Below are 72,089 nucleotides of genomic sequence, written 5' to 3'. Positions count from 1 at the left end.
TTTCTAGAATTTTTGGTTGGGCCAATTAGTACAGTTTATTAGTTAATGTCTCCCATGTGACAAGGGTCGACTACACTGAGCTTCACGCATTACAACTTGAATATCGCTCTGTACAGGGCTTCAATACTGATGCCGTTTGTTTCTATAGAATATAGACTCAAAGAGGAATCTATACATATATGGAATGACTCTAATTATCCCTGGTTAATTTACAATGAATTTCCAAAGTCGGAACAGGGGATCCAGAAACTGTTCTGGCCCTGTCTCACGAAAACCTAAATATCTCTTAACATACAACTCATATGACCGTTTCGTTTCTTCCATATGAAACTACATTCATGAAGGTTCATTTACATAATTTATTCACTAATTTATTCCATTCCTTCTATTTTTAGTGATTTTTCACATCCACACCACTGCTGCTAACAGCATCTGCCTTTAAGGTAGACTTTACCTATTTCATAATTTCCATGATTCCATTGGCCCTTTTTGCATACATAGCACAAAGTGTGATCATGATTAACCATTCCAATGGCTAATCGTTCAAAACAATTCCATACCTCATAATGATCAACATACAAACGATTATAGTACTATGCTAAAAACGTATATAAGCCATTTTTGCATGGCTATCCAAGTTTACACAAAACTGAAAGGTACATGACCTACGACAAAAGGGTAGTCCTATACATGCCATTTCAAAGTTCAACCAAAATTTGTACCAAAAAGGGGGCTTTGATAGTGTGGATGACTTCGACTTCAATGATCCCAAATCCGATAGCTAACGAGCAAAATCTATAAAACAAAGAGCCAAAGCAACGGGGTAAGCATTTTAATGCTTAGTAAGTCTCAAGTAATGAAATCAGCTTTGACTAAAGTATTACATTCACATAGCTAAATGAATCTCTTTAGTAATACACATTCTCATAATCATACTTACTTCACACTTCATCAACATATACACACAAGGTATTAACTTATCTAAGAGCCGAAAGTTCGTTAGTCGATGGAACGAATACTATTTCAAACGGATCGACTTTTCCGATGCACATGTAAACATACCTTATCGTATGGGTTTTTCGAGCGTATTAATTGAATTTATTACAGCACCAAACGCTCACCTTCAACCGAGCTTCTTGAATTTAACCGGATATAACCACAAGCACAATTGCCTTGGTCTTAACCCGGATTGGTAACTTGCACAAATGCCTTGGTCTTAGCCGGATATAACAACTCCCACGAATGCCTTGGTCTTAGCCCAGATATAACAACTCGCACGAATGCCTTCGGGTCTTAGCCCGGATATAATCACTAGCATAAATGCCTTCGGGACTTAGCTCGGGTATCATTCAAATGCTCATGTACACATATATCAATAATCACAACACATCCATATTTCATTCTCATTACTAAGGCTCAAACACAAAACATTTATCAAACCTTTTCAATTTCGACTCAATAGCCACACACAAAGAGCATGATTTCAATTGACTTTATAACTTAGTCCCTACGCACATTCGACTGTCCCCCATAATATGATAATTCATTTCAATATAATTCAAGTAGGGTCATTACTCGAAGACTTACCTCGGACGTGGTCGAACGATTTCGACGGCTATTCGACTACTTTTTCCTTCCCTTTATCGGATTTAGCTTCCCTTTGCTCTTGAGCTTAATTTAACAAATAAATTGATTTAATCATTTGAGCATCGAAGAGGAATTCAAGGTACTTAGCCCACATATTTTCATTAGACATTAAAGTCACATATGTACGGAAATCATGAATCAACTCAACACATTAGTTAGTACTCTCCTTAACCGAATTTTCTAAGCCAAGAATAGGCATCAATATGCTTGCCTCTAACCGAATGCATGCACACCAATTCCTCTCATGTGGCCGAATATGCATGTCCATGTTGAGGCCAATTATACACTTAATACCACAAAAAAAACAACATACATTTTACTAACTAACGCATTACATATCGTAACTCAATGCGCATCAATCATTTACTTCATAACCGAAACATCATCATATGTAAATATATACCTTGAGATAGTATATATATCATACTAATGCATCATGTGCAAACATATATGTATACATATGTGCAAGAGCCGAATCTCAAGTTGATTATACTAAACATGAGCATAAATCCAAAACACAAATCTTACTTATCATGCAATGAGCATAAATCATACTTATGGATGTACTATGGCCGAATACATCACAACACTATAATTTTGGTCATGGTTGAACAAAGAACTTAATACCTCACTCAAAAACGCTAAAAATAAAGTCCAAGAGCCATCAATCCACCTTCACATGCATCATTAGCAAGGATTTGAACCATGGGTTAATTAGAACTCAAGCTAACAAAAAAAAACATGCATGAGTCTCATGGCACAACATCAACCTTACCTTAATCTTGACACAAGTATGGCCAAACTTCATCCTAATCCCCCTCCAAACCAAGCATGAAGCAAGAACCCCTTCCTTCTTCCTTAGAATTTCAGCTCAAAGAAAATGAAAAAAAGATGAACAACAATTTTTTTCTTCTCTTTTCCTCTACTCACGGCAATGGGGAGGGGGAGAAGCCTTCACACACAATTTTTTTTTTATTTTTTTATTACCCATGCATCTTATTTTATTTCTCCTTATATAATGCACTTACAAAACATGTTTCATGACATGTCTTGCCCATATTTCCTTGTCATGGCCGGCCACTAGCTATTAGGGGGGGGAATTTGACATGCAAGTCCTCCCTTTCGATTACATGCACTATTAGGTCCTTATAGATTAGCCTATCACATTTTAAAAGTGTCACTCAAGTCCTAATAGTTGAATTCACATGCAATTGACTAAATCAAAGCTTGAAATTTTCACACATTCATAATTACATATTCTAGACAATAAATATTACGTTCAAACATTTCGGTGACTCGGTTTAACGGTCCCGAAACCACTTCCCGACTAGGGTCAATTTTGGGATATCACAACTCTCCCCCACTTAAGAAATTTTCATCCCCAAAAATCTTACCGGTAAATAGGTTTGGGTAACGCTCTTTCATAGAGTTCTCAGGTTCCCAAGTAGCTTCTTCTATCCCGTGTTTGAGCCATAACACTTTCACTAGTGGAACCCTTTTGTTTCGCAACTCTTTCACTTCACGTGCTAGGATACGAATCGGTTCTTCTTCATAACTCATATCGGCTTGAATTTCAACCTCTGATGGACTAATTACGTGCGATGGATCGGATCAGAACGTCAAAGCATCGAAACATGAAAGACGTCGTGAATCTTTTCAAGTTCGGGAGGCAAAATCAAGCGATACGCGAATCTGGACCGACTCGTTCGGATATCTCATATGGCCCGATGAACCTCGGACTCAATTTGCCTTTACTGACCAAATCGAGTATCTTTTTCCAAGGCGAAACTTTAAGAAACACTTTATCTCCCACGATACTCAATGTCTTTTTGTTTCAGATCCGTATGCGACTTCGACGATCGGAGGCTATCTTGACTTTCACGGATTACTTTTACTTCATTCAGCATCTTTAATCAAATCCACTCCAAAATTTTGCTTTCATCGAGCTCGGTCCAAAACAATGGTGTACGGCATTTACGCCGTACAAGGCCTCGTAAGGCGCCATTTTAATACTTGATTGAAAACTATTGTTGTGTTTAATTCAATCAAAGGTAAATACCGTTCCATGAACCATCGAACTCGAGGATGCAACATCTCAACATATCCTCAAGTATCTCGAATTATCCGCTTGGATTGACCATCGATTTGGGGGTGAAAAGCGGTGCTAAATGCAACTTGGTGCCCAAGGCTTCTTGCAATTTCTTCCAAAATCGCGAGGTGAATCTCGGATCTCTATCCGATACAATAGAAATAGGTACCCGTGTAATCTCACAACTGAGAAATATACAATTCAGCAAGTTTATCCAATGAAGAGTCCGTGACGACGGGATAAAGTGAGCCGACTTAGTCGATCTATCAACAACAACCCAAATCGCATCCTTTTACTTGTCGACAATGGTAGTCCGGACACAAAGTCCATTGTGACTCGATCCCATTTCCACTTGGGTATCGTAATCGGCTGAAGTAATCCTGAAGGCACTTGATGTTCCGCTTTCACTTGTTGACATATTAAACATCTCGAAACAAAGTCGGAGATGTCTCGTTTCATACCATGCCACCAAAACCGACGTTTCACATCGTTGTACATCTTCGTACTTCCCGGGTGGATTGCCATTCGGCTACAATGGGCTTCGTTCAGAATTATCGAAATAAGTTCTGAATTTCTTGGAATACACAAATGATTTCTGAACCTCAAACAATCGTCATCATCAACTTGAAACTCTGATTCCACATTCGGAACACATTCAGCCCGTCTTGCAACCAACTTATCATCGACTTTCTGAGCTTCACGAATTTGACGAATCAATGATGGTTTGGCCTTTAATTCGGCTACTAACACATTGTCGGGTAGAATAGACAAGTGTACATTCATCGTAAAAGCAAACAGTGATTTCCGGCTTAAGGCGTCCGCAACCACATTAGCCTTTCCCGGATGATAATCAATGACAAGCTCATAATCTTTTAACAACTCGAGCCAACGTCTTTGTCGCAGATTTAAGTCTCTTTGAGTCATCAAATATTTGAGACTTTTGTGATCCGAATACACATGGCACTTCTCACCAAATAAGTAATGTCGCCATATCTTTAAGGCGAATACGATGGCGGCCAATTCGAGATCATGGGTCGGATAATTTTTCTCATGTGGCTTTAATTGTCTCGACGCATAGGCCACAACTCGACCTTCTTGCATCAATACGCAACCCAACCCAAGTAGGGAGGCGTCACTATAGATGACAAACTCTTTGCCAGATTCGGGCTGCACTAATACTGGAGCTTCCGTCAAATGAGTTTTCAATTGATCGAAACTTTTCTGACACTTTTCCGTCCATTCGAACTTGACATCTTTACAAGCGGTTTCATCATGGGTGTGGCTATCATCGAGAATCCTTTTACATACCGTCAAGAGTAACCGGCAAGTCCCAAAAGCTCGAACCTCGATAATATTTCTGGAGGCTTCCAGTTAAGTATGGCTGAAATTTTACTCGGGTCGACTCGAATACCGTCTGAGATACCACATGACCCAAGAAGCTAACCTCATGTTAACGAACTCACACTTGCTTGAACTTAGCATATAACCGCTTATCCCGTAATATTTGCAACACTAATCTCACGTGCTCCGCATGTTCGGTCTCATCTCTTGAATAGACCAAGATGTCGTCAATGAACACAACTACGAACCGATCCAAATACGGTCTGAAGATCCAATTCATCAAATCCATAAATACCGCAGGGCATTAGTGAGCCCAAACGGCATCACTAAGAACTCATAGTGACCATATCTCGCTCGAAGGCGGTTTGGGTATGTCCGAATCTCGGATTCAGAATCGATAATAGCCCGATCTCAAATCTATTTTTGAGAACACCGAGGTCCCTTCAGTTGATCGAACAAATCATCGATCTGTGATAGCGGATATTTGTTCTTTATTGTCACTTTGTTAAGTCGACGATAGTCGATGCACAACCTCATGGTTCCGTCCTTCTTTTCACAAACAACACCTGGTGCACCCAAGGTGAAAAACTCAAGCGAGCAAAACCTCTATCCACCAACTCTTGCAACCGAGCTTTCAAATCCTTTAATTCCGTTGGTGCCATACGATACGGAGCTATTGAAATTGGTGTGGTCCCAGGTACAAGCTCAATACCAAACTCTATCTCCCGAACAGGTGGCAAACCCGGTAATTCTTTGGGAAAAACATCTGGGTATTCACAAACCACCGGCATAGATTCGGGTCCTATTTCTAACTCCTTATCATCAAGTACATACGCAAGGTATGCTTCACACCCTTTTCTTACACATTTCTGGGCCAACATTGATGATATTACAGCTGGCAACCCCTTCAAGTCCGTAGACTCAACTCGGATCATTTCGTTATTTGTGCACCTCAAATCAATAGTCTTGCTTTTGCAATTCACAACCGCATCATGCACGGTCAACCAATCCAAACCAAGAATAACATCAAATTCATCGAATGGCAAAAGCATCAAGTCCGCCAGAAAACAGGAACCTCGAATTACTAGGGGGCATTTCTTGCACACTTTGTCGACAAGCACATAACGACCCAAGGGATTTGACACCCGAATTACGAACTCAGTAGACTCAATAGGTAAAGTCTTACTGGATGCTAAGGTTTCGCATATATAAGAATGAGTAGAACCAAGGTCAATCAAAGCAATCACATTAGTATCAATGAGAGTGAAAGTACCGGTAATAACATCCGGCGAGGAAGCATCCTCACGTGCGCGTATAGCATAAGCCCTAGCAGGAGCGCGAGCCTCGAATCTGGTCGTAGCATCTCTAGATCCTCTCTAACCACCACTAGCATTGCCCGTATTTCTAGATGGTCTCCCTCGATCAGTGGTAGCACCCGGTTTCCCACTCTGATCTACATTCTGTTCAGACAACCTCGGGCAATCTTTAATGAAGTGGTCAACTAATCTGCACTTGTAACAGGAGCGGTCACGGAATCTACAAATTCTAGAATGCCATTTGCCACAATCTCGACACTCGATTCGTCTCGACGTTCATTCCCAACTTTGGCGACCAAAGTGCCTCGTGTACCCATTGTGGGGTCGATCACGATCTCGTCTAAAAAGGCCCAAGTGCCTCTAGATCGCCCACATCATCACGAAATTTCTTTGATGCTGTAGAAGAGACTTTCCGAGGATCTTTTACGAAACTCTCGATTCCCACATCAACTTTTGTTTTTCTTTTATAAGCTCTTGACTTTACAAGCTCGCTCGACAAGTACTACGAACTCTCGTATTTCAAGAATGCCAACGAACATTTTATATCTTCATTCAGCCCATCCTCAAGCGTTTACACATGGTAGCCTCGGGCGAAATACATTCCCGGCGTATCTACTAAGTCTAACAAATTTTCACTCGTAATCGATGGCGACATAGAACCTTGCTTAAGCTCAAGAAATTCCTTCCGTTTTGATCAACAAATCTCGATCGATATACTTTTCCGAAACTCGGTTTGGAAAAACTCCCAAGTTACTTGCTCTCGGGCACTGTGAAGTCGAGTGCTCCACCAATAGTAGGCGTAATCACGTAGCAAGGAGATAGTACACTTTAGGCATTCATCGGTGTACAAGATAGCTGATCGAGTACCGGATAGTGTTGTCCAACCAAAATTCAACTTGCTCGGCATCGTCGCTATCCGTAGCTTTAAATTCAGTAGCCCCATGTTTTGGATTCATCAGCTGGGGCTTATTCGACCTTATTTGGTCGATTCTCGGAGGCATCGTGAGGTGCGGGGTTGTATTAGCCGGGAGCGGAGGTTGTGGAGCAGTAGTGTTAGTTCGAATGTATTGGTTGAACCAATCATTCATCACGCTATAGAAAGCTTGCCTAGCCTCATCATTTGGATTGCTAGCAACAAGTTGAGAGTCATGCGTATTTGTCCCTTGTGTGGTTAAATGTGTGAAAAAAATGAAAATATGGGTTGATATGAAGCTATATGAAATTCGGCTAGCATGAAATTAGAAAAAAATTGTATAATTTGTGATTTTGTGAAATAGAGACCAAATTGAGAAAATGTAAAATTATAGGGTTAATGTGTAAAATGCCCCAAATTGTGTGCTTCAGATGAAAGTGAATGTGTTGATGAATAAAAGAGTTAATTTTGAATATATATAGATCAAGAACGAAAGAAAACAGATTTAGATCGGGAAAATCAAAAGTTGACGAATAGTCAATCCAGTCCATTATTTTCAACTATGAGGTAAGTTCATATGCAAATAAATGTCTTTCAATTGAATTATATATGTTTTATTATCATTGAAATGCTATGAATGTCGAACGAGAAATGTAACACCCGTGCAGAGTCCGATTATCGGAGTCGAATACAAGGTGCACACAACTTAATTTAATCATTTTCACAATCCATTTAAAAATTTCAGACACAAAGTGATTCTTGCATCACCGTCACTTAAAAATCATATCTTGAGTTTCAAAGCTCGAAAATCAGTTTCGTAATTTTTCCCGACATCAGACTCATATTTACATCTACATATTTTTTCTAGAATTTTGGTTGGGCCAATTAGTACAGTTTATTAGTTAATGTCTCCCATGTGACAAGGGTCGACTACACTGAGCTTCACGCATTACAACTTGAATATCGCTCTGTACAGGGCTTCAATACTGATGCCGTTTGTTTCTATAGAATATAGACTCAAAGAGGAATCTATACATATATGGAATGACTCTAATTATCCCTGGTTAATTTACAATGAATTTCCAAAGTCGGAACAGGGATCCAGAAACTGTTCTGGCCCTGTCTCACGAAAACCTAAATATCTCTTAACATACAACTCATATGACCGTTTCGTTTCTTCCATATGAAACTACATTCATGAAGGTTCATTTACATAATTTATTCACTAATTTATTCCATTCCTGCTATTTTTAGTGATTTTCACATCCACACCACTGCTGCTAACAGCATCGCCTTTAAGGTAGACTTTACCTATTTCATAATTTCCATGATTCCATTGGCCCTTTTTGCATACATAGCACAAAGTGTGATCATGATTAACCATTCCAATGGCTAATCGTTCAAAACAATTCCATACCTCATAATGATCAACATACAAACGATTATAGTACTATGCTAAAAACGTATATAAGCCATTTTTGCATGGCTATCCAAGTTTACAAAAAACTGAAAGGTACATGACCTACGACAAAAGGGTAGTCCTATACATGCCATTTCAAAGTTCAACCAAAATTTGTACCAAAAAGGGGGCTTTGATAGTGTGGATGACTTTGACTTCAATGATCCTGAATCCGATAGCTAACGAGCAAAATCTATAAAACAAAGAGCCAAAGCAACGGGGTAAGCATTTTAATGCTTAGTAAGTCTCAAGTAATGAAATCAGCTTTGACTAAAGTATTACATTCACATAGCTAAATGAATCACTTTAGTAATACACATTCTCATAATCATACTTACTTCACACTTCATCAACATATACACACAAGGTATTAACTTATCTAAGAGCCGAAAGTTCGTTAGTCGATTGAACGAATACTATTTCAAACGGATCGACTTTTCCGATGCACATGTAAACATACCTTATCGTATGGGTTTTTCGAGCGTATTAATTGAATTTATTACAGCACCAAAACGCTCACCTTCAACCGAGCTTCTTTGGAATTTAACCGGATATAACCACAAGCACAATTGCCTTCGGGTCTTAACCCGGTTGGTAACTTGCACAAATGCCTTGGTCTTAGCCAGATATAACAACTTCATACGAATGCCTTTGGTCTTAGCCCGGATATAATCACTAGCATAAATGCCTTCGGACTTAGCCCGGTATCATTCAAATGCTCATGTACACATATATCAATAATCACAACACATCCATATTTCATTCTCGTTACTAAGGCTCAAACACAAAACATTTATCAAACCTTTTCAATTTCGGCTCAATAGCCACACACAAAGAGCATGATTTCAATTGACTTTATAACTTAGTCCCTACGCACATTCGGCTGTCCGCCATAATATGACAAATCATTTCAATATAATTCAAGTAGGGTCATTACTCGAAGACTTACCTCGGACGTGGTCGAACGATTTCGACGGCTATTCGACTACTTTTTCCTTCCCTTTATCGGATTTAGCTCCCCTTTGCTCTTGAGCTTAATTTAACAAATAAATTGATTTAATCATTTGAGCATCGAAGAGGAATTCAAGGTACTTAGCCCACATATTTTCATTAGACATTAAAGTCACATATGTACGGAAATCATGAATCAACTCAACACATTAGTTAGCACTCTCCTTAACCGAATTTTCTAAGCCAAGAATAGGCATCAATATGCTTGCCTCTAACCGAATGCATGCACACCAATTCCTCTCATGTGGCGAATATGCATGTCCATGTTGAGGCCAATTATACACTTAATACCACAAAAAACAACATACATTTTACTAACTAACGCATTACATATCGTAACTCAATGCGCATCAATCATTTACTTCATAACCGAAACATCATCATATGTAAATATATACCTTGAGATAGTATATATATCATACTAATGCATCATGTGCAAACATATATGTATACATATGTGCAAGAGCCGAATCTCAAGTTGATTATACTAAACATGAGCATAAATCCAAAACACAAATCTTACTTATCATGCAATGAGCATAAATCATACTTATGGATGTACTATGGCCAAATACATCACAACACTATAATTTTGGTCATAGTTGAACAAAGAACTTAATACCTCACTCAAAAACGCTAAAAATAAAGTCCAAGAGCCATCAATCCACCTTCACATGCATCATTAGCAAGGATTTGAACCATGGGTTAATTAGAACTCAAGCTAACAAAAAAAAACATGCATGAGTCTCATGGCACAACATCAACCTTACCTTAATCTTGACACAAGTATGGCCAAACTTCCTCCTAATCCCCCTCCAAACCAAGCATGAAGCAAGAACCCCTTCCTTCTTCCTTAGAATTTCAGCTCAAAGAAAATGAAAAAAAGATGAACAACAATTTTTTTCTTCTCTTTTCCTCTACTCACGGCAATGGGGAGGGGGAGAAGCCTTCACACACAATTTTTTTTTATTTTTTTATTACCCATGCATCTTATTTTATTTCTCCTTACATAATGCACTTACAAAACATGTTTCATGACATGTCTTGCCCATATTTCCTTGTCATGGCGGCCACTAGCTATTAGGGGGAAATTTGACATGCAAGTCCTCCTTTCGATTACATGCACTATTAGGTCCTTATAGATTAGCCTATCACATTTCAAAAGTGTCACTCAAGTCCTAATAGCTGAATTCACATGCAATCGACTAAATCGAAGCTTGAAATTTTCACACATTCATAATTACATATTCTAGACAATAAATATTACGTTCAAACATTTCAATGACTCGGTTTAGCGGTCCCGAAACCACTTCCCGTCTAGTGTCAATTTTGGGCTGTCACAAGAAAATACGGGCATGAATCGACAAAGTTACAATATTCGAAAGTCCCGTACGAACCCTAGGAATAGTATAGGGTACAAATGTCATGACATTAGGTTATCAAGATGTGATTACATGAAAGACCATGTCTGGGACATTGGCATTGTATTGAGATTACGTGTAAGACCATGCCTGGGCATTGGAATTGTTAATCGATTTCATGTAAGACCCTGTCTAGGATAGTGACATCGATATGTGATAACATGTAAGACCATATCTGGGATACGACATTGTATGAGCTTATGTGATTTCTGAGTATCCTTATTGATTCCGAACAATTGAATGGGCAAAGTTAAGTCGAGAAAGATTATGTGAATAAGCTAAATGACACAGGTACATACGAGATTTACATGAGTATTGAAAAGGAAAGTATTTGATGAATCCAATCAAGATATTGAATATATGTTCAATGAGAAAGGTTTGTGAAATTGAATGTGAATAGCTATGTTTAGCATATTTGATTTGTTATGCAAATATTTATGTGATGAATTTAATTGTATATCGCTTAATAAGCTTTTAAAGCTTACTCTGTGTGTTCATTCCATGTTTTATAGATTATCGAAGCTAGCTCAAACTCAGGGGTCGTCGAGAAACATCATCACACTATCGACCATCTCGTTGGTACTTTTGAAGCTTTGTATATATAGTATATGGCATGTATAGGCTAGTGTAATTTTGGTATGTTTTTAGTCATGATATTAGCCATGAGATTTGGCTTGTAAACAGTAATGTGTATGGCCATTTGAGTTGACTTGATTTATATGTTGATAAGTGATATGTATGTGATGTATATAATACCTTATATGTTGGTTTATATTGGTATGTTTACCATAGTTGTTGATATAGCCAAATCGTTGTTATTTGGTTAATTAGTAAATGATGTATTAATGTTTGAAAGATTGGCATATTGTAATTTCATTTTGAGATGGAGATATGGTGAAATTTGTGTCATGAAATAGAGGATAATTTGATGAGTTAATGCATTTGGAAATTAGATAAGTTATGATGATTTTGGCATAATGGTTTGGCATGTTTGAATATGAAATTTAGTGGTTGAAATGGTTGTGAATAGATGTTATGATATGTGTATGAATTGGCATGTTTTTGGTTGGCTATATATGTGTTAAAATGCTACCATTTTGATGGCTAAGTGTATATGAGAAAAAGGGTGGCAAATTGGTTTTGCAAATAGCCTATTTTTGTCCACACGGGAAGAGACACGGGCATGTGTCTCATCCGTGTGTGACACACGGTCATGATACATAGCCGTGTGTCCCCTAGGATACCCTTCGAATTAGAGTCAGTATACCCTATAGTTTTGACACGACTTAGACACACGGGCGTGTCTACTGGCCGTGTGTGGCACACGAGCTGGCACATGGGTGTGTGGTCGACCGTGTGACCCAAGTTAGTAACCCCCTTTAGATTTCCAATGGCTTGGCACACGGGCGTGACCTCGGCCGTGTGGTGCAAGTCAGTATGTATGCCTTGTTTTCACATAGCTTGTGACATGGACGTGTTTGGTAGTCGTGTGAGGTACACTGCCTGTTCACATGGGCATGTGACCCTGAAATCAAAGAAAATTTTCTAAGTTTTCTAAAGTTTGCAAATGTTATCGATTTAGTCCTGAACCACTTCTGAGCATGATTTAAGGTCTCGTAGGACCTTACATGGGACAATATGATTGAGATGAATGGATTTTGATTATGTTTGCATAAATGTATATGAATGATGTGTATTATCTGGTAATGCCTCGTAACCCTATTCCGGCGACGGATATGGGTTAGGGGTGTTACAGGGTAACTTGAAAGTAGGATATTAAGGTTGAATAAATATGAAATTGGTGTGGAATGCCATATGAAAGCATTATGGTTTTGAGCATGTGATATGTTGACATTAAAAAGTAATGGATTAATCATGATTGTGAGTATTTGAGTGACTGAATATGCTATGTTGCATGCCATCAAAAATGTATAAGTGAGTGAGCATTTAAGGGTGGCAAATGGCTTGGAAAATAGCCTCAAAGTTGTCCACACGGGTAGACACACGGGCATGTGTCTAGGCCGTGTGTGACACACGGTCTGCCCCATGGGCGTGTGATCCGACCGTGTGTCCCCTGCACCCCAATTAATGCAAAACAGAATGCCCAGTAGTAAACCCACGAGCAGAGACACGACCGTGTGAAGGACACGGCTTTAGGACATAGGCGTGTGCCCGAGCTCTGTGAAGTCTACACCTAATTCGTGGAATTTAATTCGCCACACGGCCTAAGCACACGGGCCTGTGACTTGGCCATGTGACCCTCTTTATTTTGATGACGTCATAAGCAAAGAGTTACACGAGCTAAGGACACGGGCATGTCCCAAGCCACAAGGGCGTGTGTGCCCACACGGCCTACCCACATGGGCGTGTGACCCTATTTCATGAAAATTCTCAAAGTTTTCCCAAAGTTTTCTTAAATTCTCAATTTAGTCCTAAATTACTTCCTATGTATGTTTTCGGCCTCATGGGCCCAAATAAAGGACAATTTGCATATGTATAATGAATTTAATTTGAACGAAATTTTATGGCCCGATTTTGTATGTTTGCTTGTGTTTAAGTTCGGTAATGCCTCATATCTGTCCCAACTTCAGACACGGGTAAGAGGTGTTACATTTAGTGGTATCAGAGCTACGGTTTAGTAAGTTCTTGGACTACTCGCATGTGTTTGAGTCTAGCTATACATGCCATACATGAATTATGATAGTGTGACAACTCTTGACATTTTAAATTGTGTTTTCGTATAGTAATGGATCCCAATCGAGCTGAAGCTGATGACGTAGAAAGTAATGCACCGACTCTCACTTAAGGGGCAGTGCCAGTTGGGAGTAGACCCGTGACCATGAGTCAGGGAGGAGGAGAAGTGGCTAGGGAAGCCTTTCTCTATATGATGAATGTCTGGTATACGGAGTTCGTTCAAACGAACCCGAACACTCAACCCTCTCTACCCCCTCAAAATCCTTAACTCGTACCACTAGTGCCATAAGGTATGGACTTTATGAGATTCCATAGAACCCTTGTTGATAAGATTTGGAAATAAGGGGAGGAAGAGTTCAGAGAAAATGCCGAGGATGATGCTGAGAAAGTAGAATTTTGGCTGGAGAATTCGATAAGGGTATTTGATGAACTATCATGGACACCCAAAAAATGTTTGAAGTGTGCTATTTCCTTGTTGGGAGACACAGCATATCAATGGTGGAAGACATTAGTATCCGTGGTACCTCAAGATAGGGTGACATGGGAATTCTTCCAAGAAGAATTCTAAAAGAAGTACATCAGTGAACGATTCATTGACCAGAAGTGGAATGAATTTTTAGAATTGAAACAAGGCCACATGTTAGTGACCGAATACGAAAAAGAGTTTGTTCGGCTCAACAAATATGCTCAGGAGTGTGTATCCACCGAGGCTAAAATGTGTAGAAGGTTTGAAGACAGACTTAATGAGGATATTAGGGTGTTAGTGGGTATTCTTGAGCTGAAGGAATTTGTTGTGCTCGTTGATTGGGCTTGTAAAGAAGAGGAATTGACCAAGGAAAAGAGAAAAGCCGAGGCTGAGGCTAAAAATATAAGAAAGAGGTTGATGAGCAAGTCATTCCTCTCTCAGACTAAGAAATCTAGAGATATGTATTCTTGTTCTCATGTTTCGGCCAAGCATTTGAACGAAAATCGTAGGAAGCAAAATTTGGGTTTTAAATCTCATGCTACATCTGTGGCTAGTGTGGGTAACGCTAGACCTTTTAAACCCGAGTGCCAATATTGCGGTAGACATTATCTTGGTGTGTGTAGGATGAACGATGGATCTTGTTTCAGATGTGGTTCTCAAGACCACTATATCAAGGACCTCCCTGAGATGATCGAGAAAGAAAAAAATTTAGAGTACAAGGCTGAGTAGTACGACTACAAAGGGGAGACCCTCGAGAAATGTCTGTAATGGGGCTAGTAGCAAAAGTGTAGCGAGGGATATAACAGTGAGATCCGAAGCTAAAGCTCCGGCTAGGGCCTATGCCATACGTGCGCGTGAAGACGTATCTTCTCCCGACGTGCTCACTGGTACTTTTTCTCTTTATGATACTACTATTATTGCCTTGATTGACCCTGGTTCTACTCTTTCATATGTGTGCATGAAATTGGTATCTAGCATGTATATGCCTGTTCAGTCTACGAAATTTATGATTAAATTGTCAAACCCGTTAGGCAAGCATGTTTTAGTTAATAAGGTATGCAAGAAATGTCCCCTGATGATTAGAGGTCATTGTTTTATGGCTGACTTCATGCTGTTGTCATTTGATGAATTTGATGTTATATTGGGTATGGATTGGTTGACAATTCATGATGTTGTAGTAAATTGTAGACAAAAAGTTATTGAATTGAAATGTGAAAATGGTGAAATTCTTCGGGTTGAATCAGATGAGTTAGATAGGTTGTCAATCATGATTTTTTCAATGTCTGCTAAGAAACGTATGAGAAAAGGGTGTGAGCCTTATTTGGCTTGTGTGTTGAATACAAAAGAGTCTGAATTGAGAATTGAATCAGTACCTGTTGTATGTGAATATTTGGATGTGTTTCCAGAAGAATTGCCAAGTTTACCTCTAATTAGAGAAGTGTAGTTTGGTATTGATGTAATGGAAGGGACGGCACCTATTTCGATGGCTCCATATAGGATAGCCCCGACTAAGTTGAAAGAATTGAAGTCACAGTTCAAGAATTGATCGACAAGGGTTTTGTGAGACTGATCTTTTCACTGTGGAGTGCTTTGGTATTATTTGTGAAAAAGAAAGACGGATCTGTGAGACTGTGTATAGACTACCGACAGCTCAATCAAATAACAATCAAGAATAAGTATCCTTTGCCAAGGATTGATGATTTGTTTGATCAATTGAAAGGAGTGTCATGGTTTTCTAAAATAGACTTGAGGTCCGGCTACTATCAGTTGAGAGTTAAAGAACCGGATGTGCCTAAAACTACTTTTAAACGAGGTATGGCCACTATGAATTTCTTGTTATGCCATTTGGGTTAACAAATACTCCTGTTGTGTTTATCGATTTAATGAATCGAATATTTCAGCCATATTTGGACAAGTTTGTTGTTGTGTTTATTGATGATATTCTGATTTATTCGAGAGATGAGGCAGAGCATGCCAAGCAATTTAGAACTGTTTTATAGACTTTAAGAGATAAACAATTATATTTTAAGTTTAGTAAAAGCGAGTTTTGGCTTCGAGAAGTTGGATTCTTGGGCCACATTGTTTTAGGTGATGGTATTCGAGTAGATCCTAGTAAGATTTCTGCTATCGTCAAATGGAAATCGCCAAGGAATGTATCCGATGTTAGAAGCATTTGTGAAAGGATTGAACGGTCTGTGAAAGCATTTGTGCAAGGCTTATCTGGTTACTACCAACGGTTTGTGAAAGGATTTTCTATGATTGCCACTCCCAGGACAAGATTGCTTCAAAATGAAGTTAAGTTTGAATGGTCAGAAGTGTCAGCAAAGCTTTGAGAAATTAAAGATGTTATTAACCGAAACACCGGTTTTGGTATAACCCGAGTCTGGTAAGGAATTTGTGATTTATAGTGATGCTTCCTTAAATGGTTTGGGATGTGTACTTATGCAAGAAGGTAAAGTCATAGCTTACGCTTTGAGCAGTTGAAGCCTCACGAGAAGAACTACCCGACACCTGACTTAGGGTTGGCCGCCATAATGTTTGCTTTGAAGATTTGGTGACATTATTTATTTTCTGAGAAATGCTATGTTTATGCCGATCACAAAAGTCTTAAGTACTTAATGACTCAAAAGGACTTGAACTTACGACAATGGAGATGGTTAGAGCTGTTAAAGGATTATGAGCTTTTGATTGATTACCATTCGGGTAAGGCGAATGTGGTCACTGACGCTTTGACTAGGAAGTCATTGTTTTTCTTGAAAGCTATGAATACGCGGCTGACTTTGTCCAATGATGGTTCAATTCTAGCCGAGCAGAGAGCTAGACCAACTTTTATTCAAGAGATTTGTGATGCTTAGGAAGTTGATAAAGAGTTGCAAGCTAAGAGAGTTCAGTGTGAGTCCAGCAGTGAACTGGATTTTCTGAGTGACTCTGATGGTTGTTTGAGATTTCGTGGTAGGATTTGTGTTCCAAAGGACTCTGAGTTGATTCGGAATATTTTAAATGAGGCACACAACGATTGTTTGACAATTTACCCGGGCAGTACAAAAATGTATAATGAGTTGAAGAAAATGTATTGGTGGAATGGTATGAAATGTTTAATTTGTCAGTAGGTAAAGGCCGTACACCAAGTACCTTCAGGTTTGCTTCAACCCATGATGGTTCCTGAGTGGAAATAAGACCTGATTACTATGGATTTTGTAATAGGGTTGCCTTTAACTCTGAGAAAGAAAGATGCCATATGGGTCATTGTTGATAGATTAACTAAAACAGCTCATTTTATACCGATACGTACTACTTACGCACTTGATAAGTTAGCTGATTTGTACATTGGTGAAATTTTCAGACTTCATGGAGTACCTATATCGATTATTTCGGATAGAGATCTGAGGTTCACTTCACGGTTTTGGAAAAAGTTGCAAGAAGCTTTGGGTATGAAGTTAAACTTTAGTACTACTTTCCATCCAACCAATGGTCAATTAAAGAGAGTGATTCAAATACTTAAAGACATGCTCTAATGTTGTGTATTGGAATTCCAAGGTAGTTGGGAAAAGTACTTACCGTTGGTAGAGTTTGCCTACAAAAAATGTTATTAGTCGAGTTTGAAATGGCGCATTATGAGGCATTATATGGGCGTAAGTGCCGAACACCTCTGTATTAGACTAAAATCAGAGAAAATTAGATTCACGGGATTGACTTAGCCAAAGAAATCGAAGAGAAAGTGAAGATAATTTGTGATTGTTTGAAAGCTACTTCGGATAGACAGAAATCCTACGCGGATTTGAAACAGAAAGAGATTGAGTTTTAGGTTGGTGATAAGGTATTTTTGAAAGTGTCTCCATGGAAAAAGGTTTTGAGATTTGGTAGAAACGGCAAGTTGAGTTCGCACTTTATTAGACCAAATGAAATCACCGAGAGAGTAGGGCTAGTTGCCTATCGGTTAACCTTACCATCCAGATTGGAAAAGATTCATGATGTGTTCCATGTGTCTATGTTGCGCCTTTACCGATCTGATCCTTCACATGTGATGTCCTCGACAGAGGTTGAGATTCGACCGGATATGACTTATGGTGAAGAACCTGTTAAAATTTTAGCTTAGGAAGTCAAATAATTGAGAAAAAAAAGTATTGCCCTTGTGAAAGTGTTATGGCAAAGATATAGGATTGAAGAGGCTACATGGGAGCCTAAGGAGGACATGAGAAACCAATACCCAAACCTTTTCACCGGTAACATTTTCGGGGACAAAAATCCCTAAAGGAGAGAATTGTAACATCCTGAATTAAGGTCTAGTCAGAACAGTGGTTACGAAACCATAAAATTCAAAGTAAAAATAATTATTTCATGATTATTTGATGATCCATGATATGAATACATGTTTGTGTAAAATTTTCATGAAGAAAATTTATGCCTAAAGTGACCAATTTAAAGTTAGGGACTAAATTGAATAAGTTGCAAAATTTGAGGTCTAGAAGCTTTAAGCATGAAATTGTTAAGGATTATTAATTAGAGGTCTTTAAATAGTAATTTGACCAAGTTCTAAAATTTTGGACAAAAATGGGCATGAATAGGAAAATTTTAAAAGAAAAGCCTTAAGGGCATTTTGATCATTTGGTAATTAAAAGAATAAAAAGGGAAAAATTAAGCAAAATTTCCACAGCTTCTCCATGCCATAGCTGAAATTCCTAAGGGTTCCATAGCTAAGGTTTTTCAACTTTTCAAGCTTGATAGTAAGTACAGCCTAGCCCCGTTTTTAATGTTATTTACATGTTTGAGATCCTTGAAGCATGATCTATCCATTTCTACCCTTATTTTGAAGTAGGGTTTATGTTCAAAAATTTACCCATGTATGAAAAGCATGTATTTTGATGTTTAATGGAAGAATATGAAAGTTTGATGTGTGATAAACATCTTTTACAATGTGATTTTGCATGAAAACGCCTAAAAAGGACCTATTTGTAAAAGTTATAAAACGGGTAGTAAATATGTGAAATAAAGAAAAATATGGGTTTTTAGGAGTAGGAATATGAATCGGCTAGGCTTGGGTAACAAAGAAAATGCATGTATTTTGTTTTACGAGCCTAAGGACCAATTTGTAAATAAGTGAAAAGTTAGGGGTAAAAAGGTAATTTTACTAAAGTATGTGTTATGGGTCGATTCAAACAATGTATGAATTAAGCAAGTTAAATTTGGCATTATAGATCAAGAAAAATGTGATTTGAGTCTTGATTGGGGGAAAAACAAGGTTTATGAAGAATAGGTTCGTTTTCATCATTTTGTACCGAGAAAAGTTCATATACAAATAATGTGATTTTATGTTATATTTTCAATGCTTGAGTATTATGTGAATTCAAATTCTTTAATTCTATTTTGAGTTATACTTTGATTGCTCCATGAGTAACTGATTTGGTATTATGGACATTGAGATCGACATTACAAGCAAGCTTGACAGAGATATGATATCGAAAAATCCCATTTGAACCTTAAGAATAGTTTAGGATACAAGTGACATGTGACTAGGAACTATATGATTTATGAGCTCATGAGATATGTGATATATGTTTATGTGGTTCCGGGAGCTAGTCTTGTAAGTCCTACCGGTGGCTGGGTAGTCCAGCATGTGTTGCGGATACTTGACAGCTTGTGTGAGCAGCCATGTAGCTATGTCCTAATCGACAACTTGTGTAAGTAGACCCACGAGTAGCTCGAGAATGAGCTTTTATGTGTTATGTGATATGAGGTAGCTTTAGCTACATGTGTGGCACTTATGTGCGAGCCTTGTGTGTATCTAATAGTATTTCAAGTATTCAACGAGTAAATTATCAAGTAACTTGATAGAAAACTCAAGGGGAAAGTCAGTGAGAAGAATGAGTAAGAGATTATGTTATGAGTTGATATAGGTATGTATACCGAACTCATGAGAAATGCCTTGGTATGTGATGAACTTATGACAAGGGTGTTTATGTGATGAGTAAGTTTAAGTGATTTGATAAAATACAAATTATGTTCATTATGTTAAATGTAAGTTAAATACTTGTTTAGATAGCATGTTATTTGCATATGGACTTACTAAGCTTTAATGCTTGCCCCCTTCCTTTCCATCTTTTATAGTGTCGCCAAGTTAGCTCGGGGATCAAAGGATGTTGGAGACTCGATCACACTATCAATTGAACATTTGGGAATAGTTAGTCTCAACATTTTGAGTACGACATGTATAGGGGTCTTGGTCATTTTGTTATGTGTCATATTGATTAGCCAATGAGCTGGCTCATGATGGTAATATGCTTCATTTTGTATAAGGCCATGAGATGTGGCTTATATTTTCTTTTTGGGTTGTAACCCTAATTATTTATGCATGGATGCAATGTGTCTATGCTTTATGATGTGGTTGGTGGTTGCTTGTTGGTAATGGATGTGATAAATGACACATATGCTTAATAAATGAATTACGACTAGTAGGTAGGACCATAACTATGGTATAATTGGGCAACTTGAAAGTAGGATATTAAGGTTGAATCAATATGAACTTGGTGAGGAATGCCATATGAAAGCATTATGGTTTTGAGCATGTGATATGTTGACATTACAAAGTCATGGATTAATCATGATTGTGAGTATTTGAGTGACTAAATATGCTATGTTGCATGCCATCAAAAATGTATAAGTGAGTGAGCATTTAAGGGTGACAAATGGCTTGGAAAGTAGCCTCAAAGTTGTCCACACGGGTAGAACACGGGCATGTGTCTAGGCCGTGTGTGACACACAGTCTGCCCCATGGGCATGTGATCTGGCTGTGTGTCCCCTACACCCTAATTAATGCAAAATAGAATGCCCAATAGTAAACACATGGGTAGAGACACAGTTGTGTGTCTCAGCCGTGTGAAGGACACAGCCTTAGGACATGGGCGTGTACCCAGGCCATGCGAAGTCTACACCTGATTCGTGGAATTTAATTCGCCACACGGCCTAAGTACATGGGCATGTGAGTTGGCCGTGTGACACTATTTGTGTGACCACACGGCCTACCCACACGGGCGTGTGACCCTGTTTCATGAAAATTTTCTAAGTTTTCCCAAAGTTTTCTAAATTTCTCAATTTAGTCCTGAACTACTCCCGATGTATGTTTTGGGCCTCGTATTCCCATATAAAAGACAATTTACATATGTATAAATGAATTTAATTTGAACAAAATTTTATAGCCCGATTTTGTATGTTTGCTTGTGTTTGTGTCCGGCAATGCCTCATATCCTGTCCCCACGTTAGACATGAGTAAGGGGTGTTTCAAGGAATTTCTTAGTGCGCCTGTGATGTCTTGGTCTGGCAGGTTCTGAACGAAAGGCAAAGAACCCATGATGAACTCTGGTAAGTACAGTGTATGAATATTATGAACGAACAAGGCTTATGGCTAACTCTGAAGAAAGGTAAGTATGATGAATCAAGGAGTACTGGTAAGAATGTATATATATTTATGTAAATATAGCATATTGTTATAAAGAAATATGACGGGCGAAGTAGTTTTCACCCAAATGCACTTCTTGGCATTTAGAATGGGCGTACAGAGAGTAAGGATTTCATATCCAATTACTATGGGTGGTGAAATGAGACTTATGGTTATGTAAAATGACCTTTAGGATGTGAGTTCACACCAGTGGCATAGAACACTCCATAGCCATTATGGTCTAGTGGCAACTAAATTATGAGGAAAGCTTATTAGGAATTAGCCAACATGAACTAGAAAGGTTAAAGGCTAAAAGACTAAGTGAGTAAGTCTTAGAGGTGACAGATTTTGATAAGGCCACTCGATCTTGTAGTGACGTTTACCAAGTTACTATAGGGATTTGGGTTAAGTTAAAAGGACACTCCGATTGGGTTAAGAAAAGGTCTTCTTTCCCTTTTCCTAAAAAACAGAAATGATAGAGGGCTAAAGAGAGATAAAAACATTTCTCTGAACTAAGTTAGGAATCATAGATATCTCTAATAATTTTCTTAACTACAAGGTAAGTTTTGTGGCTTGGTCTATCAAGGAAACATAGATCTGTAAGTATTATCAAAAAAACATGGCTTTGAGAGATGTCTGGGTTCAAAATGATGGTAATGGTTACCCAGATGAGTTCTTAAAAAGTGTTTCTATTCTATAATGTAGAGGAGGTTGTATCATCTTGCTGAATGATGGATTTGAAGGCTAAGTTGCTTTTTGAGGTTATCAGGTAAGTCCCTAGGCTGACTCTTGCATGAAGTATGCATGTTCTATGAACTTCTGTGCTAAGTAACCAAATTGTGAAATAAAAACTAGTAAAATATGATGTAATGAATCTGATAAGGAACATAAGATTTACAAACTTATATGTATCGATAACATGAAGTTTCATTGTCAAAGTATGAAACATGAATCTTGAGGTTAAAGGATACTGGTGTTTAGATAATGAAAATATGTTAATGTGTCTAAAAGGTCTGGCTGTGTCAATTACAAGTAAGTCAAGATATGATGAGTCCATGAAAGATGGGTTTAAGTATGAAGAGTGTGTGTCTATCTCTAGAGTCATCAAAAGGGTACGTTGAGACTGAAAACACAAATATCTACAAGGACAAGTCCATGGCCATGACACTAAAGGACCATATCGTGTAAGGTCGTAACTGGTGGGTTATGATAGGAAGAAAACCATATCATGTAAGACTGTAACTAGTGGATTATGGCATCATATGGGAAGAAGATCATATCATGTAAGATCATAATTGGTGGGTTATGGCATCATATGGAGAAATTTAAGGAAGGTTATTACTTAATATGGTTCTCTATGTGTCCCGGAATGATACAGGGCAAACTTGACTAAGTGTGAGTTTAGGTAAATCCATATCGTTTAGAACACCAATTAAAAGACAACTTTTGTAGTGAGTACTAGATGTAAAGGACAACCTTTGTGGCAAAACTCTAGAAGGAAAGCCTTTGTGGCGAGTATTGAATGTAAAATATGCCTTTGTGGTGAAACTCTAGAAAGACAAGCCTTTATGACAACCTCTATTTAAGAAGGCCTTTGTGGAAAATCTATGAAAGGAAACGCCTTTGTGGCAAATCTCTGAAAGGAAAGTCTTTAGGACGATCTCTGCCAAAATAAAGGTCGTGTGGCTATCTCCGTAAAGGAAACCTTTGTGGCTATATTAGAAAAGAAATGCCTTCATGGCGCAACATAAGGACAAGATGCCTTGGTGGCAACTTTGTAAAGAAAAGCCCTTATGGTGAATACAAATGAAGCCCTTGCTACTATTTAAAGAAAGGAATATCTTCACAATAAAATTTGAATGAATGGCGTGTAAGGAATTAGGAAAGAATGGCATAAATGGCCCACTAAAGGTAAGGTAAGTGTAAGAGATAATGTATGGACAAGTAGAATAAACTAAGTATCCAACAAAATCTAAAAGAAAGGCATTATATGTAAATGAAATGATAAACCCCACATAATAACAAGAAATGAATAATGAAGCTAGGGCACACTAGAATAAATGGCGAATTCGGGATATGTTTTATAAGTATGTATAGATAGCAACTTGAAGTAAGAAAGATCTGAGCGAACTCTGTGTTAAGTAATCAAATTGAGAATTGATTAAAAATGAATATTAGAAATTTGTTATTCTATTAACTATTTGGTTAGGGTTGGTTATAATTGGCATGCCATAAGATACAAAGAGTTTCAAGCTTATAAGACTACTTGTCAGGGTGTGTTGGGCACCCTATTTTTTGGTTATACAGACCAGCACAGGGCGTAACTTATTATTTTTGGATTTCAAATATGAAATCATGAAAAGATTCAGTATGAAAATTTACTATGTTGATCAAAATAAAAAGTCCGAAATCAAATGAGAAATAAGACAATAAATCATAGAAGTAGCATTTACAAGATGAACTATCAAGTATCTAATTGTGTTTGAACTATTAGTTGATAATGTCGATTAATATTAATTGACATATGCATCTTGTGAACTTAATCTATGTTCTATTATGATTTATTTTTGAATTATATAAATACCAATAAGTTATACTTAGCGTACGATATTTTTCGTGCATAAGTTAGGTTCTTTTCGGTTCGACCGTTAATGTAACACCTTTAACCTGACCCGATTCACTAGGTTCAAATCTTGGATGTTACTAAACGATACAAAACATTCAAAAAATAATAATTTATGATTTCTCATTTATTTTAAAATTATTATTTTTTAGTTCTAGAAGAAAAAAAAACATTTGGAAATTTAAAATAAAGTATATGATAAATAACATATTACATCAGATTTGATACAAATCTTTACAAGTTAGACATTATTTCAAGTCAGACTGAAAAGGCATATTCAAGACTATGCCACAAATCCACTATATGCATAATAGCCCACTCAGCCACCCACTTGGCATACTCCTAGCGTTGTCCCTCCAGGTGAAGACTCTTCTCAACATACTTGAAAAGCAATTACAAACCTTATAAGTACAAAAGTACTTAGTGAACTCACTATAACGCTACCTTTATGGATACTTTGTAGTCTTGTATGAATTATTATGAGTTAACCATATTCTACACCATTTACTTCACCTGATACCATCACAATGTTATCATTCCTTTATACATCAGTTATCATGCCCTTATCAAACTTAAGCTTCCACATATTGTTAACTGAGGAGTCCTTCCAATCATTACATAAATCTTTTGTCCCATAATACTTATTTAACAGAACATACCCTTAGAAACTTCTTCCAACAATCCATACTCTTATTTCAAATAATTGCGTACTGACACTATCTTGGGCGAACACATATATATGGTAGATAGTTACATAGAATTTCATACTATTGGTTCACACTCAAAAATACCTTAATCCAGTTTTGTGTGCATATCCATGTTGATATTTCATTGTGTGCATAACATCCAGATGAACTCGATATCATGCTATATCAGAATCTCATAATTCAAAATAACATTTACTCAGATTCAGGATAATTCTGGAAGAATATACAATATCTCTTACTTTCCATATTTACATTTCATTATAACGGATACCTTTATCAACATATAGATATATATTTCTTTTTCACTTAACCTTTACAACTTTTTCAACTCTTATTCCAGAGCATACCAATACCTTATCTTGTTCATACTTATTACAAAACTACTATAATTTACTCATATCTTACGATAAAGACAAACATTTAGATTCATAACTTACTAGATATTCTTGACAGTTCATGCCACATAGACTTAGCAGAACACACCATATAGACAATCAGATAGAGTATGCCACTAAAGCGATCCATTCAAAGTTTGTCACAAAGGCATTCTTTTTAAAGTTCGCAACAAAGGTTATTCTTTCAAAGTTCGCCATAAAGTCTATTCTTTCAGAGTTTGCCAAAAAGGTCTATTCTTTCAGAGTTCACCATAAAGGCTATTCTTTCAAAGTTCATCACAAAGTCTATTCTTTTAGAGTACGCCATAAAGACTATTCATTAAGAGTTTGCCATAGAGGCTATTCTTAGTTGTCATGTTTATAATATGGACTTGCCTAAACTCACACTACATGATGTGTGACAGCCCTAAATTGACCCTAGTTCGAAAGTGGTTTCGGGACCACGAAACTAAGTCATAAAAAAATAATTTACAGTCATGTTTGATGCTCATTATATATGAATATGCATGTCTGAAACATTCATGCTTAAATTATGTGTATATGGTGCGAAATTTATTAAATAGGACTTGTGTGAGAAAATTTAGAAATGTGCTAGGCAAATGTTAAAGTGGCCTATTAATGCATGTTAGAAAATGCTTGTACTTGCATGTCAAATTAGCCAAATTCTAGATGGTGGTCGGCCATGTTATGGACTAAAACATATTATAATTATTTTATGTTAATATTTTATGTTAAAAATAAAAATATGGATAATAAAAATGTTGATTTGTGGGAGGAGAAACCAAAGTTTCTCCATCTTTGCTCCTCATTACCGTAACTAGAAGAAAAAGCTTTGAGAAATTCGGCTATGGTGGTTAGCTAAATTAAGGTAAGTTCAATGATGATTCTTGGATTTTAACATTTTGAGTTAGTCATTAAGTTCTTTGCTCAACCCATGACCAATTTGGAATGGTGTGGTGTCTTGAGCATTCGGCCATGGTAGAAAATGGAAGAGATATATGGTTGTTTTCATGTTTAATGAATAAGTTACAAATGGTTGTTAATTGTGATAGTTTAAGGTAATTTTAAGTAGTTTGAATAAATGAACAACAATAATAATAAATCATCTAGTGAATTGGTGTAATTGTCGAATTTGAACTAGGAAGTTATTGAGTAATGTTTGTACTTTAAGTGATAGAATAGAGTGAATGCTTGGAATGTGATATGTGTGAATTATAAGTTGGATTAAAGGCTGTTATATTGCCTTATCACTTTCGAAAATGTGCTTTGTCAAAGAAATTGAGGGTTGATGTTTAAGTGATGTAAGTATAGGTATATTCGGCTTGTAGTTTTATAGATGTAATATGAGTGTTAGGTCGGAATGATGTTTAAGTACGAATGTATCTGGATGGATGTGCTTATAAGTGTAACTTGAGATAAAATGGTGTTTAGTCATTATAAATAACCATATTTGTAGAATGTGTTAAATTATATATATACGGCCTTAACATAGATATGCATATATCTATAAAGTTGTTAATGCCTAAGTAAGATGTTGGGTTGTGCATGACTAGAGAATATATATATATATATATACATATATATACGTATGGTGTTTGATAGTTAACCATTAAGTCATATGTACCTCAACCTTATAATATACATGTATTATATTAAATCGCCTATTTGATTTGAAATTAAATGAATTCAATTGTTTTAAATTAAGCTCAAGAGCAAAGAGGATCTAGATCTGATAAGGGAAAGGAAAAAGTAATCGAATAGCCATTGAAGTCGTTCGACAACATCCGAGGTAAGTCTTTGAGTAATGGAACTTAGTTTATGATTTGATTAAGTCATGACATATAAGCATAACAAATAAACGGTGATATAATGACTCTACTTGAATTATATATCGAGGTAATTAGTTATACTTATGGCTGGTAGCCGAATGTGTATAGAGATCATGTTACAAAGCCAATCAAAATCATGCTCTTTGTATGTGGCTATTGAGCCGAAAATGGTAAAGGCTGATAAGTGTCTTGTGTTTGAGTTCTAGTAATGAAAATAAAATATAAATGTGTTATGATTTATTGATATATGTGCATGATTATTCGGATGATAACCGGACTAAGATCCGAAGGCATTTGTGCTAGTGACTATATCCGGGCTAAGTCCCGAAGGCATCTGTGCAAGTTACTATATCCGGGCTAAGTCCCGAAGGCATCTGTGCTAGTTACTATATCCGGGCTAAGTCTCAAGGCATTTGTGCGAAGTTACTATATCCGGGCTAAGTCCCAAGGCATTTGTGCGAGTTACTATATCCGCTAAATCCTGAAGGTACTTGGGTTTGGAAATGAGCGATCTTGCTGTAATAACTTCAATTAATACGCTCATAAATCCAAACGATAAGGTATGTTTCAGATATGCATTGGAAAGGTTGATTCCTTTTAAATAGTATTCGCTCAATTGATTAACAAGCTTCGCCTTTAGTCGGGTTTGATCTCGAGTGTATGAATATAATGGTTGAAGCGTGAAGTAAACATGATTTTGGGAATATGCGTATATGCAATTGTTCATTTAGTCATCTAACGCTATACCTTAGTTGTAAATAATTTCATTACTTAAAACTTACTAAGCACCAAAATGCTTATTCATTGCTTTAATTCTCTTTTATAGATTTTGTTCGTCACCATCGGACTCGGGAGTGTCAAAGTCAAGTCGTCCACACTATCTAAGCCCCTTTGGTACTCTTTTAGTTGAATTTTGATAATGGTATGTATAGGGCTAACCCTTGTTGTTAATTAAGTATCTTTTGGTAATGTATATTCGTATAGCCATGCGAAAATGGCTTGTATATTTTGAGTATAACATTATGGTCATTTTATATATATGGTCTTATGATATGGTTATTAAGTGGTATGGAAATGTTGGTAATGATTAGCCATTGGAATGGCCAATCATGATCCTATTGGTGCTACGTACGACATGGCTAATCGTGATTATACTTGAAAATGATGTATGTCAAATTTACTAATTGATTCATGGAAAATTATGAAATAGGTAAAATTTACCTTAGAATAGATGCTGATAGCAGCAGTGTTGTGAATTTGAAAAATCACTAAAAATAGTAGGAATGGAATTAAATAGTGAATAAATTATGTAATCGAATATTGATGAGTCTATTTTCATATGAAAGAAACGAAAGGACCATATGAGCCTTATTTTATGAGATGTTTAAGTTTTCGTGAAACAGGGCCAGAGCGTTTTCTGGATCCCCTGTTCTGATTTTGGAAATTCACCATAAATTAACTAGAGACAATTATAAGTCATGCTTTATATTTACAGATTTATTATTGAGTCTAGTTTCATTAGAAACAAACGCCATAAGTATTGAAGATCTGTACAGGGAGATATCTAAGTCGTAATGCATGAACGTCAGAGTAGTCGAACCCTGAAACAGGGGAGACTTTAACTAATAAACTGTACTAATTGGCCCGACAAAAAATTCTAGAAAAAAAATTTGTAGATGGATATATGAGTCTAGTTTTAGGAAAAATTTACCGAATCAGTTTCCGAGTTTTGGAACTCGAGATATGATTTTTAAAGTGGCTATGATGCGATTAGCCACTTGCCTCGAAATTTCGAAATGAACTGTAAGTAAATGAATTAAGTCCGTTAACACCTCGTGTTCGACTCAAACAACGGTCTCTGCACGGGCATTACAATTTTATTGGTATCGAGCTACGGTTTAGTCGATTCTTGGACTACCGTAATGCGTTCGGTTTAGCTATACATGCCATTATGTGTTTATTTGATAGTGTGGTGATTTACGTGCTTAAAATGTGTTTACTTATAGTAATGGATCCCGATCCCAACCGAAGCGGTAGTGATGATGTTGAGAGTGTAGCGCCTGCTCCCACGCAAGGGACAGTGCCGGTGGACTCTCAACCTATTGCTAGTAATCAGAATGATGAAGCTAGACAGGCTTTTTATAGCGTGATGAATGATTGGTTCAATCAGTATATTCGAACTAATGCGGCTATTCCACGACCCCCATTCCCGACTAATACAACCCCAGACTGCGATACCTCCGTGAATCGATCAGATAAGGTTAAATAAGCCCCAGTTGATGAATCGAAAACACGGGCTATGAATTTAAAGCTACTGAGGCAATGACGATGCCGAGCAAGCTGAATTTTGGTTGGACAACACTATTTGGGTACTTGATGAACTATCTTGCACACCCGATGAATGCCTAAAGTGTACTATCTCCTTGCTACGTGATTACGCCTACTATTGGTGGAATACATTGATTTTGTTGTGCCCGAGAGCAAGTAACTTGGGAGTTTTTCCAAACCGAGTTTGAAAAAAGTATATCGACCGAGATTCATTGATCAAAACGGAAAGAATTTCTTGAACTTAAACAAGGTTCCATGTCGGTTACTGATTATGAATGAAAGTTTGTAAGGCTTAGCCAGTACGCTCGAGAATGCATTTCTTTAGAAGCTGTAATGTGTAAACATTTCGAAGAAGGACTGAATGATGATATAAAACTGTATGTTGGCATTTTAGAAATCAGAGAATTTGTGGTACTTGTCGAGCGAGCTTGCAAAGCCGAAGAGCTCAGTAAGAAGAAAAGAAAAGCTGATATGGGAGAAAAGGAGTTTCGTAAGAGATCTTCGGGAAAGCCCTTTCAACAGTCATCGAAGAAATTTAGAGATGATTTAGGCTGGTCTAAAGGCACTTGGGCTTTTCTAGACGAGATCGTGATCGACCCCGTGAGTAGTACGAGTCACTTGGTTGCCGATCTTGGGAATGATCGTCGAGACGTAAGCAGTGCGATATTGTGGTAAATGGCATTCGGGAGTTGTAGATTCCATGACCGCTCTGTTATAAGTGCGGATCAGTGACCATTTTATCAAGGATTGCACGAGGTATCTCGAACAAAATGTAAATCGAGCGGAAACCGATTACTTCTCTTGCTCGGGTAGACCATCTAGAAATACGGGGAATGCTAGTGGCGGTCAGAGAGGATCTAGAGATGCTACAACCAGATCTGAGGCTCGTGCTCCTGCTAGAGCTTATGCTATACGCGCACGCGAGGATGCTTCCTCGCCAGATGTTATTACCGGTACTTTCACTCTCTTTGATACTAATGTGATTGCATTGATTGACCCTATTTCTACTCATTCAAATGTATGTGAGACCTTAGTATCCAGTAAGACTTTACCTGTTGAGTCTACTGAGTTCGTAATTCGAATGTCGAATCCCTTGGGTCGTTATGTGCTTGTCGACAAGGTGTATAAGAAATGCCCCTTAATAATCCGAGGCTCTTATTTTCCGGCTGACTTGATGCTTTTACCGTTTGATGAATTTGATGTTATTCTCGGTTTGGATTAGTTGACCATACATGATGCAGTTGTGAATTACAAAAGTAAGACTATTGATTTGAGGTATGCAAATAATGAGATAATCCGGGTCGAGTCTACTGTCTTGAATGGATTGCCAACAATAATATCCTCGATGTTAGCTCAAAAATATGTGAGAAAGGGGTGTGAAGCGTATCTTGCATACGTATTTGATAATAAAGAACCAGAAAAGAAACTTGAATCGGTACCAGTGGTTTGTGAATATCCGGATGTTTTTCCCGAAGAATTACCATGGTTACCACCTGTTCGGGAGGTAGAGTTTGGCATCGAACTTGTACCTGGGACTACACCAATTTCGATAGCTCCGTATCGTATGGCACCAACAAAATTAAAGGAATTGAGAGCTCAGTTACAAGAGTTGATGGATAGAGGTTTCGCTCGACCAAGTTTCTCGCCATGGGGTGCACCAGTATTGTTTGTGAAAAAGAAGGACGGAACCATGAGGTTGTGCATCGACTATCGTCAGCTGAATAAAGTGACAATAAAGAATAAATATCCATTACCGCGTATTGATGATTTGTTTGATCAACTAAAGGGAGCCTCAGTGTTTTCAAAGATAGACTTGAGATCGGGTTATTATCAGTTGCGAATTCAAGATTCGGATATACCCAAAACTGCTTTCAGAACGAGATACGGTCACTACGAGTTCTTAGTGATGCCGTTTGGGCTCACTAATGCCCCTGCGGTATTTATGGATTTGATGAATCGGATCTTCAGACCGTTTTTGGATCGGTTTGTAGTTGTGTTTATCGATGATATTTTGGTCTATTCGAGAAATGAAACCGGCCATGCAAAACACCTGGGATTAGTGTTGCAGATTTTACGGGATAAGCAGTTATATGCTAAGTTCAGTAAGTGTGAGTTCGGTTAAGAGAGGTTAGCTTCTTGGGTCATGTGGTATCGCATCGGTATTCGAGTTGATCTGAGCAAAATTTCAGCCATACTTAATGGAAGCCTCAGAAATATTATTGAGGTTCGAGTTTTTTGGACTTGCCGGTTATTACAGACGGTTTGTAAAGGGTTTCGATGATAGCCACACCAATGACGAAACTACTTGAAAGATGTTAAGTTTGAATGGACGAGAAAAATGTCGAAAAGTTTTGATCAACTAAAGACTTATTTGATGAAGCTCCGATACTAGTGCAGCCGAATCGTGCAAAGAGTTTGTCATTTACGGTGATGCATCCTTACTTGGGTTGGGTTGTGTATTGATGCAAGAAGGTCGAGTTGTAGCTTATGCGTCGAGGCAATTGAAGCCACATGAAAAAATTATCCAACCCATGATCTCGAATTAGCGCCATCGTATTCGCTTTGAAAATATGGAGACATTACTTATTTGGTGAGAAGTGCCATGTATTTTCGGATCACAAAAGTCTCAAATATTTGATGACTCAAAGAGATTTGAATCTGCGACAAAGACGTTGGCCGAGTTGTTAAAAGATTATGAGCTTGTCATTGACTATCACCCAGAAAGGCTAATGTGGTTGCGGATGCCTTAAGTCGTAAATCACTTGTTTGCTTTACTTAACGATGAATGTACACTTGTGCATTCTATCCGATAATGTGTTAGTAGCGAATTAAAGGCCAAACCATTGTTGATTCATCAAATTCGTGAAGCTCAGAAAGTCGATGATGAATTGGTCGTAAAACAGGCTGAATGTGTTTCGAATAGGGTATCAGAGTTTCAAATTGATGATGACGATTGTTTGAGGTTTAGAAGTCGTTTGTGTGTTCCAAGAAATTCAGAACTTATTTCGATGATCCTGAGCGAGGCTCATAGTAGCCGAATGTCTATCCACCCGGGTAGTACAAAAATGTACAATGATCTGAGACGTCAGTTTTGGTGGCATGGTATGAAATGAGACATTTTCAATTTTGTTTCGAAGTGTTTAATATGTCAATAAGTGAAAGCGGAACATCAAGTGCCTACAGGTTTACTTCAGCCGATCATGATACCTGAATGGAAATGGGATCGAGTCACGATGGATTTTGTATCGGGTTGCCATTGTCGGCAAGTAAGAAAGATGCGATTTGGGTTGTTGTTGATAGACTGACTAAGTCGACTCATTTTATTCCCGTACGTACGGATTATTCACTGGATAAACTAGCTGAATTGTATGTTTCTCAAATTGTAAGATTACACGGGGTACCTATTTCTATTGTGTCGGATAGAGATCCAAGGTTCACCTCGCGATTTTGGAAGAAATTGCAAGAAGCTTTGGGTACCAAGTTGCATTTTAGCACCGCTTTTCATCCTCAGACCGATGGTCAATCCGAACGAATAATTCAGATACTCGAGGATATGTTGAGATGTTGCATCCTTGAGTTTGGTGGTTCGTGGGAACGGTATTTACCTTTGATTGAATTCGCCACAATAATAGTTTTCAATCAAGTATTAAGATGGCACCTTACGAGGCTTTGTACGGTCGTAAATGCCGTACACCATTGTTTTGGACCGAGCTCGGTGAAAGTAAAATTTTCGAGTTGATTTGATTAAAGATCTTGAGCGAAAGTAAAAATAATTCGTGAAAGTCTGAAGGCGACATCGGATCGTAAGTCGTCGCGGATTTAAAACGAAGAGATATTGAGTATCGTGGGAGACAAAGTGTTTCTTAAAGTTTCACCTTGGAAAAGATACTCGATTTGGCCGTAAAGGCAAACCGAGTCCGAGGTTCATAGGGCCGTATGAAATATCCGAACGAGTTGGTCCAATGGCATATAGATTGATTTTACCCCGATCTCGAAAAGATTCACAACGTTTTCATGTTTCGATGCTTGACGTAATGAGATCGATCCTTCGCACATAATTAATCCTCCGAGGTTGAAATTCAATCCGATATGAGTTATGAAGAAGAACCGATTCGTATCCTAGCTCGTGAAGTGAAAGAGTTGCGAAACAAAAGGGTTCCGTTAGTAAAGGTGTTATGGCTCAAACACGGGATCAATGAAGCTACATGGGAAACCGAGAACTCTATGAAAGAACGATACGCAAACCTATTTACCGGTAAGATTTTCGGGGACGAAAATTTCTTAAAGTGTGGGAGAGTTGTGACAGCCCTAAATTGACCCTAGTCGGAAAGTGGTTTCGGGACCACGAAACCAAGTTATAAAAAAATAATTTACAGTCATGTTTGATGCTCATTATATATGAATATGCATGTGTGAAAAATTCATGCTTAAATTATGTGTATATGGTGCGAAATTTATTAAATAGGACTTGTGTGAGAAAATTTAGAAATGTGCTAGGCAAATGTTAAAGTGGCCTATTAATGCATGTTAGAAAATGCTTGTACTTGCATGTCAAATTAGCCAAATTCTAGATGGTGGTCGGCCATGTTATGGACTAAAACATATTATAATTATTTTATGTTAATATTTTATGTTAAAGAATAAAAATATGGATAATAAAAAAATGTTGATTTGTGGGAGGAGAAACCAAAGTTTCTCCATCTTTGCTCCTCATTGCCGTAACTATAAGAGAAAAAGCTTTGAGAAATTCGGCTATGGTGGTTAGCTAAATTAAGGTAAGTTCAATGATGATTCTTGGATTTTTAACATTTTTGAGTTAGTCATTAAGTTCTTTGCTCAACCCATGACCGATTTGGAATGGTGTGGTGTCTTGAGCATTCGGCCATGGTAGAAAATGGAAGAGATATATGGTTGTTTTCATGTTTAATGAATAAGTTACAAATGGTTGTTAATTGTGATAGTTTAAGGTAATTTTAGGTAGTTTGAATAAATGAACAAAAATAATAATAAATCATCTAGTGAATTGGTGTAATTGCCGAATTTGAACTAGGAAGTTATTGAGTAATGTTTGTACTTTAAGTGATAGAATAGAGTGAATGTAACACCCCGAACCCGAGACCATCGCCGGTGTTGGACACGAGGGGTTAGCAAGCCAAGTTCACTTGTTTTGCCCATCCATTGGACATTTCCAGTCAGGCTGGAAAAACTGCGTCACTGTCGCCTTAAAAATCATATCTCGAGTTTCAAAACTCGGAAACTGGTTTCGTAAATTTTCCTGAATTTAGACTCATATATCCATCCATGGATTTATTTCTAGAATTTTGGTCAGGCCAATTGGTACAGTTTATTAGTTAAAGTCACCCATGTTACAGGGATCGACTGCTCTGACCTTCGCGCGGTATAACTTGAATATCTATCTGTACAGGGCTTTAATGCTGGTGCCGTTTGTTTCTAATGAAACTAGACTCAAAATGGAATCTGTAAATATAAGGTATGTCTCCTAATTCTTTCTGGATAATTTATAGTAAATTTTAAAGTTGCGACAGGGAACCCAGAAACCGTTCTGGCCCTGTCTCACAATAGCTTTAATATCTCTTAACATGTAACTCCTATGACCTTTTCGTTTCTTCCATATGAAAATAGACTCATCAATGTTCATTTACATAGCTGATTCACTATTTAATACCATTCCTACAAATTTTGGTGATTTTTCACATTCACGTTACTGCAGCTGGCAGCATCTGTTTTAAGGTAGGTCTTACCTATTTTGTAGTCTCCATGAACCAACTAGTCTTGCCTTACATAGGTCCACATATGATCATTTTAACCATGCCAATGGCTGATCATGTGACCAACATTCCCATTTCCAATTCATAGTCACATCATGACACCATATATATATATACAAACCGCAAATAGTTTAAGTTGATACTTCACTATTACGAGCCATTTTCGCATGGCCGTACACATATACATCATAACATATTTAAACCAACAAGGGGTAGTCCTATACATGCCATTTCAAGTTCAACCAAGAATTTATACCAAAATGGGGGCTTGATAGTGTGGATGACTTGACTTCAACGATCCCGAATCCGATTGCTATCGGCGAAATCTAGAAAACCGAGAGCCAAAGCAATGGAGTAAGCATTTTTATGCTTAGTAAGTCTCAAGGAATATAATCAACTCTAATTACAGCAATACATTCACATAGTTAAATGCATCATTTCATTAATGCACATTCACATAATCATACTTACTTCACCATCCCAACTCTTATGTTCATACACAAATAACGGCTTCATTAAGGCCGATAACTCGTTCCATCATAGGAGCGGATATTCACACGCTCTTACTCCTAGCGCAAAGCACACACCGCACTTACCTTGTCATTGGGAAATTTCACAAGTGCATTAGCTGAAATTTTCAGCAAGCTTATAATTTTCAAATCACATACCTTCGAGTTTAACCGGATGTCGCTACTCGATCAATCGCCTTCGGGACATAGCCGGTTATGGTAACCCGCACCAAGGCCTCACGGGACTTAACCCGGATATCACGATTTGGACAAATGCCTTGGTCTTAGCCGGATAGAATGACTCGCACGAATGCCTTGGTCTTAGCCGGATGTAGCCACTAGCACAATTGCCTTGGTCTTAACCGGTTATAATTTCCAGCATAATTGTCTTGAGGCTTAGCCCGGATATCATTCAATTTCTCATGCACACATACATCAATAATCATTGGACATACATATTTATTTTCGTTACTAAGGCTCAAACACAATTATAATCACTAACATAATCGCCTTCGGGACTTAGCCCGGGTATCATTCGAATACTCATACACACATAAATCAATAATCAATACATCCATATTTCATTCCACATAATTCAAGTAAGGTCACTTCTTGAGGACTTACCTCGGATGTTGTCGAACGGCTCTTACGGCTATTCGATTACTTTTTCCTTCCCCTTGTCCAATTGTGGCCCTCTTAGCTCTTGAGCTAATTCAAACAAATTCAATTTATCAAAACCTCATTGTGCTAGCTTATGGCGAATATGACAAGGAATTTAAATGGTCATATGGCCACCCTTTAGCTTGAATACACAATGGTCATGCATATTTTATACTACATCAAGCAATTCAATACAATTTATTCGAGCATCAAGGAAAAGCTAAGGCCTTCAATAGGCTACCCAAGGCCGAATATACTTGTCCATGTTGAGGCCAATTATGCACTTAATACCACACAAAACAGCATGCATTTTACTAGTTAATGCTTTGCATATTGTAGCTCAAAACTTACAATATAGCATCAAGCACTCATATGTGTGCTAGGCCGAATGTGCTTACAATTTCACAATTATTCTTTAACATCTTCTTCTTTAAACAAACTTATTCATCACTTCCTTCATAACCAAAACATCATGTGCAAACATATATATACATATATGAGCATGGCGAATTTCAAGGTGTCCATAGCCATCCAAAACACAAATTTTAACTAACATGCAAGAAGCATGAACCATGCTCATGAATGCATCATGGCGAATATGACAATCATGCTCCTTTTCAACTTCAATCATGATAAAACAAAAGAAAGCTCAAAATCTTACTCAAGAGTAGACAATCCATCATTGCATGCATCATCATCAAGCTTCACACTTAGCATGCAATGGCTTTATCACCATAACAACTTTGGCCAAATACCATTTCCATGGCTTAACAAAGATTTGAGCCATGGCTAACATGCACATCAAGTTAGCAACCAAAACATGCATGAAACTCCTAACACAACCTCATACATACCTTAATCTTGATGCAAACTTAGCCAAATCTCCTTCTAGATCTCTTCCAAACCAAGCATGAAGCAAAATCCTCCTTCTTCCTTAGTTTTGGCTCAAAGAAAGGATGAACAAAATTTTTTCTTTCCTTCTCTACAACTCACGGCAATGGGGGATTACCACACTCACACACATTTTTTTCATTTTTTATCACCCATACACCTTTGTTTATTATTTCACCCTAATGCACCAACAAAACATGTTTCATGACATGTTTAGCCCATCCTCCTTGTCATGGCCGGCCACCACCTATAAAGGGGAATTTGACATGCAAGTCCATTATTTTGCATGCATGCTTTAATTAGTCATCACACATTTCCTATCATACTTTCAAAGTTCATTACTAAGTCCTTTCTTGTGGAATTCACCCTTATAACACTAAATCAATCATCATAAAATGTCATACATGAGCACACACATGTTATAGGCATCAAAATAAATTTTTAATTATTTTTATGCCTCGGTTTTGTGGTCCCGAGACCACCTTCCGACTAGGGTCAATTTTGGGCTGTCACAGTGAATGCTTGGAATGTGATATGTGTGAATTATAAGTTGGATTAAAGGCTGTTATATTGCCTTATCATTTTCGGAAATGTGCTTTGTCAAAGAAATTGAGGGTTGATGTTTAAGTGATGTAAGTATAGGTATATTCGGCTTGTAGTTTTATAGATGTAATATGAGTGTTAGGTCGGAATGATGTTTAAGTACGAATGTATTTGGATGGATGTGCTTTTAAGTATAACTTGAGATAAAATGGTGTTTAGTCATTATAAATAACCATATTTGTAGAATGTGTTAAATTATATATATTCGCCTTAACATAGATATGCATATATCTATAAAGTTGTTAATGCCTAAGTAAGATGTTGGGTTGTGCATGACTAGAGAATATATATATATATATACATATATATGCGTATGGTGTTTGATAGTTAACCATTAAGTCATATGTACCTCAACCTTATAATATACATGTATTATATTAAATCGCCCATTTGATTTAAAATTAAATGAATTCAATTGTTTTAAATTAAGCTCAAGAGCAAAGAGGATCTAGATCGATAAGGAAAGGAAAAAGTAATCGAATAGCCGTTGAAGTCGTTCGACAACATCCGAGGTAAGTCTTTGAGTAATGGAACTTAGTTTATGATTTGATTAAGTCATGACATATAAGCATAACAAATAAACGGTGATATAATGACTCTACTTGAATTATATATCGAGGTAATTAGTTATACTTATGACTGGTAGCCGAGTGTGTATAGAGATTATGTTACAAAGCCAATCAAAATCATGCTCTTTGTATGTGGCTATTGAGCCGAAAATAGTAAAGGCTGATAAGTGACTTGTGTTTGAGTTCTAGTAATGAAAATGAAATATAAATGTGTTATGATTTATTGATATATGTGCATGATTATTCGGATGATAACCGGACTAAGATCCGAAGGCATTTGTGCTAGTGACTATATCCGGGCTAAGTCCCGAAGGCATCTGTGCAAGTTACTATATCCGGGCTAAGTCCCGAAGGCATCTGTGCTAGTTACTATATCCGGGCTAAGTCTCGAAGGCATTTGTGCGAGTTACTATATCCGGGCTAAGTCCCGAAGGCATTTGTGCGAGTTACTATATCCGGCTAAATCCTGAAGGTACTTAGGTTTGGAAATGAGCGATCTTGCTGTAATAACTTCAATTAATATGCTCATAAATCCAAATGATAAGGTATGTTTCGTATATGCATTGGAAAGGTTGATTCCTTTTAAATAGTATTCGCTCAATTGATTAACAAGCTTCTGGCCTTTAGTCAGGTTTGATCCTGAGTGTATGAATATAATGGTTGAAGCGTGAAGTAAACATGATTTTGGGAATATGCGTATATGCAATTGTTCATTTAGTCATACGAACGCTATACCTTGGTTGTAAATAATTTCATTACTTAAAACTTACTAAGCACCAAAATGCTTATTCTGTTGCTTTAATTCTCTGTTTTATAGATTTTGTTCGTCAGCTATCGGACTCGGGAGTGTCAAAGTCGAAGTCGTCCACACTATCTAAGCCCCTTTGGTACTCTTTTAGTTGAATTTTGATAATGGCATGTATAGGGCTGACCCTTGTTGTTAATTAAGTATCTTTTGGTAATGTATATTCGTATAGCCATACGAAAATGGCTTGTATATTTTGAGTATAACATTATGGTCATTTTGTATATATAGTCTTATGATATGGTTATTAAGTGGTGTGGAAATGTTGGTAATGATTGGCCATTGGAATGGCCAATCATGGTCCTATTGGTGCTACGTACGACATGGCTAATCGTGATTATACTTGAAAATGATGTATGTCAAATTTACTAATTGATTCATGGAAAATTATGAAATATGTAAATTTTACCTTAGAATAGATGCTGACAGCAGCAGTGTTGTGAATTTGAAAAATCACTAAAAATAGTAAGAATGGAATTAAATAGTGAATAAATTATGTAATCGAATCTTGATGAGTCTATTTTCATATGAAAGAAACGAAATGACCATATGAGCCGTATTTTATGAGATGTTTAAGTTTTCATGTAACAGGGCCAGAGCGTTTTCTGGATCCCCTGTTCTGATTTTGGAAATTCACCATAAATTAACCAGAGACAATTAGAAGTCATTCTTTATATGTACAGATTCATTTTTGAGTCTAGTTTCATTAGAAACAAACGGAATAAGTATTGAGGCTCTGTACAGGGAGATATCTAAGTCGTAATGCATGAAGGTCAGAGTAGTAAAACCCTGAAACAAGGGAGACTTTAACTAATAAACTGTACTAATTGGCCCAACCAAAAATTCTAGAAAAAAAATTTGTAGATGGATATATGAGTCTAGTTTCAGGAAATATTTACGGAATCAGTTTCTGAGTTTTGGAACTCGAGATATGATTTTTAAAGTGGCTGTGATGCAGTTAGCCAGCTTGCCTGGAAATTTCGAAATGAACTGTGTAAGTAAATTAATTAAGTCCGTTAACACCTCGTGTTCGACTCCGGCAACGGTCTCGGGTACAGGGCGTTACATGATGTATGGCCATCATCGTCTTAGAACATGACAGAGAACCCCATTGGGTAATCACCATCCCTTAGTTCATTTTCAGATGGTTCCATGGCCCTTGACTTTTCCTTCAAAGTTAATATCAGAATTCGTGTTTCCAGTCCAGGCGGACTCTATCAGACAACACTGCGGTGACTAGACACAGACTCTTCATTCACTATCACACTCTAAGTCTAACATTTTAATTCACTAATATACACCCAACAGAACATACATCTCAAAACATGCATTCTAACATATATATACAACCATACTTTAACGTTTCATTATTCATACACCAATCATCACATATTGAAATTAACACATTCATAGTTTAATCAATTTCCTACAAGTATCTCTTGATATGAATAGTATACATGCACGAGTCAACATTGAACTTACATGATTCTCTCTTACTACAGTTCAAACTCCAGATCTAGATATCCCTCTCAAACCAGCAATAATCACTGCTTAAAAAACATAATTTCACCATTGCTATTATACATACAAATTGCTTAGCATTTCAATTGTTGATAATCCCTTACAGAAACCTTATATTCACAGAGCCTGACTATTTAGTTCCCAGATATAGATTTACTATTTCAAAACTTAACATGAAGAGCTAAAATACTTACCTTGATGCAAATTAACTACTAATCATAAGAAAACCTTAGCTTCTACATCATCGATGTAGGATACATTCAGATTTATGGAAGGTTTGAGTAGATACCACTTAAGGAAGAGGAAGAAAAAGGTAGAACCCCCTTTCATAACACACTCTCACATATAAATATGATTCATCTTACTTAGTAGAATTTAATAAGTGTCGTACACATCAAAATTTGCCTTCTATTTTACCTACAGTTTTGGAGAAAAATATAAATAATTTCCCTTCATCAAACTTATCAAGCTAAACTATACAGTTTGTTTCAAATCAAATTACTTAAAGTCTAACTATCACAGTATTCCATACAAACTAGGTGTACTATACCTTTGGCGAATACTCATCCTATTTTTCCCTTAACATAAACATCTCTTTAATACATGGTAGAACATTAGAAAATCAAATTCTTAATTACTTTTGTGGTGGTTATTACACGCTCGCACGTATATGCCAAAAAGAATCTTTTGGGCAAATAAGAGTACGATTACAGACTATTTACTACTATACGCTGAAACTTTGGACCTACCAGATCTGGGGTGTTACAACTCTCCTCCCCTTAACAAAATTTCTTCTTCAAAATTTATAACTTTGATGTATTTAAATGTAACTAGTAACTAATCGACCATGCCAGGCACATACCAAGAGTTGGGAAAATTTTGGATTTGGCGATTACCTGTACAAATTTAAATGTTACATACTTCCCCTTTATGATCGATGTTGAAATTTTATTGGATAACTTGAACAGTTTCGACAAAATAAACTTCTTACACAAGTTTTTTTTCTATAAAATAGGTACACAACACTTCTTCAATCACTTTTACAAAATCATTCGAAATCCTAACTTTTCCTCTACTTAACCTTTTTGCATTCTTCATTTTCCGCTTCAGATTTTTCTCAAAAGTAATGCTTTTTCTTTCTTTCATTTTCTTTTATTACATTAATATCCCATAAAATGACAATGGTAATGCTTTTTCTTTCTTTCATTTTCTTTTATTACATTAATATCCCATAAAATGACAATGGTAATGCTTTTTCTTTCTTTCATTTTCTTTTATTACATTAATATCCCATAAAATTACTCAAATAACAACAAGAGGAAGGGGACAAAGCCATACCACACAAAACTTCACTTGAGCAAGTCTTATTCCATTTGGGTCCTAAGGTCCCAAAAATATTCTACCAAGGGTAGTGTCTCAGTCAATCAATTGTAGCACCTCTGAGGATGAGATGAATCAATTTTTAAGAATACGGGGTATACAAAACCCAAAATTTGCTTATACCTTCCAACAGCCAGAATAATGTCGTTTAAGTAATAACACTATAGGTTTCGTTTTACCCCTCATTCTATTGGAAACTGATTTCTATTTGCCACTCAACCTTTTCTTTTGTGCTGTTTTGAATGAATATGGCATCGCATGAGGGCAGTTATCGACTTTATCCTAGTGGACACTAGTGGCTTACTATATCAACTCTTGTATGCATAATGAACCACCATTACTGGGGGCTTTCTAGAAATTCTATTAGTTGAAGGTGATCAAACAAGGTATTTCTATTTGCAATGCTCACTTTAGTGCATGCTCAAGGCGTGAGCCTATCATCCAAAATAGAATATTAAACCTTCATCAATGGAAAGACAAGTATAAAAGAGTCATTTGTAAACTTTAGTCTAGTTTTGTTTTTCAAACAAGATGGTCCCTTCCTAAGAAGAATACCTGGGCATAGTATCAACCAGTGGATTCTCAGCTTACTAAGATACAACATGAACAATTAAGTAGGGGTACATACTTAATTTTATGGAATTGATTTCAATTAGAAATGTATTCCAAAATTCTCTACAAGACTTAAGCCCAAATGGTTATCGATCAAATGATTCCATCTATTGGTTGGATGGTCTTACAATGCCATTTGCTTTTGAAGCTCGGCCATACAATTCAGATGGTGACTTAACACACATTTTATTAGGTCACAAAAGAGAACCAGCTTTCTATTTTTATAGCATCTGTGGCCTTTCCCCGCAAAATTGGAATCTTATTACTAATCCTATTATAGCTTATACCTTTTCCCCAAAATAAGCTAATCCTCTTGTTACTAGTGTAGGGTCTTGCTTTCATTCACATACCTCACATAATTTAACTCAAGACATGGACATCACTTTAATACTTAATGAAGCCTAAACTAAGGAGAAGACTACTGTTGTTCCATTGAGAAAAACTTCTGTAATTGAAACTAAGAAAAGGGTGAGAGTGAAGGAAGTTTCTCATGAAATTAGGAGTAGTGAATGTCCTCCTCTAAAACAGCGTAAACCAAGCAAGGAGCCTACCACTGCAGCTACAAATCTCCACTCAATTCCTACCCTGGCTAACATTCCATTATTACTAGAAGAATCCACCCATCAATCAAGATCTCCAATATAACATTTGATGCTCCTCTTTCAAGAATCCTATTGAGCCACTACCTTTAATTCAGTCCACTGATTCTCTTTATACTCTGCCTTATAATACTCCTTCCAATGAACAAAAAGGATTTTTCCTTAGTGAGATCTTTTTTATTCAATCCCATCGTCAATTTCACTTGGCTCCATTTTATATCAACAATAAGGTCTAATTCCTCAATAGTTAAGGGAAGCTTTTTCTTCCTACCTTTCGTCCAATTCTTCAATGTGCCCCTTATCTCTCATGTCCCAAGTTTCACAAGCCTTATCTATAGAGCATAATCTTTGGAATAAGGCTCTTAAGGGTACTGATAAGCATTATAACATCAAGATGGCAGATTTAGAGAAGGCAGTGAAGACTGGTGAAGATTCCTTATTTGGACTTCGCCAAAAATATCTAGAATCTACCAAATTAATTGGAAGGTTGGTTACCCGAGTTCTAACTTTGAAGGATAAATTCAAAGATGCAGAGATGGAAAATGCATAATAAAAGAGGAGATCAATCAGATGAAAGATGAAAACTCCATTTTGAATGAAAAACTCAAAGTCTAGAAGGAAAGTCACAAGGCAGAATTAGAATGTCTTCGCCAATCCCATGAAGAAACTTTTAGAAAGTTTCAAGAGGATACCCAATAGAATCTTATTAATGCCTTACTAGAATAGAGATCAAATCTGATTCTACACACCCAAGTGGCTGCAGGTCCTATATTTCTTAGTTAGGTAGATTTCAATTACCTTAAAGACATTTCAACAGATTCACTTAACTTTGATGTTTACCATCTTGAGGGTGAAGTATAGGTAGCCTTTCAAAGAGAATGGAAATAGTCTAATGGCTTCCTCATCCCCACTATGCCCAATGTTTTAGACAATGAATAGGGTTCAGCCAATAAGGACCAAAATCCTGATGATCCTTCCCAGAATAATGAGGCCTCAATTGGACCTATTGTTTAGCCTAATAAGGGAGTGAATTGGATTGTTCTATATTTACTCTTATACTTCAATTTTCATTAATCAACAATGTGTTTCATCTTTATCAATGAATTTACTTTCTTTATTTCTATTTGTCTTACATATCTCAGAAGCAGTTTACTAAATTTCTTTCTCAAAAGTGTAACATCCCAAAAATCAAAGGTTAGTAGGGTTTGTGAATCAAGAGAGAGTGGTCATGCCTTAATTTTTGAAATTTATCTTTGCATTTTTAGGAAATAAATGAGGTATTGCTTTGTTGGTTAAGTGTTAGTGTAACGTATCTTGAAACCCAAGTTCAAATCGCTTCTTTTGCAACATTTTTATTATTTTTAAAATTTTGCCTTAAACCCTAGTATGTGACATGCCTTATTTTTTAAAATAAATATTTCAAATTATATCAAGATTGAGTTATTGGTTTGATGGTTAAACATTAGTGAATTTATCCTTGAGGTCCTAACTTCAATTCCCTTTCTCATGCAAATAATTTGATTTTTTGACAAAAACCCCTTGTTTTAATGTGTGGTGTAACAATTTGATTTTGGGCCTAGTCGGAACAGCTGTTTTAGGACCACAAATCTGACGAGGAAAATTTTATTTTTAATATATTTTTATGGTCTACAATTTCACAGAATGATTTCGTGAAAATTTTGTTCGAAAATTTTAATGTTTGGCACCCAATTTAGTCAAAAGGACTAAATTGTAAAAATTACAAAAGTTGAGTTTTACATGTTAGAGGTGTCCAATTGTTATGAAATTTTAAATTGGAGGTCCTTAAATGGTAATGAGACCATTGATTAATTTGTTGGACAAAAATGGACATGAAATAGGTGACATAGAATATTTTGGTTATTTAAGTAATTAAAATGAATTTAAAATAAAATAAAAGCCAAAATTTCTTGTCCATCTTCTTCCATGGCCAAATTTTACATGAAGAAACCATGGCTAGGGTTTTCCAAGCTTCCAAGCTCGATTGTAAGAACATTCTTGCCCCGTATTTAATGATTTTTACATTTTTGAAATCCTCGTAACAAGATCTACCTATTTCTACCATTTATTTGAGTTATGATGAAGGTCTAGGATTTGACCCATGTTAGAAATTTGTGCATTTTGATGTTTAATGGTAGATTATGCATGTTTATGGCTGGAGAAACAACTTTTGCTAAGTGATTTTCGGTGATAATTCCTAAAAGGACTAAATTGTAAAAGTTATAAACTATGTAGTAAAAGTGTGTTCTAGTGAAAATTTTGCACTGTTATAGTTATGAAAATGGTTCGGCTAGGCTTAAAGTACAAATAAATTGAATAAATTTCATTTTACGAGCCTAGGGAAAAATGTGAATATGACAAATTTTAACATAATATGATTTTTGGGTCACAATGAATAATGTGACTAATAAATAAGCTAAATGTGATATTTTAGATCAAGGAGAACGAGGTTTGGACCTAGAACGGGGGAAAAACGCGTATTTGACAGTTAGGTCTTTTTCACCATTTTTGGTATCGAGGTAAGTTCGTAAGTTTAATAAGCATTTAATTGTACATGTATAAATGTTTAATTGATATAATTGCGATAAATGCCTTATTATTAAAATGAATTGCGAATGCTATGGAGTACGGTATTACGAAAATAACCATGAGATTTTATGATACACTATGCAATGATATGATCTAAAATATGTTTATGATACTTGATGACATTGTGATGAGCTGTAATTTCATGTTTAAATGTGATTATCTTTATTATTATCATTATGAAGAAGTATACTATTAGTCATTATCAGAGTTGTATGATTGGTCCTCTAGACAAGTTCAACAAAGACATGGAATTAAGGAAATCTCGTTTGAACCTTAGGAATAGTTTAGGATACAAGTGACATGTCATTAGGAACTATGTGATCTGAGCTCATGAGTTTTGGTCTAAGTTCATGATATATGTGACACATGTTATGGCAGTTCGGCTGTTGGTCTTGTATGTTCTACCGGTGGCTGGGTAGTCCGACATGTGTTGCGGATACCTGACAGCTTGTGTGAGCAGCCCATGTAGCTACATCCTGACCAACAGCTTGTATGAGCAGACCCGTGAGTAGCTCGAAAACGAGCAACATGTGATATGTGATATGAGGTAGCATTGGCTATATATGGGGCACTTAGGTGAGAGATTCCAATGTATCCAATGGTATTCCAAATGTTCAATGAGTAAATTATCAAGTAACTTGACGAAAAGCCTAAGGGGTAAGTCAATAAGAAGAATAGGTATATGGTTATGTTATGAGATAGTACAGGTACGTACTCAAAACTCATGAAAATTAAGCTCAGTATGTGGTAAGAATGCAAATGAATGAGTTATGTTTATAAGAATGATCTTCTATGATGACCCTGTGATTATAGATTTATATTTATGACGTAAAAATATGTGGCGAATTCGATTGAGAATCATGTGTAAGGCTTTTAGGCCAAATTGAATTGAGATATGATGTGCTTATTCTTTTAATGTTGTGATTCAATGAATAATGAAAAGCAAGAAAGACAAGAATAAAAGCCTAATAAACATGGATATGAAAGTATGGATAGCTAAGATTTGTGGACCATTAAAGGATGTTAAGCTATATGAAGTGGGAAATATGAATATACATAATTAATACGCACTTTTATTATGAATGCTAGAATGGTTTGTCAAAAGTTGAAGTGTTTTATTATGAGAGTTTATGTTTTCTTGACTAATGTCAAGACAAGATAAATTTATGTTTGTAGATTAAAAGATGAGTATTACAATTGATTAATGTGTAACCACGAGAACATATTGATGAAATTGGTAAATCCATGTAAATGATTCGTTTATTATTTTCATATAGACTTACTAAGCTATGAAGCTTACCCCCTTTCTTTCCCACCTCTTATAGGTTTATTCAGCTAGCTCAGGTTGGAGATTGTCAGAGATTCTGTCACACTATCACGCTACCATTTGGGGTATAAGTGAATGTAAGTATGTTAAGTCTATGGCATGTATAGGGACTTAGTCATTTTGTGTATGTGTCATCATGATATGGCCAAATGTATTGGCTTGTAATGAATAAGGATTTGATTTGGTATGGAGCCATATAAATTGGCTTATATTGGCTAATGGGTTGCAAGTAATTAAATTACTCATATGTCTATGCCAATGTCATTGTGTGATGTGGTTTATAATGGTATGTTAATAAAAGTACAAGGGAATCATGAAAGAGTAAAATTAGCATTAAAATAGTTTTGGACAGCAATAGTAGTACAACTTTGAAAAATCACCAAAAATTGTGGAAACTGAATTAAAGGTTGAATAAAATATGAAATTAAATCTTACTGAGTCTAGTTTTACATAAAAGAAATAGTGTTAGCAAAAGAATTTCATTTTATGCTATATTTTAATTTCTATGAGACAAGGTCAGAATGATTTTGGGTTCCCCTATTTTGAATTTGGAAAATCATTAAAAATTTTATAAAAATAGTCGGGGTTTAAATTTATATGTTTTATTTATTAATGAGTCTAGTTTCAAGAGAAACAAATGGAAACATCATCTGAATCCCATACTAAGAGATAATTAAACTTTAGTGAAGAAAGGTCGAAACTGCCAAACAACAAAATAGGGACGAATTTGAGGAATTAACTGTACTTATTGGCTAAACCATAAATTCTGAAAATTTTATGATAGGAATATTTTTGAGTCTAGTTTCGGAAAAATCAAGCGGATTTTAGTTTAGAGTTCTGTAGCTCAAGATATAAATAATTTAGTGACTATGACTCAAGTGGACAATTTCGTTATAAACTGTAAATAATTGTATTGATATGTTTAAGCCTTGATTATGGTTGTGTTGGTAGCTTAATTGTGCCATGTTAAGTTCCATTGAAAGTGTGTATTTGAGTGTGCAAATGAGGGTGTCAAATGGCTTGGTAAATAGCCATTTCCTTGGCCACATGGGCAGAGACATGGCCGTGTGTCTCAGCCGTGTGAAGGACACGACCCTAAGACACGGGTGTGTGACTTGGCCGTGTGACCCCAAATTGTGCATGACGTCATAAATAGAGAGTTACACGAGCTGAGGACACGGGCATGTCCCAAGCCACACGGGCGTGTGACTCTCCATAGTATGAAAAGTTTCTATGTGTAGTAAAAGTTCTAAAAGTTTTCAGTTTAGTCCTTAACCACTCCGTATGTATGTTTTGGGCCTCGTGGGCCTGTATAAGGGATGATATCCATGTGATTGGATGAATTTGATTTGGACCAAATTTTATGGCTCGTTTTGTATGAATGTTTATGTTTAAGTTTGGTAACGCCTCAAACCCTGTCCCGGCGTCGGATACAGGTAAGGGGTGTTACATGTGGGCCATCCAAGCCTAGTTAATCTAGGTATAATATTAATTTTTTTCTAATAATCAACCTTTAATCCTCCTCCTCATTGCCCTAGCCGTTCCTCTCCTTCTCTTTGATTTTAATTTTTTTTTTTTGCATTTCCTTCATAGTTGTCGTCGCTTACACCTAATTTTACCATCTCTTTTTTTTTTCTTTTTGCTACAAGATTTGTTAACATATTCTCCACTATATTGCTGTCATTTTTCCTCATTAAAATCAGCCCCAAATCTAAAATCTTGAACTCCAAGATTGACACTGAACATTTCCAAGAAAGTGTCATTGTCGTTTTTCTTGACTAGCTTGGGTAAGGTCTCTTCTCTTCTCAATTTCTTAATTAATCTTGTCCATTAAAAACCTAAATTTATAGATATGGAATTTGGGGGATTTTAAATGATTTAAAAGGTATTTTTCCAGAATTTAATGAGATCTCAAACCGTTTTAAAATTTAGCCTTAATTTTGGCCACCGTGGGTGGTAGTGTGTGCACCTATGTGCAAAAAAGGGGGTTGTTTTATTTCTTGGTTCTTGGATATATTTTTCCAGCATTAATTTGAGTTCTTGAACCCTTCTAATCATCTTTTAATATAATTTCAATTAGGGAAAAATGTTTTTGATCGATTGGTCATTTGACTCCTACAAACTGTGAAGCATAAGTTCAATTAAGGGTAACTAGTTTGTTATTTCGACATAGTTGTTGGATAAAGGTTATGAATTGATTAAATGAAGGAATTTTAAAATTAATTAGCTACTAATTTTCTAGTATATTATTGAATTAGGTGCAAACCCAAACGACCCAAATCATCCGTAAAGGCGAAGAACGATTGTACATACGATTTGCATCAAAACAGTGTAAAGAATCTAAGTAGTTTGGATTCATAAAATAGTTATAATCTCAACGATTGGTTTGAACTCATAAGTGTGTGTTTGGGGGCTGTTTTAATGGTAAGTTGATTGAATTCATTCTGAATTTTGGTTTAGGTTCATTTCAATAATTTAAGGAAAATTGGAAGATTCGCTAGTGTGCTGCGAGGAAGCAAAAAAAAAGGTGTGGGTCCTAAACACATAGAATTGTTTGAAAATGTTAAATATAATGTTATATATGATAAATTATCTTGCTGATTGGATTGTATTAATAGCCAAATTATTGATTTTGTGAGTGGCCGAATCAGGTATGTTTCGAGCCTTAAAAGATTGACATGTTGGCAAAATTGCTAGTTTGATAGTATGAATGTTTGATTGAGTTTGTAATTACATATTTGAGTTATGAGATATGAGAATATTTGACTAAATGATATAATATTTTGAGATATTAAGCTTATGTATGATTTAAACACATGAGATATTTGTTATATTGTGTACGGAAAAGGGTGCTATTTATGCATAATGAAAATCAGTAAAGTATGTAAAATTGAACGATATTGATTGATACCAACACAATGGTAATTTGAAAGATTGGAACACTGTTTCCATTTACTGTAAGTATGTGATTATTGAGGACATACTGAGCATGTCAAATGAATGTGAAAATTATTGAGATATGATTATGTAATAGCCCAGTTTTAGCTAAATCAGAATAGTGGTTTGGGAACAACAAATTTGAGGTTGTAAAATTATTTTAATATTATTTTTGGTGTTTACAGTATGTGATTATATATGTGTGAAAGTTTCGTGTGATAATTTTATCCTTTAAGTGGTTAATTTGAGAAAAGGACTTAATCGCGTAAAATGAAAAAGTAGCATGCTATAAGTTAAAAGTGTTTAATTGCTATGGCTAATTAAATGAAAGGTCCTTATGTTGTAATTAGACCATTGATAGTGGATATGGACATTAATGGCCTTATATTTGATGTTTTAAATGTTTAATAATCAAGGGTAAAATGGTAAAATATGTATTAAGTTATAATAAATAAAAGAAAAATAAATTTAAGCCTAAATTATCATCATCCTTAGCCAAATATTGGAGAATGAAAAGAGGGTTTTGAGCTTTCATCCATTCAGTCATGGTTAAGCTTGATTAAGGTACGATTTTAGCTCGTTTTTAATTATTTTTATGTTTTTGTGATTGTTGTTTTGAGTACTAGCTAGCTCGTACCCTAATTTCTGAATTTTTTGATGAATTTGTGAGTGGCCATTGGTGAATGTTTGAGATTTTGAATGATTGTTGATGAATTTTGAAAGCTTGATGATAGATATTAAAGTTTTGTTAAGTGATTTTTGACAAAAATGTCAAATAAGGATTAAATTGTGAAAAGTGTAAATTGAAGGGTTAAATTGTGAAATAAATGAAAAATATGGGCTGCTAAGGACCTATAGAGAATTCGGCTAAGCATGGGTCATATTGAATTTTGTGAATTTTGTATATTTATGAAATAGGGAGTAAATTGAATAAATGTGGAACATTAGGGGTTGAAGTGCAAAAATGCCTAAAAATGTGTTTGTGGACTAGATTGAATGTGTTGATGAATAAAAGAGTTAATTTTGAATGTATATAGATCAAGAATGAAAGAAAACGGATTTAGGTCGAGGAAAATCGAAAGTTGACGAATAGTCAATTCCGTCTATTTATTCCGAATACGAGGTAAGTTCATATGCAAATAAATGTCTTTGAATTGAATTATATATGTTTTATTATCATTGAATTGCTACGAATTTTGAACCAGAAAATATGAGTATGAATCGACGAAGTTACGACATCCGAAAGTCCCATACAAACCTTAGGAATAGTATAGGATACGAATGTCATGACATTAGGTTGCTGAGTTGTGATTACATGTAAGACCATGCCTGGGACATTGGCATTGTATTGTGAATATGTGTAAGACCATGTCTGGGACATTGGCATCGTTATTCGATTTCATGTAAAACCCTGTCTAGGATAGTGGCATCGATATGTGATAACATGTAAGACCATATCTGGGATATGGCGTAACACCCTAAACTTGGCCTGGACGTTACAGCCGAATCTAGCGATGTCACATTGAAGTGTTTTTAGCAAAGTGAGATGTCGTTTGAGAAAACCATTCTCTATTTAAACTATTTGTGTGATCATAATATGAATTAGAAACGTGTCATTCATATCAAATCTTGCATCCCATTCAAAAGGTATTTGATTAAAAATTGTTATTCATTTCCAAAATCATTTTATTACGGAAGCTTTTTAAAACAGTTGCGTACTTGCATTTCCTTTGTAAAAACATTGTTGCTTTTGAAAACTCTGGTTTTCCTATTACTAGCAAGTATAATCAAATAAATAAAACTCCAAATAAAAAATTAAAAATTTAAAGAGGCCTTATTACATAAATAAATACCCAATTCAAAATTTAATTGTAAATAAAAGTCAGATATAAAGCAGGAGCAGTAGTGTGGCCACCTCCAAATCCCTCACAGCATCGATCTGTCTAAGGCTAGGGATTTCCTGTACAGATAAACAAAGGGGTGAGTTTACGAAAACTCAGTATGTAATCACCACTCAGTGTGTAATTCCCTAATAAACAGACAGTCAAACATACAGTGAACAAATACAGTCTGGGCCTAAACCCATATCGGTAAGAGTGGCAATATCAGTTTGGGCTTTAGCTCATCTCAATATAGAACAGTCATGTTTGGGCCTTGGCCCAATTCAGTAACAATAAACAGTGCAATAACAGTAAACAGTACGTTATCAGTAAATAGTATAAAGTCCTACCCATCCAGCCTCTACACCATCTCCATCCAACCCTACACTCCATGTGGGGATATAATAAACCCACCCATCCCTACACTCCAGAATTAGCACCAGTTGCGGCACTAAATAGTATTTGCAGCAGAGCTACCAATATAATAAGCTTAGAGCCATCAATGATTTGCAGCAAAGCTTCTAGAACAGTACACTTCCTCCAATCATATAAAAACCCACCCCCATGCAATGCATCATGCCACATGTCATGTCATAACATAATATTATACATGTACTCAACACAGTTACAATAGCATGCTAAAATATCAACATATATCACATAGGGGAAAAATAGTCAATTTACCATATAGGGGCATTTCAATCATTTTATCCACTAGGGGGTCTAGGTACACTTACCAGCCCAACAGTAGGTCACAGTCGTCTCGGGCGACCCGTACAACCTTAACAGTCCGACAGTGAAAATGGGCCCAAAGCCCATAATGCGGCTCATTTGGGCCCACACGCCGTGTAGCCCACAAAGCCCAAAAATAGCCTTGGCCATGTGAGCTACACAGCCTGGCCCAATATTCTCCACACATTCGTGTGATTTACCCATGTGGGGCCCACAAGCCCGTGGGGCCCACACGGCCCATTCCGGCCTATCATGGCCCAAAATGACCTAAGCCCATGAGATCGCTCATGACAGCCTCTACAATCAAATGCCCACATTTATGCATTCGATTTACCACATGAGCAAGCGCACGCTCGTGTAGTGTCAACGATCACCAAATCTGGCTTTTGTCGATTTACGATAATGGTAGTGTGATTACACACCTGTTTACGAAAGTACGTGCAACCCACAAACACCAAAACCTACATTCGATAAAACTACTCCATTTAATCAACTGATAATAGAGTTAACGGCTCTTTTCAATACTTATCCAAATAGGGTGGATTATCACTTACCTTAATCACCGATTTAGGCTTGTACCCTTCAATCGTTACAGGAAACTAACTATAGGCCCTTAGAGATCACCTGCATTTCACTCAAACCTATCAGCCTTAATCATATTACTCGCACACATGAATTGAACCAAGCATAAAGAACTTACCGGAAATGTAAAACTGCTTATATACCAAAGGGAAACAATCGGTCTATCTCTACGACAATCGCCCTATGTGACAGAGGCAAGGGCTAGCACAACCACACCCCTAGCAATTGTCGATAGTAAAAGAAAGTGTTAGATGAGGACTATAAATACGGTAGAGAGGAAAAGAGTGGGAAAATTGAATAGCAACAAGTACCACAAAGATCGACAGCAAAGAAGAAAAATTTGACACAGAGAGGGTAGATGAAAGGGTGATATTTGGCGAAGCCACCACCAGAGAAAGAGAAGTACTAGATCAAAGAAAAGAAATCGATTGAAAGGGAAAGAAGAAGAAGAAGAGAATTAGCCCACAAAAACTGAATGGGTTGATGAAAAAAGGAAGGTATTTAGCTAAACAAAAATGGATAGCATGATAGGTTGAAAAGTAGAGGAGAACAAAATTATAAAGTGAAGAAAAAGATTCCTGAATGGTCCAAGCTATAATCGGCCTTAAACAAGGAAGTGAAAAGAAACCAAAAGAAACTACAGAAAATGATATGGAGAGAAAAGATACTAAGCCAAAACTGAATTCTTCCAAAACCAAAATCACTAGGTGCCTACAATCCTAATTCGACACCAACACCTCCTCCACTTCAAATCCCCTTAATTTCCTCCTAAAATCTCTCATCATATCTCTCCTCAACTCCCTCCTAGAATCCTTCCATGACCAATTCAAACTTCGCTCCCCTCAATAGTGTTTTGGTCAAACACAACCTCCTCCTATGGCCATCAATAAAAATAATCTCTATTTGCGCAAGTATGGATTTGAACCTCAAACCCCAAGCACACTCCACACACAGTAGACCCATTCTGTCTTTTCATGTCATGTTCTAACAATTTTTACTAATAACCCTACTGACCAAAGATAGGGGTTTTATCCTTAGAAAGAAAAGTTTTTGCATAAGCCGAGGCTTGAACCCAAGATTTCTCAGACACTTTCTAGAGCACATAACTACTGAAGCAAACATGCATTTGTGTTACTTTCTTGCACAACTAAATATTTATGTGCATCCTCCTAACTATACTGCTGCTCAAAACCTAGTAGTTCTAGGCCCAAAATTTGGGGCGTTACATATGGCATTGTACGAGCTTACGTGATTTCCAAGTATCCTTAATGATTCCGAATGGTTCAATGAGCAAAGTCAAGTCGAGAAAGAATATGTGAATGAGCTAAGTGACTTAGGTACATACAAAATTGATACGAGTATTAAAAAGGGGAAATATTTAATGAACTCGATTAAGACATTGAATTTATGTTCAATGAGAAAGGATTGTGAATTTTAATGAGATTAGCCATGTTAAGCATATTTGAATTGATATGTAAATGTTCATGTGATGACTTGATTTGAATATGGCTTACTAAGCTTTTAAAGCTTACTTTGTGTGTTCTTTCCATGTTTTATAGGTTATTGAAGCTAGCTCAGACTCGGGGATCATCGAGAAACGTCACCACACTATAGATCATCTCGTTGGTACCTTTAAAGCTTTGTATATATGATATATGGCATGTATAGGCTAGTGTCATTTTGGTATGTTTTGAGTAATGATATTAGCCATGAGATTTGGCTTGTAAATGATGATGTGTATGGCCATTTGAGTTGGCTTGATTTATATGTTGGCAAGTGATATATGTGATGTTTATAAGTTACCATGTGTTTTGGCATGTTTTCCATGGTTGTTAGTATGGCTAAGTGGTTACTCATTTGGTTAGTTATTAGTTGATATATTAATGCTTGAAAAATAGTATATTTTGGTATGATTTATAGATGATGAATTTGTCGAGACCATTTTTTTAAATCGAGTTTGAAATAAAACGGGGTTCGACTTTGAAAAATGAAAAAAGGAGTCGCCACCAATCTTTTTAGGTGTGATTGGATCACCTTTTAAAACATTTTGTTTAAAAATCATTAGTTTCGGTCTAAGAAATCAGAAAACGGGTTCGGAAGCTGGTTACGTACGAGGAAGGATTAGAAACCTCGTAATGCCCAAAAATTGGTACCTAATTGATTATCAAAATGTCTTTAATGTCGAAAATTTAAAAAAAAAATTAAGATGCAATCCTTTTTTAAATATTTTTGACTTTGAAAATTAAAGTTCACTTGTATCAAATGAATCAAAATATTTCATCCAATAAGTTAGGACACAATATTTTTAAGGCATTTGACACTAAGTTAGTCCTTTTGGAAATCCCTATCTCAAAGCAACGAAACGTCATATCCAGTAAGTTAGGACACAATGCTTTGAAATTCCAAGACAGTTGCTTGCATTTTGAAAACCTTAAAAACTTAGAAGGGTGCTTCATTATTTGAACTCAACGAGGAAAGTTGCAACCCAGTAAGTTAGGGCACTACTTTTCTCAAAACTTCCAAACACCAAGCATTGCCTTTATTTTTTGAAAACTTTAGAGTATTGTTTTTAAAATCGATGCATGAAGGAGCATATACGAGATAACATGTTATAATAATAGGCAAATAAAAGCACAATAGCATAAATATCATACATTAACTAACATATATATATAAGAAATAAAACATGGAAAATTTTAAATAAGTAAAATATACATAAAACCAATATATATATTTAATAAGAATAGGTAAAACACATAAACATGTAATTCAACATATATTTATACATAAAATGATGCATGATATACAATTTGACACACATATATAAAAATGATAATATGCCAAACACTCAACATTTAATTACGAGACCAACATTTAATATATTGACATAATATACAAAAAAGGGTTGTGTATATATATTAAAATATAAATAAAGTGAGTAATTTTTAAAAATGTGTGAATTAAAATCAAATTTTGGCAATGTAATGCTAATATAGTATACATAATAACTTTAGTTTTAGGAAAATAATAAAATATAAATACTATGATATTGTTCTATGTAAAATATAAGATAATAAACATATTTAATAATACATGAAAATATAGTAATTAATAATGAATTTTGAAATAGTATAATAATATATAAAATACTAATTTTATAGTTTTGGATAAAAATATACATAGGTTTTAAAAAATATAAAGGAAATAATTAATAAAATATTTAATATCAATTTAATATGAAAATAATAATGTGAATAATAATATACATGAGAAAAATATATAATAGATGATAATAATATGAAATAATATATTGTTAAAATGTAAAATAATATAATAATATAAAATATATAAATATTATGTGATAAAAACATAATATAATAAATAATAAGTAATGATATGTGTTAAAATATATATTAATATGATAATAGAAAAATATGAAGTAATATAATATAATAAAATATAAGTAAATAATTATAAAATATATATAATACGTATATTCATATTAAAATAAAATAATATATGTATAAAGTTTAAAATAAATAGGTTATAAATAAGTTAAAAGGGATAAACGGGACTAAAATTGAAATAAATAAAAGTCAGTGGCTAATTTAATAAAAAAATAACTGAGATCGGACCTAATTGAAACGGCCACTAAAACCCTAGGGATTCATCAGGAAATTTTCCATTGTCCCTAAACGGCATCGTTTCGTTATAGGCCTTAGAGTAGTTTCCGTTGGGACTAAATTGAAACAGGGATAAAAATTTGGGCCAGATTTAAAGGTAAAATAAACCTAATTTAAAAAAGAAAAATGCGGAAGGAATAAAGGGATAAATATCCCAATAGTTAAAAACACGCGGATCCTTCAGGTCGAATCGGGTCAGATTTTGGGCCTTATATAAACTTTTTAACCCACCAAAATTCATTTTAAACTATCTCTTTAAAAAAAACCCAAAAAAAGCTCTGAAGAGTCCTCTGAGCTCCGGCCAAGGGCCGTCACAGTTTTGGTCATCGGGCCTTCACTCGCGCCTTACGCGCCACCGTATACGGTGGCCGGAGGTCCAAAAATTCCTCCTTTCCCCGATAAAATCTTCCCCTTTTCTTTTTGTGTTGTTATTTCGTAAAAAAAAACTTAAAAGAAACAAGAAAATGGTAAGTTTATTTTGATTTAGAAACTGTTATTTAGAAGCGAAATATAAACTGCTTCCTTGTTGTTTTTTGTTATTGTATATGCTTGAAAATGATATAGGAGAGCAAATAAAAAAGAAATAAAAATCACCTTTTATCTTAAAAACGCTACTGAGATTTTTCTTGTTAATCTCTCTTTCGATATTTTTATTTCTCTCAATATCTCTCTGTGTTTTTTTTAAAAAATGGATCCCTCTTACAGGTTACAAAAGATGGCTTTATAGCCAGTGTTTCATTACATAAGTTGGGAAAGAAATCTTCTATTTCTTTCCATTTCTTGTCTACTGTATCCACCGTATCTTTGACCGTGATCTGCTGAGATTTCTTTGTTTTAGTTTCTTTTTTCTTGCTCTGCTTTTTCGTATCTGTTGTGTTTCCTTTTCCATTTTGCAGGTACCCCGAAGATCTCGGTGATGGTCGTGCTCTTCGTGATGCGATTCGGGGCCGGGAGGAGGGACAACCGGTGACCGAGGCACTGGTGGGCATTGAAAGCCCTCGAGACAGTGCATTAATGGCGGCCTCAATTTCTGGGACTGAACAGACGCTCCCCGAATCCTCTAGAACCTATTGCGGCGCCACAGTGTTTAGGAAACCCTAGGGTTTTCTGCTTCCCTTAAGTCCTTTGGGCCTTTTGGGCTGTTTTAAATTTGGGCTAGCTTGATAGATGGGTTAAAACTGCCATGTAATGTTTAGTTGGGTTAGCTATAATTGGGTTACGGGCGTAAGTGGGTTGCTGGGTTTTAAGTATTTGGGTCTAACCGGATACATGGGTAGTGCTTCTGTATTGAACCAAAAACACTTGGGCTTTGTAATTGGACTTTTAAATGGACATTTTAAATAAATAAATACTTATTTATTTAATTCTTTTATTATGTTTTCTGGCCGGTCAAATTTGGGCTACTACACCTGCCCCTCTTTGCTCATTGCTGTGTGACGGGAATCGAGCAAATATTTAGAAAGACCAAATTTGACCGGTCTTATCAAATCATGGCCTTCAATCTACTTCTTGTAAACTTATGACTGTCATGTTGATATCTTCGATCTGCTCTCCGCCGAACACAGGGATGCCAAATCTGCTTCTTTGATTTGTTCTCTAACAATACGGAGATGCCAAATCATCTTAGATTTGCTTTAGCGTAAGCACGCGAAAACCAAATCAGCTATGTCTTCGATTTGCTCCTTGTAAGCACAATGATACCAAACCATCTTGGATCTGCTTCAGTCTAATCATCTGAAGGTTAGATCTACTATGTGTCTGCCTTCCATCGAATATGGAGATGCCAAACTTCGACTTGTTCTCTGACAATATAGAGATGCCAAATCATCTTAGACTTGTTTCAGCGTAAGCACGTGAAAGCTAAATCAGCTATGATTTTGATTTGTTCCTTGTAAACATAAGGATGCCAAATCATCTTGGATCTACTTCAGTATAAACATCTGAAGGCCAGATCTGCTATGTATCTGCTCTCTGTCGAATATGGAGATGCCAAACTTCGATTTGTTCTCTGACAATATAGAGATGCCAAATCATCTTAGATTTGCTTCATCGTAAGCACGTGAAAGCCAAATCAGCTATGTCTTCGATTTGTTCCTTGTAAGCACAAGGATGCCAAACCATCTTGGATCTTGCTTCAGCCAGATTTGCTATGCTGCGGTCTATTACCCTACTGCTTAGGGGATTAAGGCGTGTCGTCTTTGATAACCTGTAGAATGATTATGCCTGATAATTAGGATGCTATGATCGAAGTGAGTCGAATGTTCCTAATTAAACATGTTATGATGCAAAATGTTGTGAACATGACCCCTATCCTAGACGTCACCACTCATTCTTTCATTTGTCTCAAAGTATTATTCTTGCTTAGCCTGTAGGCCTGTACTGTAACATCCTGATTTTCGAGTTTTTCGCGATTTCGGATATTTTAAGTAATTTTCTAAAATTTGGTATGTGATTATGGAATTCATAATTTGGGTGTGTAAATGGGCTTATGGAAGGCTTATGAGTTAGCCAAAACCCGGTTGAATTTTTAAATTTTGGACTTAGGAGTTAGGGGTTCTAGCTAGGTGCCCTTATATTAGGTTGTGGGTAAAGTGTATCACAAAAAGAGCTTTGGTAGAGTGGCAAGGGTGACGCCACTAAGCTCCTAAAAAGGTGGCGTGTGGAGCATAAGGGAAGACCTGGGATCGATTCCCTGTGTTGGCAAATAAGAGTATTTATTTTTATGTGCAAGAAGGGTAAGTGTTGGAACCTAAGTGGATTCTATAAGAGGAGAGTTGGATCAAGTCAAACGTATGGATTAATGAGGGATAAGGGGAGAGATTTTAGGGATTTGAGAGAAGGATAGAGCTTAGCCGTTTGGAAGGGGTTAGAGAGGAGAATTCGGCAGAAGGGTATTAGGTTAGTAATTTCGGCATTAGGGTCTTAGCTGTGCCGTTTTCTCCTTTGTTTTAGTTTTTCTCTTCTTTTTCTTCCCTAGCTGAATCTACCATCTTTCCTCTCATCTTTTCTCCCTTTTCTTTTTCAAAATCCAGCCTATTACTTTCCTCTACTCATTTATTATTTCTTTCTTTAATCTCTACTTCTGCCGAAATACCGCAAAAAGCCGAAATCAATGAAGATAGGTGGGTGCCGATTCTTTGTGACCAGCAACCTTTTCTATCCTTTTCAATAGTTTGCGTTCAATTCCTTTACCTTTTAGGCATCTGGATTCAAGAGGAGGAAGACTGTGGTAAGTGTTCAAACTCTAAACAATTCCTAGTGTAATTATGGCCAAAAGCCGAAACCCCTCTAGTTTAGGGAGGTGGCCGAATGTGGGTGTAGCCCTTATGGGGTCTTCTTTTAATATTTTTGGTTTATTTATTGAAGGAGCAGCAAGGTATAGTGTCGACTTGGAGTAGCTTGGATCACCAGAGTGGCTAGACCTAGTCATCAATCGCGACAAAGGTAAGATTCTTAAGGCCATTATGGATGGTGGCCGAATGTGTAAGTATTAGTATTAGATGATTTGAGGTTTGGTTCAATTATGGGAAGCTGATTATTAACGATGGATTATAAGAGAAATCGTGTAGGAGATCTCGTCGAGGAATATCGCCAAACAGGTGTGTAACGAACCCTTCTCATAGCTTAAAGCGATAAATGCCGAAAAGCCGAAATGCCGAAATTCTGGCATTTCTAGGACTTGTGAGCAAGCGAACGCTCACTAAGTTAGTTAGAATCGATGGGATGATGATCGGGAATAATGGAAACGGTAAGGACGTGTTTTTGGCGATCACGGTAAGTTGGGCCTCGAGGGGCTGAATTAGGGCCCAATAGGCTTTCGGGCCCATTTGGGTAAATTTGGTAGGAAATGGAAATCTATTAAATTGCATGTTAAAACTGCTAATACTGTTATGGATATAGGCTAAATGGGCCTAGATGACAGAATCGACTAAGTAGGGCCCATTAGGGGTTTTTGGCCCAATAACTCGATTTCGCTAAAAATGGGCCAGAATCACTGTTTGCACCCATGAATTGTTTGTAACCGTTAATGAACATGGAAACCCTAATTTTTGGTAAAATTACAAGATTACCTTTATAATATGAAAATGACCGTTTTGCCCCTAGGTAAAAATGACCATTATACCCCTAGGGTTTATTAATGAACTTAATGCATGGGATTTTGATAAACATGATATGTATGATATGCACATGACATGTATGAGATGCACATGATATGTATGATATGCACACGAGATGTTCATAAATGCATTGGGTTGGGTTTTTATATGGATGGAGGAAGTGCAAAAGGGCTTATGCCCCAGTTATTAAAAGGGCTTATGCCCCAGTTACTAAAAGGGCTTATGCCCCAGTGATTAAAGGGCTTATGCCCCAGTTATTAAAAAAGGGCTTTGCCCCAGTTATTATAAGAGGCTAGGCCTCCAGTTATATGATAAAGCAGCTATGCTGCCAATGGAGAGTTATGGCGGGGTGGGTCGAGTTAATCCCCACATGGTGTGTTGGTTGGTACGGGTGGAGAGTAGCGGATGGTGGGTTGAGTAGCCTCCCCAAATGGGTTGCATTCTTTCATTGACATTACATGTGACATAAAATGGGCCTTTGGGCCGCACTGCTTCTGAGAAAGGCTTGCCCAAGAATATGAAATATGAAAAGGGCTATGGCCCAGTACATGTTTGAGATTGGATTTGGGCTTAGACCCAACAGGCTGTCATTGTTTTGGGCTCTGAAAGGGGCTTGTTGCACACTGAGTTTCCAAACTCACCCCCTTTCCTTAACCTTGCAGGTGAGCCTTGATATGGGGACTTGGGTCGGAGGGGATTCAGAGTGGCCACGGTGATCGCTTTTGGACCTTTAAATAAGCGTTGGTTTTCATTTAATTTCCTTTATTTATTATTTATTTTTGGGTTGTAATAAGGCCATTTTTAACTTTTCTTTTATTTCTTCTCGGGATTATTTTATTTTTAATAACTTCAAACCTGGTTGATAATTGTTCAAATGGGCTAGACTTAGGACGTGTTTTCAAAGTGATACTTGTTTTCAAAATATCTCAACACCACGATTAATCGATTTATCAAAGACGTCTACTTAATCAAATTTAAACTCGATATAACAAAGTGTGGCTATGGTTGTGAGCATGTCTAGGATTGGATCCAATCAAAGAGCTTGGTTCTTAAGCGACCTTCATGGCTCACCTCCTCATCTTGGATACCTACCGGTGCCCGGCTTCCATACACTTTGTTAACTCAACAAAATATATGGTTTTAAAACACTAAAACCGAACGTGGGTTTTCAACTCCAATGTGGCACATCAGATTCGGCCATAACGTTTGGGCCGGGTTTGGGGTGTTACATGTACCCTTCCTCAAATGCTACGATCTACTAAGGATGTCTGTAAGATAATCTTTCCTTAGAATTGAATCGTTGGTTTTGTCCATTTTCCTTTTAGACTGGAAGAAAGAAATCCCTCGAGTTCCTTCATCCCTTACTTATGTGAATTTCTCAAACAATTGTCCTGTTTTAGTTTCTTGTATTATCTAGAAATTCCAGATTAATGCGCAAAACTTCATTTGTGAACATATTTAGTTCATCTATCATTATTTCAATGCAACATACTTAAAGAATAATGGAAGATAAATAAATCTCTAAGAATAATTGGATTTGAATGAATTATCGAAAAAGATACAATAAATAAATCTCTAAGAATAATTGGATTTGAATGAATTATCGAAAAAGATACAAAGGAAATTAATCTGAAAGCCTATCTTTGAGAAGAAAAAAAAAATCTAAAGATAGCAAACAGGCCAAAAATTAGATGCCCTAGATATCGCCGCTTGAGCGCTTATACATCAACTTCATGAAGGCATGTGTTTAGAAGATTCAAAGTACTCTATCGATGCCCCAGTATGCAACGTTCTTCGTTCTTTGTTGAGAAAGATTATCAGATGCTTCAAAATTTGAGTCGCCTTTCAGGTTTTCAACTCAAAACCCTTTTGGTCACAAGGCGCCCTTTGCGGGTTTTCACCTTGGCCTCTCCATTTTTCTCTTTTTTCCTCTTCTCTCTTTTTTCTTTTTTTTTTTATTTTTTATTTTTTTTTTTTGTTTTTTTTGTTTTGTTTTTTGTTTTTTTTTTAATTTTCTGTTTGTTTTTTTCTTTTTTGATTTTCGAAACCTCAAAGCGCCCTTTGTGGGTTTTCACCTTGGACTCTCTTCTCCTTTAGACAAAGTATTTTTTAACTGAGTCTGAGTTCACTGGGTTGGGTAAACTTTTCCCATCCATTTTCGTTAAGATCAATGTACTGCCAGAGAAAGCTTTCTTCATGACATACGGCCCCTCCCAATTCGGCATCCATTTCCCCCTAAAGTCTTTTTGAATAGGAAGGATCTTTTTCAGCACAAGGTCTCCCTCGTGGAACTCTCTTGGTCGAAATTTCTTATCATAAGCTCGCATCATTCGCTTCTGATACATCTGACCATGTCGAATGGCTCTTAGTGTGACAGCCTAATGTGACCCTAGTCGGGAAGTGGTTTCGGGGCCACAAAACCGAGTCATAAAAATAATTAGCTGTCATATTTGATGCTTATTATATGTATATATGCATGTGTGAAAAATTTCATATTTGAATTTTGTTTAATTGTAGGTGAATTTTAGTAAATAGGACTTATGTGAGAAAATTTTGAAATGTGATAGGTCAAAACATAAGGATCTATTAGTGCATGAAATAAAAGGGGGACTTGCATGTCAATTCCCCCAATTAGTAGTGGCCGGCCATGACAAGTATGGTGGACCAAGTGTGATGGGCAAAAACATGTCATAAACATGTTAAGTTAGTGTTTCATGGGAGGTATGATAAAATAAGGAGCATGGGAATAAAATAATGAAAGGAATATGATGAAAACAAAGAAAAAAAAAGTGTGTGGTTGTTCCCCATTTTGTCAAACTAGAAAAAAAAAGAAAAGGAAAGGCTTCATCCTTTGGTTCTTCTTGGCCGGTTTGGAAGGAGGAAGAAGAGAGGTTTCGGTCACGTTGAGCTTAAGGGGAGGTTAGTATGTTGTGTTAAATTCTTAAGTTTTAAAGTTGTTTCTAGTTAATTAGCTAATTTCTTACACAAACCATGGAAAAATTTCGAAATCTTGGTGATGGCTTGAACATTCGGTTTTGGTTGTTGAAAGGGATGAGTTGGAGGTTGGATCATGTTAAGATTCGGCCTTGTACATAAACATTAAGAGTTTGATGTTTTTGTGATTTTTGGAAGGAAAATAAGGTTATACACAAGATAAATACTAAGATTTTGGTTGACTTGTTTTTAGTGATGTTCGGCCAAGGACCTTATGTGCAAGTTTATTCGGTATAAGTAGAGAAAACGATTTAGTAGATATGAAGTAATGTGTATATTGGTTGGCTGCTAAGCAAGGAAATAATTGTTAGTAACATAGTACCTATGCACTTATGTATATATATGTATGTACAAATAACCTATTTAGCTATGGATATCTAAGGTGTTAAATAATGAAATTCTTGATGACTTGGGTTAAATAGCATTCGGCCAAGGACTATATGGGCTTGCTAATTCGGTTTAAGTGAAGAAACTATGATAGAGAAATATGACTAAATTGTGGACTTTGACAATTTAAATGATGCATTTGACTTGTGTACCGACCTAGGACGATATGTGTTTCTATATGAAGTTAGATGGTGTTGATGAAATTCGGTAATGCATGATGTTTAAATAGTATTGAGCAAGGTCATTGTACTTAAATTGTATGACATACATGTATTGAATGGAATTGCCCAAGTGAAAAATAATTAAATGAATTTATTTGTTTAAATTAAGCTCAAGAGCAAAGGGGATCTAAATCCGATAAAGGGAAGGAAAAAGTGGTCGAATAGCCATCGAAATCGTTCGACAACATCCAAGGTAAGTTTTCGAGTAACGAGACTTAGTTTACGATTTAATTAAGTCATGACGTATGAGCGTAACAAATATACGGTGATATGATGATTCTACTTGAATTTTATGTTGAGTTAATTTGTCTATACGTGTGACGGGTAGCCGTATGTGCATAGAGATCGTGTCATAAAGCAAACTAAACCATGCTGTTTGTATGTGGCTAGTGAGCCAAAAATGGGATTGCTTAATACGTGACTTGTGTTTGAACTGTGATTATGAAAATGGAATATAAATGTGTCATGATTTGTTGATATGTGCATGAATGTTTGGATGATAACCGAGCTAAGTCCCGAAGGCGTTTGCACTAGTGACTAGTTCCTGGCTAAGTTCCGAAGGCATTTGTGCTAGTTACTATATCCGGGCTAAGTCCCAAAGGCATTCGTGCGAGTTACTATATCCGGGCTAAGTCCCGAAGGCATTCGTGCGAGTTACTATATCGGGCTATGTCCCGAAGGCATTCGAGCGAGTAGCTATATCGGTTAAATCCGAAGGTACTTGGCTTGGGAATGAGTGACCTTCTGTAATAGTTTCAATTAATACGCTCGTAAAATCCCGGTGATGAGGTATGTTTCAGTATGTGCTTTGAATTAGTTGATCCTTACAAATAAGTATTCGCCCAATCGATAAATGAGCTACCGGCCTTTGGCTATGTTGATCTTTTGTGTATGAATATAAGGGTTGGTAATGTGAAGTAAGTATGATATTGAGAATTTGTGCATGTCAAATTATCCATTTAGCAATATGAATGCTACATTTTAGTTGTGTCAAATTTTATGGCTCAAAACTTACTAAGCATTAAATGCTTACTCGCTTCAGTAAATCTCTTTTATAGATTTTGGTTCTTCAGCTATCGGACTCGGATTTTTGAAGTCGAAGTCGCCCACACTATCAAAGCTCCTTTTGGTACACTTTTGGTAGAACTTTGAAATGGCATGTATAGGACACCCCTTTTTTTTGTTATTAGTCAAGTACTTTGGTGTTGTATATATTTGGATAGCCATGCGAAAATGGCTTATATATATTTTTAGCATAATGTTATAATCATCTTGAATGTATATGTTCATTAAGAGGTATGGAAATGTTTGGCAACGATTAGCCATTAGAATGGTTCATCATGATTATATTTTTGGGCTATATATGCAAAAGGGCTAGTTGAATCATGGAAACTATGAAATAGGTAAAGTCTACCTTAAAGGCAGATGCTGACAGCAGCAGTGATGTAGATTTGGAAAATCACTAAAAATAGTAGGAATGGAATTAAATAGTGAATAAATTATGTAATCAAACCTTGATGAATCTACTTTCACATGGAAGAAACGAAATGATCATATGAGTTGTATGTTAAGAGATATTTAGGTTTTCGAGAAATAGGGCCAGAACGGTTTCTGGATTCCCTGTTCCGACTTTGGAAATTCATTATAAATTAACCAGAGACATTTAGAAGTCATACCATATATGTATAGATTCCTTTTTGAGTTTAGTTTCTATAGAAACAAACGGAATCAGTATTGAAGCCCTGTAAAGGGAGATATCCAAGTCGTAATGCATGAAGGTCAGTGTAGTCGAACCCTGAAACAGGGGAGACTTTAACTAATAAACTGTATTAATTGGCTCAACCAAAAATTCTAGAAAAATATTTGTAGATGGATATATGAGTCTAGTTTCAGGAAAAATTTATGGAACTGGTTTTTGAGTTTTGGAACTCGAGATATGATTTTTTAAGGTGACAGTGACGCAGTTAGCCAGCTCGTCTGGAAATTTAAAATGGACTGTGCAAATAAGTGATTTAAGTCTGCGAACCCCTCGTGTCTGACTCCGGCAACGGTCTCGGGTACGGGGTGTTACAATTTTATTGGTATCAGAGCTACGGTTTAGTCGATCCTAGGACTACCGTAATACGTTTGGGTCTAGCTATACATGCCATTATGTGATTATTTGATAGTGTGGTGATTTCTGACAATTGAAAATGTGTTTATTATAGTAATGGATCCCGATCCCGACCGAAAGCGGTAGTGATGATCTTGAGAGTGTAGCGCTGCTCCCGACAAGGGACAGCTCCGCAGACTCTCAACCTATTGCTAGTAATCCGAATGATGAAGCTAGACAAGCTTTCTATAGCGTGATGAATGATTGGTTCAACCAATACATTCGAACTAATACTACTGTTCCACAACCTCCATTCCCGACAAATACCACCCAAGACCTACCATACCTCCCGAATCGACCAAATAAGGTCAAATAAGCCCCAGTTGATAGAATTGAAAACACGGGCTATGAATTTAAGGCTACGGATAGTGATGATGCGAGCAAGCTGAATTTTGGTTGGACAACACTATTTGGGTACTCGATGAGCTATCTTGCACACCGATGAGTGCCTAAAGTGTACTATCTCCTTGCTACGTGATTACGCCTACTATTGGTGGAATACGTTGACTTATTGTGCCTAGAGAGCAAGTAACTTGGGAGTTTTTCCAAACCGAGTTTCTGAAAAAGTATATCAGTCAGAGATTTATGGATCAAAAACGGAAGGAATTTCTTGAACTTCAACAAGGTTCCATGTCGGTTACCGACTATGAACGAAAGTTTGTAAGGCTTAGCCGGTACGCACGAGAATGCATTTCCTCAGAAGCCGTAATGTGTAAACATTTCGAGGATGGATTGAATGATGATATAAAGCTGTATGTTGGCATATTGGAAATCCGAGAATTTGTAGTACTTGTCGAGCGAGCTTGCAAAGCCGAAGAGCTCAGTATGGATAAAAGAAAAGCTAATATGGGAGAAAAGGAGTTTCGTAAGAGGTCTTCGGGGAGGTCCTTTCAACAGTCATCGAAGAAATTTAGAGATGATTTGGGTCGATCTAGAGACACATTGGGTTTTTCTAGACGAGACCGTGATCGACCCCCTGTGAGTGCACGAGTCACTTCGGTCGCCAGTGTTGGAAATGATCGTCGAGACAGAACGGAGTGTCAGTATTACGGTAAATGACACTCGGGGAGTTGTAGATTCCATGACCGCTCCTGTTACAAGTGCGGGTCAGCCGACCACTTTATCAAAGATTGCCTGAGATTGTCTGAACAGAACGTAAATCAGAGTGGGAACCCTGGTGCTACTACTGCCCGGGGTAGACCATCTAGGAATACGGGCAATGCTAGTAGAGGTCAGAGAGGATCTAGAGATGCTACAACCAGATCCGAGGCTCGTGCTCCTGCTAGAGCTTACGCTATACGCGCACGTGAGGATGCTTCCTCGCCAAATGTTATTACCGATACTTTTACTCTCTTTGATACTAATGTGATTGCTTTGATTGACCCTGGTTCTACTCATTCTTATATATGTGAAACCTTAGCATCCAGTAAGACTCTACCTGTTGAGTCTACTGAGTTTGTAATTCGGGTGTCAAATCCTTTGGGTCGTTACGTGCTTGTCGACAAAGTGTGCAAGAAATGTCCCCTAGTAATCCGAGGTTCCTGTTTTCCGGTTGATTTGATGCTTTTATCGTGTGATGAATTTGATGTTATCCTCGGTATGGATTGGTTGACCGTACATGATGCAATTGTAAATTGCAAAAGAAAAACCATCGATTTGAGGTGTGTAAATAACGAGATAATCCAAGTCGAGTCTACTGACTTGAATAGGTTGCCAGCTGTAATATCGTCGATGTTGGCTCAGAAATATGTAAGAAAGGGGTGTGAAGCATACCTTGCGTATGTACTTGATGACAAAGAGTTAGAAAAGAAGCCCGAATCTGTGCCAGTGGTTTGTGAGTACCGGATGTTTTTCCTGAAGAATTACCGGGTTTACCACCTGTTCGGGAGGTAGAGTTTGGTATTGAGCTTGTACCTAGGACTATGCCGATTTCGATAGCTCCATATTGTATGGCACCAACCGAGTTAAAAGAGTTGAACTCTCAGTTGCAAGAGTTGACGGATAGGGGTTTCGCTCGACCAAGTTTCTCACCTTGGGGTGCACCAGTATTGTTTGTGAAAAAGAAGGACGGAACCATGAGGTTGTGCATCGACTATCGTCAGCTGAATAAAGTGACAATAAAGAATAAATATTCGTTATCAGCGTATTAATGATTTGTTTGATCAACTAAAGGAGCCTCGGTGTTTTCAAAGATAGATTTGAGATCGGGTTATTACCGATAATTCGAGATTCGGATATACCCAAAACGCTTTCGTAAGCGAGATACGGTCACTACGAATTCTTAGTGATGCTGTTTGGGCTCACTAATGCCCCTGCGGTATTTATGGATTTGATGAATCGGATCTTTAGACCGTATTTGGATCGGTTTGTAGTTGTGTTTATCGATGATATTTTGGTCTATTCGAGAAATGAAACTGATCATACTAAACACCTGGGATTAGTGTTGCAAATTTTACGGGATAAGCAGTTATATGCTAAGTTCTGTAAGTGTGAGTTCTGGTTAAGAGAGGTTAGCTTCTTGGGCCATGTGGTATCTCAGATCGGGTATTCGAGTTGACTGAACAAGATTTCGCCATACTTAAGCTGGAAGCCTCCGAGAAATATTACTGAGGTTCGGAGCTTTTTGGGACTTGCCGGTTACTACCGACGGTTTGTAAAAGGTTTCTCGATGATAGCCACACCCATGACGAAGCTACTTCAAAAAGATGTTAAGTTTGAATGGACGGAAAAATGTCAGAAAAGTTTTGATCAATGAAAACTTATTTGATGAAGCTCAATTTTAGTGCAAATTAATCGTGCAAAGAGTTTGTCATCTATAGTGACGCCTCCCTACTTGGGTTAGGTTGCGTATTGATGCAAGAAGGTCGAGTTGTGGCCTATACGTCGAGACAATTAAAGCCACATGAGAAAAATTATCTGACCCATGATCTCGAATTAGCTGCCATCGTATTCGCCTTGAAAATATGGCGACATTACTTATTTGGTGAGAAGTGCCATGTATTTTCGGATCACAAAAGTCTCAAATATTTGATGACTCAAAGAGACTTAAATCTACGACAAAGACGTTGGCTTGAGTTGTTGAAAGATTATGAGCTTGTCATTGATTATCACCCGGGAAAGGCTAATGTGGTTGCGGACGCCTTAAGCCGGAAATCACTGTTTGCTTTACAAGCGATGAATGTACACTTGTCTGTTCTACCCGACAACGTGTTAGTAGCTGAATTAAAGGCCAAACCATTATTGATTCATCAAATTCGTGAGGCTCAGAAAGTCGATGATGAATTGGTTGCAAAATGGGTTGAATGTGTTTCGAACATGGAATCAGAGTTTCGAATTGATGACGACGATTGTTTGAGGTTCAGAAGTCGTTTGTGTGTTCCAAGGAATTCATAACTTATTTCGATGCTCTTGAACGAAGCTCATTGTAGCCGAATGTCAATTCACCCGGGGAGTACGAAAATGTACAACGACCTAAGACGTCAGTTTTGGTGGCATGGTATGAAACGAGACATTTTCGATTCTGTCTCGAAGTGCTTAGTATGTCAGCAAGTGAAGGCGGAACATCAAGTGCCTACTAGTTTACTTCAGCCGATCATGATACCTGAATGGAAATGGGATCGAGTCATGATGGATTTTGTATCTGGGTTGCCAGTGTCAGTAAGTAAGAAGGATGCGATTTGGGTCGTTGTTGATAGACTGACTAAGTCAGCTCACTTTATCCCTGTACGCACGGATTTTTCATTGGATAAACTAGCTAAATTGTATGTTTCTCAGATTGTGAGATTACACGGGGTACCTATTTCTATCGTGTCGGATAGAGATCCGAGATTCACCTCGCGATTTTGGAAGAAATTACAAGAAGCTTCAGGTACCAAGTTGCATTTTAGCACCGCTTTTCATCCCCAAACCGATGGTTAATCCGAGCGGATAATTCATATACTTGAGGATATGTTGAGATGTTGCATCCTTGAGTTCAGTGGTTCATGGGAACGGTATCTACCTTTGATTGAGTTCGCTTACAACAATAGTTTTCAGTCAAACATTAAGATGGCGCCTTACAACAATAATTTTCAGAGTTGATTTGATTAGAGATGCTGAACAGAAAGTAAAAGTAATCCGTGAAAGTCTGAAGGTAGCCACAGATCGTCAGAAATTGTATGCGGATTTAAAACGAAGAGATATTGAGTATTAGGTGGGAGACAAAGTGTTTCTTAAGGTATTGCCTTGGAAAAAGATACTCAGATTTGGCCGTAAGGGCAAATTGAGTCTGAGATTCATCGGGCCGTATGAGATCTCCGAACGAGTTGGCCCAGTTGCATATAGGTTGCTTTTACCCCCTGAACTCGAAAGGATCCACAACGTTTTTCATGTTTCGATGCTTCGACGTTACAGATCCGATCCTACGCACGTAATAAACCCCTCCGAGGTCGAAATTCAAGCCGATATGAGTTATGAAGAAGAACCGATTCGTATCCTAGCTCGAGAAGTGAAAGAGTTTCGAAGTAAAAGGGTTTCGTTAGTGAAAGTGTAATGGCTCAAACACGGGATCGAAGAAGCTACTTGGGAAACCGAGAATGCCATGAAAGAACGATACCCAAACCTATTTACCGGTAAGATTTTTGGGGACGAAAATTTCTTAAGTGGGGGAGAGTTGTGACAGCCCTAATGTGACCCTAGTCGGGAAGTGGTTTCGGGGCCACGAAACCGAGTCATAAAAATAATTAGCTATCATATTTGATGCTTATTATATGTATATATGCATGTGTGAAAAATTTCATATTTGAATTTTGTAAGGTGAATTTTAGTAAATAGGACTTATGTGAGAAAATTTTGAAATGTGATAGGTCAAAACATAAGGAT

The sequence above is a fragment of the Gossypium arboreum genome, chromosome 8 (assembly GCF_025698485.1).
Source record: "Gossypium arboreum isolate Shixiya-1 chromosome 8, ASM2569848v2, whole genome shotgun sequence".
Classification (NCBI taxonomy): domain Eukaryota; kingdom Viridiplantae; phylum Streptophyta; class Magnoliopsida; order Malvales; family Malvaceae; genus Gossypium; species Gossypium arboreum.
Note: the sequence above shows the minus strand (reverse complement) of the source record.